This window comes from Sturnira hondurensis, unplaced genomic scaffold, assembly GCF_014824575.4.
Source record: "Sturnira hondurensis isolate 20B ecotype Veracruz unplaced genomic scaffold, ASM1482457v3 Scaffold0022319, whole genome shotgun sequence".
NCBI classification, from domain to species: domain Eukaryota; kingdom Metazoa; phylum Chordata; class Mammalia; order Chiroptera; family Phyllostomidae; genus Sturnira; species Sturnira hondurensis.
This window is the reverse complement of record NW_028094950.1, coordinates 6,928,432-6,995,020: the sequence shown is the minus strand read 5'-3', so window position 1 is coordinate 6,995,020 and position 66,589 is coordinate 6,928,432. Positions and strand designations below refer to the sequence as shown.

The following is a 66,589-nucleotide window of genomic DNA, read 5'->3' as shown; positions in this document are numbered from 1 at the left end:
TTCCTAGGCCCAATGAATGCAGAGGGCCAGCAGCGACATCTAGTGTCTGATGGTGACAGCAGCATCATTGGCAACACATTTATCCCTGTGGATATGTTCCTGCCAAACCTAGCTCTATATAGCCTTCTTGAAATGTCTGTGTTCCTGCCAAACCTAGCTCTATATAGCCTTCTTGAAAATTCTGAGAGGTACTCAGTATATCCTGTAATCAATCTGTTCTCTCTTTAAATAATCACTTGGACAGAGTGCCTATGGCTTACAACTAAGAACTTTGACACAGACAGTGGCCAAAGTCCAGAACCAGAAAATGCAAGATAAGACACATTTGGATATTTAGATACACAGACCAAGCTCAAAGAACTTAAGCTGGGCGCTCCCCTGACTGTCCTGACCCCTTGTCCTGGGGACTGTGTTGTCCAGAGAGATGCAGGAGCCAGAAGCTCCATACATTCAGCACTTACAGGGGCTAGGAAGGTGGGGGTGGGTGACAGGGGGAAGGGATGGAGACTGAATGGGAAGAGGCACCAGAGGCAGACTTGGCAGAGGGAGTAAGAGAGAAATAATATGGGGTAGGACTCCCATCCCACCTCAGGTCTGGGATCCAATCTAGTTCTAGCCTCATCTATGCCAACTTCAACCCGACTGTGGCATCTTCCAGCCCCAAACTCTGCAGCCTCCTCACCCATCTCAGTTCCAACACAAGGTTCAGGAGACCCAGCTCAGCCTTCTGTTCACATGCAGCCATCCAAGCAGACTTGTTCCCTGCACACACTGAGCCCCACTGCCCTGAGTGGGTGCCTGCACCTTCTTGTTTCCTTACTCACCCTCATTTCAGAGCATCTCAACAAATGTACTCCCTGTGTCCCAAAACACAAACCCTGACCTTGTGATCTCATCCCCTTCCTGGGTCAAGTTTTTCTTCCACTTTTCTAGACTGAGTCTGGGCTTCAAGGTCAATGCCGACTCCCCATGGCTGGGTCTCTGGGTGAGCTGGCGAAGGAGAGGAATCTGGTGGGGAGGGGTGAGAGGTAGCTGTTAGACACTTAGAAGCCGAAGATCAGCTGGGCCACTCGCCAGAAGTCTCATGTTTTTGTGCACTTCAAATAGAGCCGTGTTTCCTCTAGGTGATGCCATCCATCCTTGCCTGTCCCCTCCCCCTCCTCTACAGAGGGAGTCCCCAGTGGATGTACCCAAGGAATGGCCAGGCTCAGTTCAGGGTTGCAGATCCCTGAGCCCCCCAGAACCTCCCACAGGGGCTCCCATGAGCAGTCTGAGTTCACAAATACAGGCACACTCTCAGATCCTGTGGTCCCCACAGCAAATTATGTACAGAGATTGCCCTTTCTTTTGACCTCTAAAGACCTGACCTGGCTCAGTATCTGCTTCTGGGGCTTTCTCCAGGGGGGCAAGCATTACCAGTTTGGTCCATCAGCAGCCCCTTCTTGTGACATTGACACAACCCATGGAGCAGCAGTCTCTAAGTCCACTCACTCAACGAGTCCTTTGTTCAGTGTTTCTCTCATTTAGTCATTTGTCACCTTAGAATGTGAAAGATCCAGAATCAATAATACAAGTTTCCATCTCCAGGAAAATGTGAGGTAAGGGAAAGAAGACAAAAATGGCTGATTGTACCCCACTGAGAAGTTCTCTGATGAGGGTTGGTTAGAAAGAGGGGGAGGCATCTAATGTAGATTGGGAGTTGATGGTCAGGCAACTTCATCAGTGAAGAAGACTTGGGGGAAATCTTAATTTTTAAAGATTTTATTTATTTATTTTTAGAGAGAGGGGAAGGGAAGGAGAAAGAGAGGGAGAGAAACATCAATGCGTGGTTGCCTCTCACAGGCCCCCACCTGGGGACCCGGCTTGCAACCCAGGCATGTCCACTGACTGGGATGGAACTGGCAACCCTTTGGTTTGTAGGCCCCCACTCAATCTACTGAGCTACACCAGCCAGGGCTGGGGAAAATCTTATCTAGCCGCATAAAGCATTATTTTACTATGAAAGCAAGTATCACAGCCCTGACCAGTGTGGTCCAGTTGGTTGGGCATCGTCCTGCAAAGCGAAAGGTCGGTGGTTCAATTGCCAGTCAGTACACAAGCCTGAGTTGTGGGTTTGATTCCCAGTCAGACTGTGTAGGAGAGGCAACCAATCAATGTTTTTCTCCCCCCTCCCCCTCCCACTCTCTCTAAAATAAATAAATAAAATCTTTGAAGAAAATATGTATCACAGATTATGAAGTCGTATGGAAAATTCCACATAATTTTTTGACGTAGAACAAAATATTTCCTACACATAAAAGGTCTATAACCTCAGACTGCCCTGCCCCTCTAACTGTGACTTGAGGCCTCTTTCCTCTGTGTTCAGCTTCCAATACTGGTGAATATTAGTGAATGCTATGTGAGTAGACATTTGGGGGAAGCATCATTCTCTGGGGGAACATTTAAATTCCTTAGTCTGGTCTTCAAGACCTCCCACGATGGGACTCTCTGCCCCAGAAGCTTCACTCTTCGTCATTCCACACACTCCCTGTTCTCCATACAACAGCTAGGTGCAGTTCCCCAAGCTGTAAGCAACATGCCAAGCTGGTTCATGCCTTTGTGATTTTTCCACAAGCTGCTCCCTTTGCCCAGAATGCCCCTGCCCACACATCTGTCTCGCAAACACCTACTCATCCCTCAAGACCCAGCCCTGAGGGCTCCTGTTCTGTGAAGCCATCCCAGCAGGCCTCAGCAGAATGAGCCCGTTCCTCCCATGCACCACTTTACGGTGTCTGCGTCCCTCTCCTTGTGCAGAGATTTTTTTCATTTCACTTTTTCTCTAATTCGACTATGAGAACTTGAATGGAAGAGGTTGCATCATTCCCCTCCGTACCCCTAGCTCTAAGCATTGCATCTGGCATGGTAAGTATTTATAAATATCTTCTATGAAGGAGCAAGTGAAGAAAACTTGCTTTGACTCCTATCTTCTCTTTTAGTTTTAGAGTCAAGATAGGGAGACCGGCATTTTCTTAGAAAATGCTAAGGAAACCACTCACCACATAGAAAAGAAATAACCATTTAACACTTTTTTGTAGCATTCACATCTTATAACTGGTGTAGTTCTACTGAGATCTCACCAAAACAATGAAGTTCTTTGACCTTGAGGCATTTAAACACAGCCAGGTGGCAAAAGCAAAGTGGTGCTGAAGGGTCTAGTGGGGTTCCTCCAAGTCACAATAGTAGCAATAGGGATTGACACATGTCATGTTCCAGGTCCCATTCAAGGTCCCTTGTTAATATATGTATGTGCAGTGACTCATTTAATCCTCATATAGACTCTATCCTGCAGCTACTATTGTAATCTCCATTTTAGAGAAGAGGAAACCGAGGCACAGAGTAACTTACAATAATACAGGTAAGTGGCGGAGATGAGATTCAAACTAAGGAAGTCTAGCTTGGGACTCCATTCTCCCACCCTCAGTGCCATGTTAGCTGCATGGACAAACCTTGAAGGTGCTGAGCATAACTTCAGAGAACTCCCAGACCCAGAGGCCCCGTCTCCTCTTTGATTCCCTTGCACGTTTGCTTCACCACGGAGAGGGAGAGTTTTGTTTCGTTGACCACATTCAGTTTGGAACAGAATCTTCACCACTCACCTCAGAAAGCAGGTTCCCTGCCCTCCCGGGTGGCTGAGGATCTGCTGGATCCACCTCCCAGGTGCCTTTCACAACAGAAACCCAGGCTAGGAAAACCAGTGAGACCGCTTTTCTAGGATGTATTTGGCAGGACCTTCAACCTACCCAGGATAAGCAGAGGGCACGACATATGCAAAAATACAGGCGTGAGAAAAAGACAGGCATGTCCATGGAGAGGGTGAGACACTGGCTGATGGAAGGGTGTGTGAGAGAGGAGAGGGAAAAGGAATGGAAATTCTGGGTCCACTTTTGGTTGCAAAAGACCTTATACCCAAAGTAGAGAAATTTGATTCTTTTTCTCCTATAAAGAGGGGAGAGCCATCAAAGGTCATGCTGTATTTGTTGGGTTTATGGGTTCTCACTACTTAAGAAGCTGCTTTTTTTTGTTTTGTTTTAAGTTGCAAATACGTCTCAACAATTAAGAAATACTGCCATCGTGTGGCTTTTGGTGATACATGCTCCAAACTGTAATTTGCCAAATTTTCTGACATTGTTTAATAATGAAGGGAAAGTACACAGTCCTTGATTCAAATAGCTGAAGTAAAGCAGTGGTGACCTTAATTCTAATGTAAAAAGGATACTTTTTAAAAGAAGATGCTACTTATTTTCAGAGAGCGGGGAAAGGAGAGAAAAAGAGAGGGAGAGAAACATTGATGTGTGAGAGATACATCAATTACTTGCCTCTCACACACCCCCACCCCCACCCCCTGAACTGGGGACCTGGCTTGCAACCCAGCCATGTGCCCCAACCAGGAATTCAACTGGCGACCTTTCTGTTCCCAGGCCTGGGCTCAATCCACTAAGCCACACCAGCTAGGGCAAAAGGATACTTTTACTAAAAAGTTTTTGCATAGCAAAAGAAACCATCAACAAAATAAAAAGACAACCCATGGAATGGAGAACCTATCCCCAATGATACATCTGATAAAGGGTTAATGTCCAAAATTTATGAAGAACTCACACAACTTAATACCAAGAAAACAGACAGTCCTATTTAAAAATAGGACTGTCAGAGAACCTGAATAAACATTTCTCCAAAGGGGATATACAGATGGCCAACAGACATATGAAAAGATGCTCAATGTCAACAATCATCAGAGAGATGCAAATTAAAAACACAATGGGGTATCACCTCACACCTGTCAGAATGGCCACCATCAATAAATCACAAATAAATTCCGGCAAGGATGTGGAGAAAAGGGACCCTTGTGCACTCTTGGTGGGAATGCAGACTCATGCAGCCAATGAATAGCAGCATGGAATTTCCTCAAAAAATTAAAACTGTAACTGCCTTTTGACCCAGCAATCACACTTCTGGGAATACATCCAAAGAAACCCAAAAAACTAATCTGAAAGAATATATACATCCCTATGTTCACTGCAGCATTATTTACAATAGAAAAGATCTGGATACTGCCCAAGCACCCATCAGTAGATGAATGGACAAAAAATAATTAATTAATTAATTTAAAAAAACCCGCTGTGGTATATTTACACAATGGGATACTACTCACCATAAAAAAGAAGGAAATCTTATCTTTTTCGAGAACACAGATGGTCCTGGAGATTATTATACTGAGTGAAATAAGTCAGGCAGAGAAAGACAAATACTATGTGATCTCATTCACATGTGAAATCTAATGAACAAAATAAACTGACGAACAAAATACAAACAGAGGCATGGACACATGGAACAGACTGACAGCTGTCCGAGAACAGGGGGGCTGGAGGGCCAGATGAAAGAAGGTGAAGGGATTAAGCACCCCCTCCCCATATATGCATGTCACACAGAGACAGAGACAGCAGTGCAGTGACAGCCAGAGGGAAGGAGGAGGGGCAGTAGGTGGAGATAGGCCATCGGGGGACGAGTGGGGACAAAAAGAGGCTTTGCTGTGGGTGATGGGTGCACGACGTTGAACTGTACAGTTGAAACCTGTATGGTTTTGTGAATCAATGTCACACCAATAAATTTAGTTTTAAAAAAGCTGTGGTACACATATATAATGGCATATTACTTGATCATAGAGAAGAATGAAATTGTACCATGTATGACAGCATAGATGGACCTAAAGGGTATTATGCTAAGTGAAATAAGTCAATCAGAGAAAGACAAATACCATATGATTTCACTTATATGTGAACTATAAAGAACAATATAACCAAAAAACCAAAACAGAAACAGAAACACACTGATGGTTGCCGGAGGGGAGGGGGTTGGGAGACTGCGTGAAAAAGGTGAAGGGATTGAGAAGTACAGATTGGTACTTAGAGAATAGCCACAGGGATGTAAAGTACAGCATAGGGAATGTACTCAATAACATTGTACTTCGCGTGGTATCAGGGGGTACTGGAAGTATCATAAACAACACTTGGTAAAGCACAATATATAATTGTTTAACCACTCAGCTACACACCTGAAAGTAACACAAAATAATATTGAATGTAAAAAATACATTTTTTATTAAATGAAGAAGATCTATACATTGCTTAAAATTGCCCAAAGTACATTAAAGTTGATCTAACTTAAAAAATTTTAAAGGATACTTTTAATAAAGCGTCTCAAGAAATAAATACCTGGGTTCAATTCTCAGATTTCTTACTTTGTTTTTAATATTCTAATCTCTAAATCTTTAGCGATTCTGGTCGCAAAGATCCTTTCTGTCCTTCCAGTGCCTCCTATCTCAGAATCATAAATTCTCTGGCCCTGAAAAGACTGCCATTTCCAGGCCAGTTTGGCATCAAACTCTCTCCAGGCCGAGTACCTCCACTATGGCAGATTCTATTTCAGTCCTAAGTCTATTCTCCTTGTATGGTCCCATAGTTGGACAGACCCAAAATTCAAATACGTATTTCCAACCATGTTTTAGCTGAGTGGTTTTGAGCAGGTCACCTGGTAACCTTCCAGGTATCCTCTGGAAGCTTCAATTCCATCATCTAAAAAAACGAGGGTGACACTGTCTTCACAGGGATATTGTGAGGGTGAAAAGATGACATGTGTGGAAGTGCCAGGCACATCACACCTCCTCAGAATAAGGGAGTCCCTCTTCCTTCCTCTGAGTCCCTGAGGACATATTTCTGTTGAGCACACAACAAGAACTCAGGGGAGGTCTGCGATTTGAGAGTCAAGATTTACCCCTGGTCTTCCAGCAACATTTTCTGAAAATAAAACTACTCATCCCCCTCAGCCCTTGGGGGAACCACCCGTTTCTGCGCATTGCTACCGACCTTGGACTTTGGGAGTGGGGGGGTTCGATCCACCTATGTCCTCCAAGAGCTGCGGGCAGCAGGGGCGTGGCTGTGGGCAGGTGCCTCTGGCATTCATTCCTCGCCGGTGGGGGGGGGGAGGGTTGGTGTGCCCGCGCACGCCTCTGTGTGTGTGTGTGTATGTGTGTGTGTGTGTGTGTGTGTATAATTTAATCCCCGTGGGACTCAGTGCCTGGTCTCACCCTCGGCTCGGCTGATTGGCTGTCTCAGCTAGCCCCCGCCCTCCCCACCACAGCGTCCCAGGTGGCTCAGGCCCCCGCGGTGATCTCTGTTTACGGAGAAAGCCTGCCCAAGTGGGGCTCCATCTCTGCACTCTCTCCCCGCTGAGGTTCTGCCCGCCTAGGAAGCGGGGAGAAACCAGGCCGAGCCATTCCTCACCCTTTTCCCCATCGCCTGGAGAGGTCAGGTAAGGGGTGTGGGGGGGAGAGGGGGAGCCCCAAGCCAGGGTAGTAGCCCCATCACCCCGTCCCGGTATCTCCCAGATAACTCTCAGGCAACCCGCACCCACCCTGTAATTTCATGCCTAGGCCCAGCTCCCGCTCCCTCAGCCCCTGCCCTATCGTGCTCAGGGTGATGTGCCCTCCCTCCCTGGGAAAGCGGCCAGAAGCTGGATCTCAGGCCCCTGGAGGAGGCACAGACATGGAGACCTTACTCACAGGTCTTCCTTTCTCCCTCAGATGGCGATGGCCCCTACGCCTGTCGGAACCCCGGATGGGGGCTGGGGCTGGGTGGTGGCAGCTGCAGCCTTCACGGTGAATGGGCTCTCCTACGGGCTGTTACGTTCCCTGGGCCTTGCCCTCCCTGATCTCGCCGAGCACTTTCACCGAACCTCTCAAGACACAGCGTGGGTCAGCGCCCTGGCTCTAGCCGTGCAGCAGGCAGCCAGTGAGGGGCCCCCACCCCGAGGTGGGGGGCGGGAACCAGGGTGGAGGGGCCCTGAGTTTAGTGGTGAGGGAAACACCTGATTACCAGATAACCTGAGAAAGGATAACAGGCATCACCAAGATCTAGAAGAGGGAGTTGAGGCTAAAAGGAGGAGCTATTAGGCAGAGGAAGACAGTTTGGTCCAGGCAAACAGCCAATGAGAAGTCTTGAGTAAGTTGGAGGAGGGGCGTGTCTTTTATTGACTCCACCTCCTTCTAGGCCCAGTGGGCAGCGCCCTGAGCACCCGCTGGGGAGCGCGCCCAGTGGTGATGATTGGGGGCATCCTCACCTCGCTTGGTTTCGTCTTCTCGGCTTTCGCTGGCAGTCTGTTGCACCTCTACCTTAGCCTGGGAGTCCTCGCTGGTGAGGGGAGAGGATGCTTCGGTCCTAAAGGGGTGATGGTGGACATGGGAGCTTCTTGTGGGTGGGGGGCCTCCTTTGAGGAGCAGGTCTGGGATTTCTGGGCCAGGCCTTCCCAGTCCCTGTCCTCACCCAGTCTTATCCATTCAAAGGCTCAGGCTGGGCCTTGGTGTTCGCCCCTGCCCTCGGAACCGTCTCGCGTTACTTCTCCCGCCGTCGAGTCTTGGCCGTGGGTCTGGCACTCACAGGCAATGGAGCCTCTTCACTGCTCCTGGCACCTGTCTTGCAGCTCCTCCTGGATGCTTTCGGCTGGCGGGGCGCCTTGCTCCTCCTTGGCGCCATTACCCTCCACCTCACCCCCTGTGGTGCCCTGCTGCGACCCCTAGAGTTCCCTGGTGACCCCCCGGCCCCACCCCGCGGACCCCTAGCTGCCCTGGGCCTGGATCTCTTCACACACCGAGCCTTCTTAGTTTTTGCTCTGGGTACTGCCCTAATTGCGGGCGGGTACTTTGTCCCCTACGTGCATTTGGCCCCTCATGCTTTAGACCGGGGCCTGGGAGGGTACAGGGCCGCACTGGTGGTGGCGGTGGCTGCAATGGCGGATGCAGGTGCCCGGCTAGTCTGCGGGTGGTTGGCAGACCAGGGCTGGGTGCCCCTCCCACGGCTGCTGGCGGTGTTTGGGGCTCTGACAGGGTTGGGGCTGCTGGCTGTGGGGCTGGTGCCAGTGGTGGGGAGTGAAGAGGGTTGGGGGAGCTCCCTGCTAGCTGCGGCTGGGGCCTACGGGCTGAGTGCCGGCAGCTATGCCCCTCTGGTTTTCGGAGTGCTCCCTGGGCTAGTGGGCATCGGAGGTGTTGTGCAGGCCACAGGTCTGGTGATGATGCTGATGAGCCTCGGTGGGCTCCTGGGCCCTCCACTATCAGGTAAGGGCCTGAGCCAACAGATCCTCCGGCCTCCATTCCCCCTGCCCCTGGGGTTTGAGGCATCTAAATTCCTCTCCTCTCCTCTCAGGCTTCCTAAGGGATGAGACTGGAGATTTCACCGCCTCCTTCCTCGTGTGCGGCTCTCTGGTCCTCTCTGGCAGCTTCATCTATGTGGGGCTGCCTGGGGCTGTGCCTTCCTGCAGTCCAGCCTCCCCTCCAGCCACCCCTCCCCCTGAAAGGGGGGAGTTGCTCCCCATTCCTCAAGTTGCCCTGCTCTCCCCAGGAGTCCCTCACTCCACTCTGGAAACCACTTGTTGACCATTTTCTTTTGGTTTAAGCCCCTCCCCCAATAAAAATTTTCAGTTTTCCTGCATGTTCCCATTGTTAGCTAATTGAAGACACTGAAAACTTTCTACTTAAAGATATTCAACAGGCTGATTGAAAGAAACAGGATCCCACTAAGCCCTGGAAGATGGGGAGGCTATCTGTCTGTCAAGCCAGTCCATTTCTCTTTGCCCAAGTTGTTGCCATTGTAACAGAAATCCTTTAGAAATTATCTGCCTGTCAGCCTCAATTTGTTTAGGGGAGAGGGAGGCTCAGAAGTGCTGTCTGCCCCATCCTCACTTCTTTTACTCAAACTCTTTCCTATGTCTCAATCTCTTACTGGCCGGAGGTAAACACAAGAATCCCAGACCCATACAAATTCTCTCAGCTTCAGCTTTCCTAGCAAACTACCCCCCACCCCTGCACACACACACACACCATGTCCCCACCATTCTCTTAATTTCTTTTCTAAGTCACAGGGGAGAGTGAGAAAGAAGGAAGTCAGTGGGCAAATGGAAGAAGGAACTATGGTCCAGAGAGCAGAAACCAGGGTTAAAATGCTCTATGTCACAGGAGCTCCTGGACACACCACCACCACCACCATCAGCCAGCCAGCCAGCCACAATCCCATCCAAGCATATGGGCTCCAGCTCTTTCTGAGGTTATGATTACTATTCAGTCTTCAGATTCAATTTTATTTCAAAGGGGCATTCCCCCTTCCCAAACATCTGTCTTCAGAGAAGAAACTTAGCAGGCAACACTAGAGATCACTTGTAAAATATAGTTAAGTCTTTTGGCCTTTGATTTTCACAGTCGATTCACAGCTCAGTGGAGCAGGCTGAATTCCTGGATCCTGCAGAAAAGGTGGGAGCACGGCAGAGATAGGAGTCCTCAACTAAATACAGAGGGTTGGCACACATATCACAGGAGCCCTGGCCCTGCTGCGGTGGGTGGAAAATAGACCAAGATGCTTAAGGTACTGTGGCTCTGTGGGCACCAACATGGGGCAGGAGGAGAAGTCCTGGAGCTGCCAACCTCTAACTGTCTGGGTCTAACAGCCCCTTTTTGGAGTTCAGTCCTCTCCCAGCCCTTCCTTGGGCAGAGGGACTTTGGTCCCCAGTGCCTCTGTGACAAGGTTCTGGGGCTTGGAGGCACGAGCTGAGAAGCAGAAGAAGTGGGGCAGAGTGAGAAGAACTCCACTCCCTGCAAGAAGAAAGGCCCCAGCTACCACAAAAGAAGCTGTGTAGTTGCCTGTCACATCCCGGAGGTAGCCTATGTCCAAGACAGAAAAAGAATACACATGAGTGATTTATTTCCTGGAACTGAGGACTCAGACATATTTTTTGGTAGAGGGAAGATAATCCTTAACACATCATCTTGGAAGAGTTAGAACTCCCTAAGTAGGAACGGGTGAGCTTGAGAACTCTGATTTCCCAAGGGCTAAAATTACTAAAATGGTAATTTTAGTCACCTTCCTGCCTTCAGAAAGGACCTCCAAATCAACCAGTGGGGATTTGGGGATCCAGAGCGAGTTAGGCACATCTGTGCCTTTCCTTCTGATACCTGTGGCCCTCCCATCTATACCTTCAGTTAATAGTTAAGAAAAAAAAAAAAGGGCCTGAAGGTTCTGGCACATGGAGATTGGAGAACTTTGACCGCATGGCTCAGACACCTGAACTCAGGCCAAATGGGCCAAGGGAAGAGGCATGCAATGACATATTATGTCTGGCCAGGTCCAGCCAAGTTCTCTGAAAACCCAAGCTGCAGGTATCCAGCCAAGGACTCCACATAGCTCATTTTAGTCTTTCCACAGCCCCAGTTTCTTTGTCCCATGGACTCACTTCAGGGCTGCTATGACTGGCTATACAGGCCATGCAGTATACCATATCAGAGGACAATATTTACGTCCACTATAACGTGAATAGTCCCCTCCCCAAATGGTATGACATGATATCCCTGGGCCACTTGGAAACTTCATTCCCCCCTTACCTGACAGAGGAGCCCCCAGCAGTCCCCCGATGCTTTCTACCATCTGCACCACTCCTAGGCCACAGTATATCCTTCCAGTCCCCACCAGTTCAGGCAGCATGGAGAAGGCCACCGGGGTCAGGGCCCCTGATGTAAAGCCATAGGCCACGGCCAGAGCCACCAGGGCTGTGGGAGCCCGAGCCACAGGGAACAGGGCCAATGACAACCCAGTTAGGGTGGTCCAGAGCATCAGGAGTCGTGCCACAGGCCCTGGGACAGCATCCCCTAGCCACCCAGAAACCACACGTCCCACAAGGTCGGAAATAGCAACCACTGAGAGGAGGAAGGCAGCAGGCAGTGGATCCCAATCCAGGTCCTGGACATGGGCCACCAGGTGCACATAGGGAATGAAGTAGCCAGTGTTGATCAGGGTGAGGGCAACAGTATAACGGAGGAAGGGACCATGATGGAGGAGGAAGGCAAGTTGGGCCCCAGGGCCACCCATGGCAGGGTCCTCAGTCAGGGAGAGTGGCCGGAGGAGAGCACCACAGGCCACCAGGTGGAGGGAGAGGGCAGACACCAGCAATAGGGCTCCCTGCCATGCATAGTGGCTGATCAGCCATTGGAAGAGTGGGGCAAAAGCAAAGGAGGAGAGGCCCACGCCCGTCAGTGCCAGTCCCATGGCCAGGGATCGCAGGCGAGAGAAGTAACATGACAGGCAGGCCAAGGTTGGAGTGAAGGTCAAGGCCCAGCCAGAGCCTGTCCAAAACAAACAAAAAAAAAAAGGGAGAAGAAGAAATGGTGGTTGAGGACTCTTAGGGACCTCAGGGCACCCAGTAATCCCAACACTGCCCAGCAGCAGAATGTAGCATGGGCCTGGTTACAATCCTAATTTTGATACTTTGTACTTGCTAGTGTTTTGACTTTACTCAATCCCCTAGCCTCAATCTCCTCATCCACAATATGGGAGTAATATATTTTATGGTACTGTAGAGGCTCAGAGATAATGTTTTTTAAAGTAACTAGCACAGAATTTTGGAGTTAGACCTGGGCTCTACCATTTCTGGTTGTGTGATTTTCATTTGCCAAGTTCCATAAGCTTCTAAAGCCTTGCTTCATATGTAAATCGGATACCTGTTTCACTGACACAATACCTGACACAACCTCACTGTATGTAATTCTTCCTTCTATGCTCCAGTCCCACTAGCCCTGGGCTTGCATATTCTGGACACAATATCTCTGAATGTCCTAAATTGCCCAACCAAGTTTATCCATTTAGTCATTCCTCTTCATTTCCTTCAGGGTACAGGTGCTATTCAAAACTTTCTCTCAGCTTCTCCCTAAACCTTTTAGCAGGATCAAGATGATAGTCCAGAGGCCAAAAATGCAGGCATTGGACTTTCCTGCCCTTGCTCAGGGTCTCACCTGAAAGCAGCCCAATACTCAGGTACAGGTGAGTCAAGGAGGTAGCAAAGGAGGCGAGCAACATGCCCAGCGCTGCCAAGATGCCCCCAGCCATCACCACAGGCCTTGCCCCGAACTTCGTGCTCAGAGCACTGCCCACTGGGCCTGGGGAAGAGGAAAGAGTTCTGTGAGAAGACCTCAGGCGTCCTTCTCCAGCAACTCCCCCACCCCCACCCTCCCCCTTTACTTTCCACGTATTCCCCCCCTCCCTTCTGAGCGTCTTAGGACACCGGACCCAGGCGCAGCACTCACTGCCTAACTGCTGAACCGCGATTCCTATGGAGGTGATCCAGGAGACGCGTGCTGCCTGCTCCTCAAAAGCCTCCACAAACTCCACGAAGAAGATACCGAAGGAGCGGAGTACCCCGAACACCAGTGCCGACTGGAAGAATGCTGAGAGCACCACCATCCACCCCCAGCCCCCGTCGGGGGGCTCGACCCTACGTGCCATGGAGCGGGGGCGGGTAACAGAGCTGCGACCACTAAGATCCCCAGGGGAAGGAAGGCTCAGAACGCTCCACCTCTCCCCACCCAGACGGACCGCTCCGGACTGGAACCGGCGGTAAAGAGGGTACTGAGAGGGTTTGAAAGCTGCAGAGAGGCTGCGTGAGGCGCCTGCGCCTTTCTCCTAGGCTTGGAGCCTTGGAGTTGGATATCGGTAGCGCGAATCGCGCAGACCTTTGCCCGGGCTATTAGCGCCCGGGGGCGGGGCTCCGTTGGCAATCCGCGGAGAATCGAAGCCTGGGCAGGGTGGGCTAAACTTCGGTGGAGGAACCAAGAAGCAGCGCTGAGTTTGGATCCTACCCTTGGGGCGCACTATTTTCTGCTTGGATTGATTATTTGATCATTACGAGTGTCAGCACCTGGCGCGCCAGGCCAGGGCTGACAACCCTGCAAATTTTTAGCTCACAGAACTCCTGAGCAGGGGCGGAGCCAGAAGGCCGGGGCGGGGCTTAGAGCGTGGTTCTGGACCCGGGCCGGAGTGGGGAGTATATGTACAGAGGGAACTTTAGGAGGTCGTTTAGAGGCGGCCTCAGGTGACGCAGGGACCTAACACGTGGCTGCTTCGGTTTGCTGTCCACCCAACTGGCCAGTTCGTCCAGATTCCAGCACCAAAACCTGCACGTAAGGAGCACATAGGGGGTTGATGGTGGGTAAACTGGTTCAGGAGAGGAAAATATTTGCTTAATGAGGAGCCCAGGAATTGCAAGGCCAGATGGGGGGCTAGTGAAGGATCTATGACATGAGATTCAAAGAAAATACTCCAAGCCCCTGAGGTCACTAGAATCTAGATGCCTGGATCCCTAAGGGGTTCAAAGGCCAAAGAGACAAGGAGAATGGGTTGCTGGACTCCTGTTCCCAACTAACAGGAAACCTAGAGGTCACAGAGACCAAAAAAAAAAGGGTGGGGGGAGGAAAAATGGGCCCTACCAGCATCACCTACCCCTTCTTCAGTGGGACTGAAACCCTTTCTTCTATTCCTCTAGTAAAAACTACTCTAGGTTTTTTTTTTTAAAGATTTTATTTATTTATCTTTAGAGGGGAAGGGAAGGAGAGAGGGAGAGAAATATCAATATGTGGTTGCCTTCTCATGCGTCCCTTGTTGGGAACTGGCCTGCAACCCAGGAATGTGCCCTGACTGGGAATCAAACCTTGATCCCTTAGTTTGCAGGCCCGAGCTCAATCCACTGAGCTACACCAGCCAGGGCCAACCACAGTTTTGATATCACGATTAGATAGCCTAGAGACAAAAGAGACAAACCTGACCACAGGGACAGGGAGCAATCTGTCCCTCCTATCCAGTCCTCCACCTCCTATAGCACTAATGGCTTGTCTTCCTCCTTCTTCTTTATAATTCAAGCTCCCTGGGACCCTGATCTTGAAACTTGGACTCAAGGACTTATACCCAGACACGTGAGGGATGTGGAGGAAGAAAGAATATGTAATTTTTAAAAGCATACTAACTCTTGTAATTTTATATGTGGGAAATAAATACAGTCATACTCCAAAAAAACTTTTTTTTGTAAGTGTAATCAAAATTTTGGGTGGTGGAGGAATAGGTCAATGATGTGGAAAGTGGTGTGGCAGTGTAACAGTAGTTAGGAGCGCAGTCTTTAGAATCATAGCTCCAGCCTTGGCTTCATCACTTTTTAACTTGGCCAGGATATTGAATCTTTTAGTTCATTTCCCTATCTGCAAATTGAGGATAATAATAGCAACCTTTTTAAGGTTGTCAGGGGAGTTGAATTAGAAAACCTAGAAACTAAAATGTTTAGTTTAGGGCCTGACATGTAGCAGGAGTAATATTAGCTGGTCTCATTTTCAACAGAGGATTAAGCTGTGGGAGGAGAAGGAAGGTTTTAGTTTCCAAGTTTATTTCCTTCTTTTTAAAAATCTAATCCAGGTCATGGGTTTTAAAACACAGAAACACAACCATAAACTGTAAATGTTGGAAGGAACTGTGGAGACCATGTTAATGGACCTGTTTCACAGATGAGTAATTCAAGTCCAAAGGGAGGTAACTTATCAGAATTAGTGAACTTCCACCCTCTGCCCACAGGGTAGAACAGAGCTGTGCACCCAGACACACACAGGACAGGGGGCAGCATGAGAGAGAAGCATACATTGGGCAAAGGATAGATTCCAGGACACCATTGCTGGGGGAGGGTAGAGCTGGATGTTGACTCTAATCACACAGCCTTCTCACTGCCACCTCCAGCCCCTATTGTCCTCATGGGACCCAAGTTCTATGCATATTTTTTGGTGGCGATGGTGGTGGTAGGCAGTATCCCAGCACAGATGCATCCCCCAGTCTCTTGGTATTATTAGTGGCTTCCTGGCTTCTCCCTGCCACCTCCACACTTCACACAGGAAATGATTTCAGAGCAGCCGGATGCAGGTGGCTCCGGAGAAACTTCATGAAGTCACTGGTTCCTATACAGTGAGTCAGAAGGCAAGCGCAGGGAAGGGGAGAATGTAGGCCATTTAAAATGTCTGGTGGAATGGGCATGAAATCCAAGATAGTATCCAGGAGGGTAGAACCCTCTTTCCCCAGCTTTCCCCAGCCCCCAGCCCCTACCCCACCCCAGGCAAGAATCCAGGACACAGCAGACAGCACACAGAGGCTTCTTTATTCCATGATTCTAATCTTGCAGGATTTAACATCTCTACCCCTAGGCACTCTCCACATGCCCATCCAGTCTGCTTAAAAAAAAAATCATGGTTCCTTTTCACATCTCTCTTCCCTTTCCCCTCCTCCTGCAGGTCCGAAGTGGGAGAAGTAGCTTTCTCACCAGTTCCCAACTGACAGCCACTAGTACTGACCTATCTTGAGGAAGCTTCCTACAAATTCAAAGTGCTTCTTACCCTCTTCCCCATGCCCCAAATCAAACAGGTTGCTGGGCAAAAAGGGAAGGACTGTAAATCAAGGCTTCAGAGTGTCATCTAACATTCCAGACCTTCCTCCAGTTAAGAGGTAATTCCATTCCTAACATTCTGCCTCCTTGGCCTACACCAGAGACTGCACCCCTCGACCAGCCTCTTAATTCTACCTGGACATTTTGGTTCACTAGAAGGTCCATCAGTTAATCAGTCTTTTCAATCTCCTAAACCTCTAATCCCAACAGTAATCCCAATCATAATCCTAAACTATAGCACACCCAAAATGGAACTCAGCCCCTTTAGTTTCCCTGTGGAAGGTTCTACTGCATTCACTGGTTCTAGCTAGGAATGCAGTGATGGGAAGACCAGGTCACAGACCCAGCTTTTCTAAAGTAAGAAAGTTAACAAGCACCTGTGACTTCTAGAGGCAAAGAAGTGGAATCTGGACATTTGCCAGAACATGTCCAAAAACCCACTGAAGGAAGGAGTTTGTCTCAGGTAGAGAAAACCCCACGGAATGTTCAAGGCCAAATGCCTCTGCCACAAAGAACTAACTGGTCATGACATGTTGAGTCGAGATAAAGAGTTTTATAATTCTCCCCTAGGTCATAATATTCTTAGAGACTGGGCAGAATCAGAAAAGGTGGCATCATCTCTAATAAGGAATTTCAGATCTCGTCCCCCATGGAGGGATCACCTCAGTGCAAAGAACAGGCCCTAGTGGGAGGGTTGTGAGCTTTATCATGACAGACACAGCGGAGCCCAACCTAGCTGAACAGGTGAATGGGACAGTTAGCGGTATAAGACAAAACCTCTCCAATCATCTCTCCAGTTCCAAGACTGATAAAGTCTTCACACCCACAGCCCTGAGGAGGCACATATTATCTCTAATTCAAGTGCACCATAAAGGTTACCCTAACCCATGGGGAACAGAGAAAAGTCTATCCAGTTCTAGCCTGCTAGATATAATATCCAGAATACCAGAGAGGGTTCCTGACCCAATTCTACAAACCCACACGTTCCCAGTGCTGCCCTAGAAGAAATAAAGGTTCCAGACCTAGAATTGGAGGGGCAGGACACAGAGAACCCCTTTCTCCATTTAAACAAACCAACAAGCAAACAAATAGAACAATTCTAAAGAAGTTATGGCAATAATAACAACAAACACTCAAGCCGAAGGAGACAGCGAAGTGCTAATCTCTGCCTGCAGAGCTGTGACCTCACACTGTTTCAGGTCACTTTGGTCACACTGTGGAAGAGGCAAGTGGGAAATGCAAAGAATGGAGGCCCTGGTGCCACTCGGAGACCTCAATAAATTATATTTACAGATAAACCAAATGAGATGAGGGCTCCAGCCTCTCCTCTCCCCCAGCTCCTAGCTTGCTCTCTCCTCAGAAATAATTTTGATTGTGGGGAAGAGGTTTTGACCAGCAAAACAGAGGCAGATCAAGTTGGGATCTGCCACCCCTGCTCTCCCCAGTAAGAAATTAAGGTGGTGGCAGTTTCTGAGAACGGTGGGTCCCTGCACACCTCTATGCCCAAATCTGACGGAGAAGCCAGGCATGGGCAAGCAGCTTTCCTGGCTTCCAGGAGTGACTTGGGTCTGGGCCATTTCTCAGCTAGGGCCCCCCCCGAATGTGGTAGTGCACTTTGGTGTTGGTAGCAGCTCCGTGTTTCTGGCGCAGATGCAGCCGTAGTTGACTCTTGTGTCGAAAATGCAGGCCGCAAGGGTCACACTGCGGGGGAGAGGGGATTGTTCAGATAGCCTAACAACCTAAAAGGTGGTCAGGTCCCTTCCCATCCACGACCACCTTTTAGGTGTTGAGTGAGGGAGAATTGCTAGTTCTCTCCAAGAGAAGCTCTTAAGTCCTCCCAAATCCTTAGGGAGAGGCCACAGACATAGGAGCTTCCCTCTTCAGCAAAGGTATTTCCATCCCTTAGCTCCTCTTCAGGAGCTAGCCTCCAGTCAAGGAACCTAACGTCTATACCTGCCCATTGCTACCCGCACCTCTGCCCATCACAACCCTTTCCTAGTCCCGGCCCCTTGCGCACTGGGACTCTTTCAGCACACCACTCATTTGGAAGACCTCTAGAACCGCCAGGCGGGCTCCTCTCCGAGCCCCACCCCTAGGTAAATGGGAAGTAAGTCTAAGGCTTGGGTCAGGCCAGGTCCGGTACTCACGTGGTAAGGCTTCTCCCCCGTGTGGATACGAACATGGCTTTTGAGTGTCTGTAGGTGGCGGAAGCGAGTCCCGCAGGTGGGGCAAGGATAGGGTTTCTCTCCAGTGTGGATCAGCACGTGCGCGCGCAGATGCGCTACCTGGGAGGGGAGGGAACTTAAGACAAGTCCTCTGAGAAAAACAGAACCTTCCCTAACCGGTCCACTCTGCCCTCTTGCAGATTTGTCTTAGAGCACTTCTGAGACAGGCTCCATACCTGTACGAAACGGGAACCACACGTCTCACACTTATACGGTTTCTCTCCCGAATGGATGCGGCTATGCGTTTTCAGGTTAGCCGGCCGGTTAAAGCGGGCTCCGCAGATGGAGCAGTGGTAGGGTTTTTCCCCTGGAGGTAGGGAGGAGCAGAAGTCAGAGACTCTGCCCAAGACCCCGGTGAGCAGAAAGGCCAGGATTCTCTCCTCCTTGCTCTTCCCCTACCTGTGTGCACAGTGCGGTGACTGGCCAGGTTGCCCTTGTAGCGGAAGGCAGACCGGCAGAGCTGACACTTGTAGGGCTTGTCCTCATCTCCAGGAGCTAAGGGGTCCAGCCCCGATGAGCACCCAGCCACAGCCTCACAGTTCTGGCAGCTGAAAAATTCACTTCCTAGGAAGGGGGTGGGTGATGACAACAATATCAGGGAATCCTCAAACCACGGTGGTAGTAAGGTTTTCTTTTTCCCAATTTACTATTAAGACTTCTGGGGCTCATTTCACTTGCTCATGGTCACGTAAGAGGAGAAGCCAGCCTGACTCCATCCTTGTCTGTCTGTCTCCAGAATACTCTGCTAATCTCTTCAATAGTAGTGGTGATAGGGGAAAGTCCCTAGTAGTAGGTGGAGGTTTCTGTTTCTCCTCTCTTGCGGCACTCTGAGTGACAGCTAACCAGAGAGTCCCTGCCGAGCTCTAGGCTGTCCACTCAGCCCTGAACTGGGGTGGGCCAGAAGTTTCCAAACACTGCTGTTCACTGGAAGCTTTAAAAAATACGAATGTCTTCCCAATATGCCAAGATTGCGGGTTTGATTCCTAGTTGGGGCACATACAAGAACCAACCAATAAATACATAAACAAGTGCAACAACAAACTGACCAATCTCTCTCAAATAAACTTTTTTAAAACTAAAAAAAAAAAATACTGATGCCTGTCTTCCACTTCTAGACATTTTAATGGAGGGGTATGACCTAGGCGATAGGAGTTTTAAAAGCTCCATTGGTGATTCTAATTTGCAATATGTAATTGGAACTGGCCTTGAGCAGCCACAAAGGAAAAGCCCAGAAGGGGATAAAAGGAGGTGCTCTTACCTGGTGGTGGGTGAACCCGCCCAGAGGGTGATGATACAGTGGCTTCCTGACCCTGGGGTGTGAGATGGGGGGTATTGACTGGAGCCCCACATGTAAACTGTATAGTGGCAGCAGTTGGAGAGAGCCTAGGCAGAGCAAAAGGTTAGGAGAGATCATGTGGAGGGGGCCTTTTCTGCTAGAGAACTTGGAGCCAAATGCCTACCCTCCAGAAGTGAGCCAGTACTCACCAATTTGTGCTGCCAAAGACCCAAAGCACTGAATAAGCCTGGCCTCTGGCCAGCGTCCTAAGGTGGGCTAGTGTCTCTGGAACCCACCCACTCACTCCCTGCTCCTGACCAACCCCGCCCAACAGCTCTCTCTGCCTCCTGGCTGAGACTAGCCACTACAAATTCTTGGGGTTCCAGTTCCTGTACCTGCTCTGGGGACCAGGAATGGGTCCTTCTTCGCTGCCACTGCTGCTGCTGCTGCTGCTGCTGGAAGCCTCATCTCCACTGGGGAACCCAGCTTGGGAGCAAAGTTGACCAGAACTCCTCTCCCCCGCCAGGCTCCCTGCTTGGGAGGCCTGAGAGTTTAGCACGATGAACTTGTATTTTTTCCAGTTGCAGGCCTTGGGGTCTGGGCTGCCTGGACTGGGGGGGCCTTGACTGCAGCTGCGAGACTCAGTAGGTGGGTCTGGGTGCCCTTCGGAGCGCCTGGGACTGCCTGGTGGAGGGGCCGTTGGGGGCGTGGGGGGTTCTGCCTCCAGGGGCCGCGGGGAGATGCCCAGAGGTTCATAGCTGGGAAAAGTGGGATGGACATTAGTGCTATTTCCTAATCTTGGCCTCTGCCCTTGACACCTGGAATACCAGTCACCTCACCCATGGAGAATACCAAGCTGGGGCTCCTCACCTGGCCTGAATGAAGCGGTGGCATGCCTGGACCACATGATCCATCTGCAAGTAGGTGGCGGCCGCAAGAACTGCTGGTGCAGTGGCCGGAGAGAGGCGTAGGCGAGAAGTGTACATGAAGTCCAGAAGAGGAGCAAAGCCTCCGGCTTCGGGGCCCCCAGGCAGAGAGAGCACATCCACCCCAACGCCTGCACGGCCTCGGAAAATTGAATAGAAGAAGCCACTGGAGAAAGGGCAGATAGGTCATGTTAGGGGCTGGGGAACCAAGGCAGGTAAAGTGCCACTATAGAAAGCCACGCCCCCACGGATAGCCCCCGCCTCCTCTCCACTGTCACCCCGCCCCCAATTCCAGGTTGCTCCGCCTCCTGCTTCGGAAAGCCTGGGCTTCGGATTCCCTCCCAATGAATTTGTGGCCCCGCCCCTTTCCTATTTGGTCCCACTCCATCCGATGAGGCTCCCTTCGAACCTGCAGGCGATAAGAACCGCCTTGTGAGCTCGAAGAGGCTGCCCGCCAACCAGAAGCGTGACGTCAGTGAGGATCCCGCGCAGGCGCAACTCGTTGAGGTTGCCGAGCACGTCGGAGGAGTGGCGAGTGAACTCTCGGACATATCCCAGCGCTCGCTCCGGAGTAGCGGTGGAACCCATCGCGACGCAGGCCTGCGGGAGCCAAGGGATCCAGGCAGTCCTAAGACGCCTTCCGTTCCGCAATTTGTCTCTTCCTCCTGAGATGCAAGTGGAGCCAACCTTCCGCCCCCCGGCTCACGGAGCCTCACTTAATACATCTATTCTTTCTGACCTCGACCGCACCGTTACTCGCTTTCCTCCCCTAGATTCGAAGGCTCCCACACTGCGGTGTTGATGGCGAGGTGGAAACTCCGACCCACAGCGCCCTGAGTTCGACTCTTAGTGCCTTTCCAGCACCACCCGCCCCCCCCCGCCCCCGCCACACACACACCCAACTTCCCTCCGCTTCACCGCGCTCCTGAGTCTCAGGTGCCCGACCCTGCCTGGAGACCCTATTGAAGTTCCCTCCCCTGAACCAAGAATTCTACTGCCTACTCTAAAGTCCCGAAACCCTAGCTTAGCCCAATTGTGGGGCCTCGGTCTTCCTACCACGAACAAACCCCAACCCTCTTCGGGGACCCAGAGTCTGGTTCCTTCAGCCTCCGGTTCTTACCCCCGTCCTGCAGGGGCTGCGGCTCCTCTTCTCAAGGGGGTGGAGCCTCTCTCCCCTTTTGGCCTCGGCTCCTTTATCTGGCCGGGATGTCGGGGGCGGGGGTGGAGGTGGGGTGAACGCCTGGGTCTGTATCCTTCCTTCCTCCCTTGCTCTCCAGATGGCGAGCCCGGGGCGGGGTCTCGGCTCTAGGGCGGGACCTCAGAAACGCAGGGTGGTCGTAACCTAAGGAGGCTTGGGTCACCGAAAGTGAAATCATCGGGGAAGGGACATTCGAATTGGGGATACCCAGAGTAGAAATATGGATGACTGGGTCGTGTGGGGGGGTGTGGCTGGGACAGCGGACATGGGTGTGTTAGCCGCAGAAAAGGGGCGCAAGGAGCCTGTTGCGGGACAAAAAAATACAGCAAAAACTTTCTTTCCTGTGCACGGTATTACGGGACAAAAAGGAGAGCCCAAAGAGGCACCAGGTTTGGGGAGGCAATAGTGGGCTCCTGTGGAGTCCCAGATAGCAGGAGGGGTGCTGTGAATGACAGGTTCCTCTAGCGGGGCCTACGCAAAGGGGACTCTGATCGGGCGGGGTAGGGAAAGGGCGGATATGATTTCTAGTTTGTTTCCTTCCATTGTCCTGCGACCGGACGGCTCCTACAGCTGCTTCCCCTCGAGGAGGTGGGGAAAGTCCCGGGTGGGAACCGAGAGACGCTCCGGAGACCTAGGCGTCCGACTCTCGCTCTTAACTCCCTTCAGAATCCTTTTAGGGACCCAGAGAGAGAGACTCCCGTCCGAAGCCCGCTAGCTCCCCCAATCCCAGTCCACTAGGGCCTCGGGCACCCGCCGGTCGGCTAAGCTAGGAGGCTGGCGGGACGCCGGGGTCCAGCGCGGCAAGCCGGCGAAGCTCGACAATGTTTGGCTCCTTCCACGAGGGGGCGCAAGAGCACTAGTTTCTCCCCGCCGGGTCGCTTCCACCCCGCTGAGGGGGGTCCGCTCTGACAGGGGCTCAGGATCAATTCGGTCTGGACGGCGGAAACCTTCCTCCTCGTCCTCTTGGCGCTGGTTTATTTTGTCCTTCTGTCTCCTAAGAGGGAACTAGGGTTGGACAGAGGGAGGGAGAGTTAGGCGACAGAAGTGACTTTCCTCCGAGGCGGGGGTTCCTACCTGGGGTGAGAAATCCGACGGCTTTGGGGCAAGGGAAATGGGTGGGACAAGGAGTGGGGTCTGAACCCTGGGAGCACAGGGTTTTCCTTTCTAATTAGTCTAGGCATTATTATCTGTCTTTAGAGGTGAATTTTAAGAGAACATTAATATGAAAGTTGGGTGGGGTGAACAAAGAAAAGGGAAAACAGGGAGGTTCTCAGAATTAAAGAAGGGTGAGAAGGCAGGAGGGGCGTGATGACCTTAATTTTAAGTTTCTGATCTGGGAGACAGGCTCGGGTCAAAACTGGGGGCGGGGAACAAGGTACATCTGGAGAAGGGAGGCCAGAGCTGAATCCAGCTGCAAAGCAGGACTTGGATCTGGGTTTAGGAGTCTTCCATTCCCAGGAATAACTGACCATTTCCTGTGGAGTTGCATATCCAGGCCCGGGGGCCCACACCTTCGATTTGAGGGTGTCCTAATTTGGATGCACATAAGAACTGCTGAGAAACTGGGGGTTTGGGACCGCCAAGGATTCGGACCGTTGGTGGCTTTTGATGTGAAGGTTACTTCGATTTCTGCCCAGTGTGGAGCGCCCTTTGGTGTCAGGATGGAGTTGATTTTGTGTTTTCTGGTCAATTGTGGGGTTCATGTTTAGTATGGAATATTGAGTTAGTTTGATTATTCTGGGCACTGGGCAGGCCGGGGGAAGGATGCATCCAGGCTGGAGGGCAAATGGTAAGTTTGAGGAATGGAGGTGATTTTGAAGCTACATTAGTTTTGGGGATTCTGACACAATTTGGAGATTGTCACGTTGAAGTATTAGAAGAACCTGCTAGGTATTCTTGGGGAAGTGGATGAGGGTTTTGTTTTTGAGGGCTTCGTAGTCATTGGTGTATACGGACAATCTAATTTCAAGTACAGGAGTCATGCAGATTCGGGGGATGCATTAAGTTTTGGGGTGCCATATAAGTTTCAAGGCTCAAATCAGATTAGAGGGGAAATGAAATTCAATTTGGAGTCTTTTATTAGCTTGTAGTGGAACATAATAGGAACCTGGGAGTGTGTGTGAATGCCTTCAATGATTGTGGGTCCATGAGGGTGAGCAAAGCTTTACATTTGAATGTTACAGAAACTTATTTTGAGGAGGGGAGACTCCTCTGTATGCACAGATAGCCAAGAAGCATTTTCCAGGGGTAGACACAAGATCAGGGCCCAGGGTAGGAAATTGAAGTTTTGGGGTGTCCTTATTTGGGGGTGTTTTGCAATGATTTTGGTGAGGCTGAGGGATGGATCATAGGTAAGATTGATTTGGGGGTTCACTTAATTTCGAGCATGATGCTGGTTTGGAACGTCCTTTGCTTATAGCTCCCTATCACCCCAGATTCTAGAAATCTCTTTGTTTAGTGAACCTCAAATATGCCCAGGATTGGACAGGAGAAATTTGGAAAGGGAGTGTATTTCTTTTTATTTCTATGTGGCCTAAAGAAATCTGAGGGAGAAAAGATGGTTTCAGACTCCAAACCCCAATTTCTTAAGGGAGGACACCTCAGTTTGTGAGAAAGTGGAGGAAAATGGGGTGTCTGGTGGTAAAGTGGACATCCCTGACTAGGTCAGTGCTGTTGGAACTGTGGCAAGGCGAGGTGGTAGTGGGGGTACAAGGAGGTAATTGTTGTACCCTGGTTTTCTAGGATAAGAGCCCCAAACAGAAAGCAGACAGAGGACTGGCAGTGTGGGTGAGATGGGGGGAGGGGTTCCTCACGGCAGCAGGGGCTAGGGGGTCAGCTAGGCCAGCTCTGCACGCCTGGGTCCCTGTTCTGTTCGGCTCTCCTCCCCTCTTTCCCTCCCACCGCCCACCCCCACAACCCAAGGGAAAAAAACTGCCTGTGCAACAGCAATGGCAGATTCCAATCCTCCAGGCTTTCCTGAACCACCACGGAGACCAGCCAGGGGGGAGGGGAAGGGAGGATCGGGCTTTTCTGCTTCCCTAAGACAGGGGCTATGAGCTTGACCTCCTGGCCCCTAGCCCTTCGAGGAGTGACCCCCGGTCTGGAAGCCAGGTGTCCTGGACCCTAGCCCCCGAGCGGGGGGGCCTGGAGAGACGAGGAGGAGGAGGGAGGAGGGAGTGACTTCCAAAATTGGCATCGGGACAGAGCAGGGCTGGCGGGAGGCAGGCGAAAGACGGAATTTTCCTGAAAAAACGGGGATATCTGAGGACCCCAAATTTGGAGATCTAGTCCAGGACCGTCCTGCCAACATCCTAGATTTTTTGGGGATTTTTTGGGGCCCCCAGGACCCCTCTAGATGGGGTGAGGAATGTAGTGTTGGGGGAATCTGACTGGGGCATTGCAGCTGCCTCTCCCGCCGAGTTGGACACGGATGGGCTGGGACGGGTTTTGGGGGGGGTGTCCCCAATTCTGACTGGGAGTGAAGGAACCCCCTTCTGAGCTCTCTTGTGGGGGTCCCCCCTCCCTAGGGCACTCCCCACTCCCTGAGCCAGCGAGAGGAAGGAGGCCGGCGATGCAACTGGGGCAGCTCCTTTCTCCTGCACCCCAAATGTGAGGGATGCACCCCAAATTTTGCTCCCTTCAAAATAGGGGACCAGGATCTCAGGGGAGAGTAGCTGAGGTAAGTGGGGAGGAAAGTGTCCCCTGTTTTCAGGAGAGACGTGGCGGTTGGGGGGGAGGTTTGGAGGTGCGTGCTGGGGTGGGGTTGGCTTTGTCAATCTTGAAACTGGGGGGATCACTGGAGAGGCTTTCTCTTATGGCCCTAAACAGCAGTCCCCCAGATGAGAACCAAAGGCTGAGACCAGAGAGCCCCCCAACATCCCCAGCCGTTAGTAAAGTGCTTGATTTCTGTTTCACCCCCACAAAGGCTCTGCCGAGGATGGGAGCTGGGGGCAGTTGTTCAGTTTGGGGGCTGTGGAGGGTGGAATGAAGGGCAGGAGGCCTTGGCAGGACTTGATGTAGGGGAGACAGGGCTGTTAAGGGAGGGGGTCTGGCATTCCCAGGGCCTAAAAAGACTGCTTACACCTACCATCTTACATCTTTTTGATTGCTGAGAGTTTTGGGGGGTGTGTCTGAAGGGAGGGTGGTAAAGAGGGGGATGGGAGGTGGGAAGATAACTTTTGGATTTTGGAGAATATTATTTTGATTTGTGGAAGGGACTTTGGCCCTTGGATTTTGATTTCTGGCGGGTGTTTTGTAAAAACCAAGTCCTGGGCAGGAGAAAGAGGCTGAGGGAAGGCCTAGGGTGGGGGAGGGGAGAGGCATGTTTGTCTCAGCTTAAACGTGGCTTTTTGGGGTGGGCCCACCTTCCTGGGCCTGGTAGATGGGCTGATGGGGGTTGTTGCGCTGGGTGGGACTTGGCTCCTGGGGGGCCATGGAGAGTGGAACAGAGCTGGGGTTGCATACCTGGCCCCCAGGTCCAGATGGCCCTCTTCCTGGGCCCTGCTGCTCCCCTTTCCCCTGGGCCTCCATTTCCTGCCCTTGGCCTCCATCTTGTGGCAGGCCCAGGGCAACTTCCGGCCCCCCTCTCCCAACCATGTTCCGGCCCCACCACCTCTGGATTGCCAACTTCCAACCCTGCCGTCCTTGGCCTCCTGTCTCTCCTTGCTTTCTCTTGGGTTCTGACCCAGAGAGGGGAGGAACGGACACAGGAAGCCTTGGGTCCCTGCCCTTGCTGACTCGGGGAGGCAGTCTCTTGGTCCCCCATAGTCATTCCCTATTTCCTCCTCTTCTGACCCCACCCTAGGGATCCCTGAGCAGTTTCTACAGAGCGAAGATGGTTCCACTCTTATACTGCAGACTCACCCCTCAGGCCTCTCTCCCTCCATTTGCCTGCTCAGCTCCTAGCCCTGGCTCGTTTCCCCCAACCATTCTTGGGGCCATGTTGCCTTCTCTGCCTTCTCTAACTCCTGGCTCTTGGTGGTGGGGGTCTTCCCAGCACTGTCTCATGCTCCCTTCCTCTCAACCCACCCCAGTCCTGCTCCCGCCCCAGCAGCACACTGTGGTTTGTACGGCATTGTGGCCACGTCCAAACCACACTGTGGTGTTAGAGCGAGGGTGGGGGAGGCACCGCTGAGGCTTGGCCCCAGAGGCCACCCTGGAGAAGCGACACAAGACACCTGGGGCCTTCTTTCGAGGTTGGGGATAGGGGCTGGGGGAAGAGACGTATGAAAACACTGGAAACAACCCCTCTAAAACCCCCAGGTCAGTCACCTGAACACTGACTGCTAGAGACCCTGGAAATAAGTTCTTTTTCCAGAGAGCAAAGTGGAGTCTGTTCCCCACACCCAGCTCCCCTGGCTCTAGCAGCACAGAAATATTGGCACTGGGAAGAGTGTCTGCCAATATTGGCTGAGCTGCTCCAGGCAGGGTGGTGAAAGCTGCCGAGGAGGGTGAGCCCCTGGAGGCAAAAGAGAGTGAACAGTCCCTTGTACTCCAATAATGTTAAGTGACATCACCAAGCTGAGAGGGAAATCTTTATTATTTTCTGTATAAAAATGTCCATCAGGTGCAAATCAAAGGGTTGGGGGCAGATGCTTATACAGGGACAGCACGGGGACAGCCCCAGCAGTCTTTTGACCCTCTCTCACGTAGGCCTTGCTCAGAGTCCTTGGTGATCCACAGCCCCAGGGTGAACACTTGAGAGGGGTCAGAGGCGGAAGGCTCAGTGAGACAGCAGAGGAGGATCAGCAGAGGTCATGAGAAGGCCAGAATCCAGGGTCAGGCTGTCTGGAACAGGAAGTAAAATGGGCCGAGATGGAGCGAGCCCCAAATATGCTTCCAAGACAATTCCTGCCTCCCCAAAGCCCCCAGCTCTTTACTGCTCCAACCACCTGCACTGTGTATGAGAACCTTCTCTTCCAAAGCCCCTGTAGAAGGGAGGGGACTCCTACTAAGACCCTCCCCTACCATCCAGGTGACACTTCCTCCCCAACCCCTTCAGCTGGTGTGGGAGGAGAAGGACTCCTACCCTGGTCGAAGTTGAGTTTCTTGGAAGGAGGAGTTTCTCCTAGCCCTTCAATATCCACCAGGTCACTGTTGGCGTCGGAGTCATTCAGAGCACTGAGGGTCACATCTGGGAGGGGGGCATAAGCTAGGTTCTAGGTTCCCTGACTGTGGCCTTGGCTCCCCAAAGCTTCAAGCTCTCCCTCCCTTCCCCACGCCAGCCACTCTCTGAGAACCTTCACTAGGAGAGGAAGAGAGATTTGTCCTTCTTTGACCCAAGCCCACTTATCTCGCTGAACCTCAGGTGGGACTTTAACACCTAGGCAGCAACTCCCAGCCCTCACCAGCTTTCTGCTTCTTTATGGGGGGACCCCCGGCCTCAGGGACACAGGAGCTGCTTAATGGAGGGGCAGCTGGAGGAGGCGATAAGACACCAGATGCCACCTTCTTGGGCCCTTTCTTTGGTGACTCAGTTGGAAGGGGGACACCAGAGTCTTCATATACTTTGCGCTTCACAGTGGCCTTTATCTGAGCCCTGCAGAGAAGAGAGAACAGGTTAGGGAGTCATCATCAAAGAGACTGAGGGTAGAGGGAGGGGAGGGGCAGGGCAGGGATAATGGGCCACTCTGAAGGGATACTGGGGAGACCCTTCAGAACCTGGATACGAATCCAAGTCAGGGTCCCTTTGGCAGACCCTACCCTTTGGTAGGGTCTCATTTTCCTGAAGCTTTTCACTCACTTGGGGCAGGTGGAATGTAAAGAGTGAATTCACTGAATTGAGTAGTGGGAAGGGCCCATCTCCAAATCCTCTTCTGGGAGAGAAGTATGGATTTAAAAGGCTAACAGGTAATCCTTGGTGATTTAAAAGTAGATTCTGATCAACTAGTTCAGAATCACAGTAGCCCTGGAAACACAGCAGCAGTCTCAAAAGAATTGTGCAAATAACCAGGCAACCCCCATTACCAAATTAAATTACTGGTTATCTCAGGCAATCTAAAATGAAAATCTTGGAAGGGCCTGACTACCATAGTATTTTAGACTTCTGACCAATTGTGACAATTTTTTAATCTTTCAGTCCCCAAGGGGATACTAACAAAAGTAGCAACAAAGTAGCAAGGATGCTGAGTTGGGAGTTCTGAAGAAGATGGACCAATGGGTATAGGGGAAGAAAGCTGCCCACCCCCCTCTTTCTCTACCAGCCACCCCTCCCTCACACTGTCCGTTCCTTGATGACACAGCTGATGTGATTAAGATCGTCCCCAAATCGCTTCACTGCAGCCCTCAGCATCTCTATCTCCGTCTCCGTCCACTTGGCACTGTCAGAGGGGGAGAGGGGAATATCCAAAGTGGGAGGAGAAGGGGTGTGGAGCCAGCCCCCAGGCAATGCATTCCACAGCAACCAGCCTCCTCCCCCTAATCCCTGGGGCCCCTCCCCTGGATCCAAAAAGAGGTCCTCCTTAAAAACAAACAAAAACACGACCCCGTGGGACCCCAGACCCCCAACCACATGATACTGCAAAAGCCACCACCTTGTAAGAAAACCTCCTCCCCATCGTGAAAATAGCTGCTGTAAATTGTCCACTGAAACCACTTCAACAAGGGGTGAGGCCGGGGCGTCTAACAAACAGAACATCTACGCACAGTCTGCCGCAATGTGAGGGAATGCCACAGGATTTGGGGTGGGTGGGTAGTGGTGGTAGTTTATGGTCTGCAGGTTCAGGTTGTGAGTCTCAGTCTGTGGTTTTACCTGTCATTCATTCAACAATCATTTATTAGCATCCACTCTACGCAGTGCCAGGCACAAAGGCAAACTAAAACTAACATCTGTCCTTGTCCTAGAGAATGTCCGTGTCAGAGATCGAGTCCAAGCGTCCGCACTCTGCGTCCACGTCCCAGCCCGAACTCACGTACCCCGCGGGGGAAGAGTCGGCCACGGGATGCAGCTGCATCGTCAGCTCCCCAAGCTTCGTGAATGCGGCTCCCGCCGCGGAGAAGATCTCTCCGACCTGGGGGCGGGGCAGCATTACGGGGGTGCCGAAGCACAACCCCCGCGCCGTCCCGCCTGGAGCCCCTAGCCCCACCCCAGGTTCGATTCCCGCCCGCCTCCCGCCCCCCACTCTCCACCCCAGGCGGAAGAGCCGGGAGCCAGTGGGGTGGGAGTGGGAACGCCCCCCCCGCGGCCACTAGGGAGCGCTGTCCGCAAAGCAGGTCGAACCTTTGTGGACGCTGACGTCATGGTCCCGTGCGACTCCGGCACGGAGACGCTGCCGCTGCCGCTGCCGCCGCCGCCGCCACCACCGAGCCGGAGCCCGAGAGCCAGCGGATCAAACCGCTCCTATACGCGCAGGAAGTCCCGCCCCTCCCCTCAGCTGATTGGCTCAGACTGAGCAGCTCAGCGCTTCATCAGCTGTAGTTACGCAGCCTCAGCGTAGCAGGGAAGTAAGGAGACCCCGCCCCACTTCCGGTGCGGCTTTTCTCTACTTCCGTGGAGGAGTTAGAACTCCCTACTTAGAGGCGGATATCTAGCCCCAGTGCCCGCCTCTCCCAACCCAAGCACAGATACAAGGCTTAGGAGAGCAATTTCTCTTTATTGTGGTACGGGAAGAGGCGAGGGAGCCGAAAGGAGTGATAACAGTCAGCTCCAGCCTCCCTCCACTGGAGCCGATGGGATCAGGAGAGGGTAGGGAGACTCTCAAATAGAAGAGGGGGCTGAAGAGTGTAAATGCGACCGAGCTCTATCGCACCATATATTCCTTGCGCTTATTGAGCCGAACTTGGCAGAAAGAGAAGCCCCCGAGGAGGAGGTAAAGGCCAGCAGCGATGAAACAGTTGTAGCTGACTTGCTCGTAGAGGTTGTATATGTCCTGGGGGCCATTCCTGGGGGGTGGGGATTAAGCAGAGAAGTGTCAGAAACATTAATGGCTGCCAACATTTACTGAGTACTTACTATTTGCTGGTATGGGTTCTAAGTGCTTTTACGTGTATTATCTTGTTCAATCTTCACCCTATGAGGCGAGTTCCATTACAGCCTCCACTTTTCAGAGAAGGATGGAGGCACAGAAGAGTCAAGCGAAATACTTAAGCCACAACTAAAGTGGTGAATTTAGGATGGCTGCTGAGGTTTGACTCCCAAGACCAATGTGAACTGTATGCTCAAGAGAGCAGTTCTCCACACCCAGTTCCTTAGCCACTGGGCCCGAAGCATGCGGCGTCCTGCAATTCTGACCCACAGCTCAGCCACCTCCCACCTACTCCCAGCCTCACCTCGCCCACCTAACTTACTCAAAATCTTTCTCCGTGAAGGGAACGTCCTCAATTAGCACAGCGGAATGGACGTTGAAAAAGATTCCGAGCATTATCTGAAAACGGAATGGGTAGGTTTGACCTCAGGTACCTGCCCTGGTCACTCCCTAAATTCCTTCCACTTCTAATGTTGCCACAACATCTAGGTTTGAGAATTAACAAAATGCGCTGGGATTAGAGGTGGCTGTTGCTGAATTTCCGGGTGAATTTTGGCCACCCGGAACAGAGGTGGTGACAGACGACCTGGCTGGGGCAAGGGCAGGAATAGTGTGTAACCCAGGAACCCAGAAAATTCTTCTCTCCAGAGGCATCATTATCACGGGACAGGGCAGAAAGAATCAGGGGGAATCGGCACTTAGTTTCTTCCTGGAGTGGGGCGGGTAGAGTCCTGGGGAAACAAGGCCCCAGCTACCCATTTCGGGAATAAACGCTCCCTTTGCTCCACGCCCCTCCATTCAGTTTAAGCATCTCAAGAATCCAGCTCTTCTTCCTCTTACCTTGAAGGGGTCTCTAAATTTACCAGCCCCGGATCTCATTCCAAGCTCCAGCTCCCTCCCCAACTTCCCGCCCTACTCCAGTTCCCCATTTCTCAATTTCAGTTCTGTTTCATTCTCCAGCGGCTAACCAACCATCCCCTCCAGACTGCCTGCGGCTTTCTAAGGCCTGGAGTCTCCTAGCCTTCCAGCCTTCCAACACCAGGGCCCCTCAGACCCTCTGCAGTTTTTGTCGGCCAGTCCCCTCACCAACATGATCACTCCCCAGACGCTGAGGACGATGCCGCAGGCGGCCAGCTTGGGCCCACAGCACAGAAGCGACGCCATGAATAAAGGATTCCGGGAAGGCCCAGATATGGGCCAAGGAGAATGGCGGTGAAAGTAATTCCCGATATGCCCGAGGAGTAAAACCCAGTCTGATTCCGGGCCTGGCGCTGCTGTGGACAGAAAGCCCTGACGTCGGCCGAGGGGCGTGGCCTCGGACCGAACCTTGGTGAGGGTTGGTGGGGGGGCGCCAGGCAGAGAACGCTGGGCGAGTTTGGCTCCTTCCCAGATTTTGGCGGTAAAAGATGGTGTCTGAAATAAAAGCATTCTATCCAGAGTCTCTTATTGACCCAAGCAGCTGGGGCGCGAATATTGCGGTAGCAAGGGCCTGAGGTGCTCGGTTCCTCTCTCTCCGGGTTGGAATGGAAAGCGCCAAAATGTCACATGACACATTTTGGCAAGTCACGTGACGGCGGAACCCAGTTGCTGGTGTTTAGGGAAATAGTGTGGGTTGCAGGGCTCCTGGTAACCTTGGCGTTGGGCTTTTCGTAGCAGAGAATTGCAACCTATTTTTCCTCTCACATACTATAGTTTCGGGTAGTATTCTGTGATGAGGAAACGGTAAGTGAGATATAGAATTAATGCCCAGAGAGAACGCCTCTATCTCCTCTCATCCCTACCTTTAAAAATAGATGTTCCGACACTGAAAGAAAATAGGAGTCCTTCCTGAGGTCAGGCGTGCTCCTGTGGCTAGAGTGCTTTAAAACTGCGAAGAGTTCTTGGCATTGAAAGTACTTAAGTAACATTTCGTTACCAGCCATAGAATACTAATGCCTTTAGTGCCAAATCCAGGAAAAATATGGGCATTGGGAAAAGCCTAAAGAAAGTAGAGTCTAAGTTGTGAAGGTGAGTGGTCTGCTAAATGTACTGGAGGAAGAAATAATACGCAAAAGGTCACTTTGCTTCCCTAATTGTAAACTGAGGAAACGGGTTATAGGTCCTTTGAATAAGATAAGGTAAAAGATTTTTAAAATATGAATAGGTCATCGACTCCAAGGGATAAGTTTTTATACTTCACTGGTAAGAAACAGGTTTGTAATAATTTAGGGAAACGGGGGTTTGAAGAACGCAGCTTTGCTGTCATTTTGTTGTGCCCAGTCTAGTGAAGACAGTGATCATGGTGTACTTGAGAGGGATCGTTTTGATCCCAAGATCCTGGAACTAGACAGGGAAATGGTGGTTAGCATAGCTTTATGGTATTTTCCCACTTATTTCGTGCCTATTGTTCTATAAAGGGTAATGAAAGAGAATGTGGAACTGGGGGCACCTGTAGACTACCGTGTACAAAAGCGGCTGGGAAAGTGTACCTGAGACATGAATTTCTGTTTGAGAAATTCTGTTTGAGACTTTGGGGAGGGAAGCCGAAAGTTTGTATTCTGCTCTGGGAGCACCATTCTTATTCCAGGACTTTTTAGGGCATAGGTGTGTGAATAGGAGGAAGAGGGGTGAAGGGAAAGTTGTCGAAGAACAGAATCAGGAATTTTTAAGGTGGCCACCAAGCACAAAGTCTAGCTCCTGGGAAAGGAGAATTAGTTGAGGTAGTTCATTCCTCCAAGAAATTTTCTCCACCCGCCCATCTTTGGATGTTTGCAAGTAGAGTCAGGCTGGAGCAGGGTACTGCCACCGAGGACCAAACCCAGCCTGCGGCCTGTGCATGTTTCTTTAGCAAAGCACAGTGGTTTTTATTTGTTTGTTGTATTTTTGAATGGTTGACTAAACCAAAGAATTATTTGGTGACACGTGAAGTTCATATTTCACTGTCCACAAATAGTTTTACTGGAACACAGTCACACTCATTCGTTTTCACATTGTCTGTGGCTGCTTTTTGCTGCAGTGGGAGAGGTCAGTAATTGTGACAGAGACTGTGTGGCCTACAAATCCTAACATTTTTATTTGGGTTTTTACAGAAAAGGTGTGCTGCCCCCCTGGGATATAAGGATACTGATGTAGAGGATTTAGTTGGGAGAGAAAATAGAGCCTTAGCAGCAGACATTTAGCAAACCATGAAATTCAAAATAGAAGTGGCAGTCCTAGAGCTGATCTGAAGTTTTCAGGGTGGGGGGCACCTTAGAGCTCAGATAGTGACACTGTTCTCTATGTGGCTGGGCTTTAAGTATTCGTAGGTTAGGTCAAGTTGCTCATTCCGTGCTGTAATTTCCCTTTCCAGGTTTTCCAGATCTGTTTGGAATTGCTTTAGTACAGCCTCGGCCTTGGGGTCTGAGAAATACTTTTCTTTGTGATGCCCCAGAGGCACCTAAGATAGAACAGAGGATCAGTCAGTCAGTTTCTCATTTGAACAGAGGCACCTAGAGCCTAGCCCCTAACTTTGATGTTTCCCTTCCATTGGTATTCCTCTTTGCCTAGAGTCCTCTCTTACCATGTCTGGCTGGCTTCGACTCAGATGCCATGTGATGGCCATTTGAAGACAGGCCTTTCGGACATCAGGTAGTGAGCCCATCACTGTGGCCATTGTCACATCTTCCTTGGTGGTAGGTGGGGGCATTCGCATTGTGCACGGGGCATTAGGAACCCAGGCATACCAATCCAGCTGGGGGAAGAAATTACAATCCTAGGGTCCTGGTGCTTAGGGTTTGAACCCCCACCTCTCTGTTGGGCATTCCAAGGTCCTGACACTTGCCTTCAGGGACCTGGGCTTTCAGCTGCTCATACCTGGCCCTGGTTGATGGCCCCATGCTGGGCAGTGCACGTGAAAACACACATGGTGAGGAAATGGCAGAGCTGATTTTGGGACTGGAGGGAGACAGGGAAACCTGGGCAGGAAAGGAACTGGACTTAGAGGCTACAGCATGAGAAGAGAAAAATAAAGGTTGATGTCTTAGGGCTTCTGTATTTTGGAACCAATGGGTTGATTTATTCAAATGTATTTACATCAGACATGAATTTCATATCAGAGTAAATAGTCATTATGGAAGGGTATGGAAAAGATTGTGTGCTCCTCTGCCTTAAAAAGTGGTTAAGAATTTGGGGCTGCTTCCTCCTATTCTCAGAAGTGGAATTACAAGTACCTGAGTTATAAGATAGGAATGAGAGAAGTCACACACTTATTGCCCTGGCTGGATAGCTGGGTTGGTTAGAGCATCATCCCAATATGCCAACATTGCATGTTCCATCCCCAGTCAGGGCACAGACAAGAATCAACCAATGAATGCATGAAGGAGTGGAACATAATATTGATGTTTATCTCTGTCTTTTTCTCTTTCTTTCTGTCTCTCCCTTCCTCTCTAAAATCAATAAATCAAAATGAAAAGAGAGAGAGAAGCCATGGATTTTTAGTGTCACAGCCAAGAGAGGCTTCCTACAAAGATGATCTCAGGCCACTAATTTTAGAGTGGAGGTGGAGACTCAGAAACCCAATAATTCTGTCAGTTAAGTGGAACAAATATAATCACTCCCCTTTAATAGACTTTTTAAAAAATCAAAGACCAGAGAATAAACTGCTTGTCAGGACACAGCTGGAAAAAGGCGGAGGCTGATCTTGAACTCAGTTCCTGGCTGCTAATCTCAGATAGTTTTTAATTTGATCACATTTCCTCTATAAGGCTATTGGGAAAATTAGGCAAAGGTCAGCTGTGAGAACCAGGGGAAAGAGAATGAGAGGCATTTAATAGAGTTTAAAGTTAACATGTGAAAGTTTTATTTTTCCAAATGTAGTTGATACTAGTTGGAAAGATGGCCAGAGAGAAGAAGAGACTTTCGAGGGCGTGTGGAGACTAAGGGACAGTACTGAGATGTCCTAGAGAAAGTTTGGTCCTGGGAGGGTGCAGGTGTTGGTCTGGTGTTCACTGGCTCCCCAGGGCATTGCCATAATGGCTCCCCCGTAAATGTCTGTAGTTGTCTCACAGAGGCAGAGGTATTGGGGTGAAGTGTGAGGAGCAGGGACTGAAGGACAATTTGAAGCTGTCCAGGTTGGCCCATGTATGTGAGGGAGAGGAGGATGAACCTAGGAGAGCTCAAGAAAGGCTGTTTCCTCCCCAGCGGTTAAATGTGGGCAGAGGGCACTAAAGCTAGTGATGAGGTCCTAAGCTAGTGCTAGACCCTAGCAAGGGTAGGGAAAGGACAGATTGGCCGAAGGAATGTGAGCCCAAGGGACAGGGAACCAAGTGTGAGTTTGAGGCAAAGCATGTACAATCTTGAGTTTGCACCTAGAAATGACCTTGCACTGTGGCGAAGTGTTCCTGGATCCTCAGTGTGTACTGGACAGTAGCAGGGAGGAGAAAGGAGGAAAAATGGAGTGGATCATTGTGGGACTTGGTGGAAAAACCTTCCCATTCATATCCTCAGAAGGAAAACAAACCATGAAGAGAGGTATGAGCCCCAGTAGGGCCTGGCCAGAACCCCAACTGGCTGTGGTTCTTGGCCCACTGGGCCCCATGCTGTGGCAGGTTGGGGGCATCTGTGACTAGGCAAGGGGGGTGGACATAAAGGTTGATGGCTGGGGTCTCTGAGGAGGATAAATCCTTGTGCTTTTAGAATTGTCCTGAGTCCTAGGAGGTGGGAATGGGATCAAGATGCTTCATGTGTGGAGGGAGAGGGTGTTGGGGTCACACCCCCAGAGGTCCAGGGCTGACAAGGAGCTCTTGGCAGAGTGTCCGAGAAGCTCCTTTCTGTGGGGAGGGATCTTACCTCGGTCCTGGGCCCGGCACAGCCCCACCTCAGTGATCTCCCGACACCAGGCCTGCAGCTCAGGGTCCCCTCTCACAACATCATCCCCATGGTAGAAGAGGTGGACAATCCCTTCCACATACCTGCCCATAGGAGAAGGGGGTTGAGCTCCTCGAGAGCAGAAGGCTCTGGCTTCTTACTGCCACCCCTTTTCTGTGGCCTCTAACAGACTCTTACTGTGTCTGAGTATAGATCCTTCTACACTTGCCTTTTGGGACATTCCCCAGCTCTTTCTACACGTTACTGGAGAAGGGAATGAAATATGGGCTATTACTTCTAGAAATTCTCTGTACATGGTTGACAGCTGTTCTTCCTGACAAAAACCCTCATTTGTCCAGATCCCTCAGCATCCTCATCCACTGCACTCCCGGCCCAGGCTGTCTACCCCCATCTTCATCTCTTCCTTCTCAGACCCCATCCACTGACTCCTCACTGTTCCTCACCTCTCCCAGAATTGAGTGCTCTGCTCCTCCTGTCTGGACCTTGTTTCATGTTCCTTTTGCTGACCTCAAGCCAGAGCCCTACTCTCCCTCTCCCCAATACCCCTCCATTTCTCAGTTCCCACCCTCACCCACCGGGCAGTGATCTCCCAGACCCGTAAAGCATCGTGGGCATAGAGGGCACTTGGGAGTCCCAGCAGGCCCCGGTCAGCCAGATCGTCAGGAGGACAGAGGGAGCGGTAGGTCAGCTGAGCTGTAGCCCGACGGAGCAGCTGCACGTGGCCCCCGCCACCTGTGCTCGCTGCCTGGAAAAAAGATGAGAGGCCTTGAGGAAGAAGACAGAGCATGGCATTGAAGAGGTTCAGATGTGGAGGGTTCTCACATTTAAAGACATGAGTATAAAGGGACAAGGCTCCTAGGTTTAAGGGTCAGGGCATTTACACAGGTTGGTCTGGGATCTTGAAATCGACAGGAGGCCATGCAGAGTTAGATGATTAAGTGCCCCCACACTCGATTACCTCCTTACCTTATCAAATATACCTCCAGCTGAGATGAGTTGGCCCCGTGCCCGGGTGTTGATCTCCATGGTGTAGCGGGTGTGTGGGATCAGGAGCTGGGTGGAAAGGATTAGAGGGATGGTTTATGGAGGACATGCTTGGGTCCTTTATTAGTGAGTGGCACTCAGCACGGTGGCCTTCTGTCCTCTTGATGCTTTCCTCTCTGCTAGTGCCTTTGCAGGCTGGTCTCCTGCTTCTCTGATCACTCATTCTTGTGCTCTTAACTCCCCTGTGAGTTAACTGCCCTGTGAGGCTCGTGAGCTAGAAGGACCTGGGTTTAAATCTATACTTCACCATTCAGTTTGATCCTTGCCCAAGGTAAGTCCCCCCTGAGTGTTAATCTGTCTCATCCCCTATCATCCATCTGCCAACAGGGAGTGATAATTGAGTTTCTTATCTCAGAAGGCAGTGGCGACCCCTTGCACCTGCCCACATAAGCTTTATGACCTTTGCGGGTTAGGCAAGCGATACATGAGGAAGTCCAAGTCTCAGCTGTTACCATTGATCTTATTTCTACCTTGGGTGTTGGTGATTTCTAAGAATCAGCCCCTTTTGATTTTCTTTTATAATTCTATCATTTGCATTCTCATAGCTTATAATTACCTCTCTACTCATCATCAAAGCCACACTCCATCCTCTGGTTGCCTCACTCTTGGTTTTGGGGGGCCTTATACCTTTAGTCAGAATAAGAGGAACCATTCTGAGCTACCTATTTCAGCAACAGAGGGGCTGTTGTCAGATCTGCCCCACTTCCAATTAAGACAGGCCCCCTCTGTATTTTTTAAAGATTTTATTTTTATTTATTTTTAGAGAGGGAAGGGAGGGATAAAGAGAAGGAGAGAAACATGGGTTGCCTCTTGTATGTGCCCCAACTGGTGATCAAAACCACAGCCTAGGTATGTGCTCTGGCCCCCTGACCAGGAATCAGACTGGTGACCTGTCACTTTGTGGGTTGATGCCCAACCAACTGAGCCACATTGGTCAGGGTTACCCCCTCTATTTTTAACAGCTTAAAAAAATACCTTTTCTTAGGTATTAAAAAGGTGACTTAATCCTGACATTTCTTTTTATCTCAGACTATTTTATCTTTGTTTCCACCCAGTTTATAGACAGGTTCCATGTAGCAATGGCATTTACCCGAGTTGTTGGAACTGGACACAAGGAATAACCCAAGTGGTACCTCTAGTGTCAAGATGTCAAAGCAGCTCACATCAGTCTAAAACTTTTCAGAAAGTTCATGGAAGATGCTGAATGTCATAAAAAGCCCAAAGTCCACATGAGGAGAGAAGATATCTGAAGACAAACAACTCCTCATGAGAGTAATAATAATTGCAAGAACTACCGGCATTTGTAGCTTTCAGCCTGTCTTACATTGTTATGTCATCCTGTCCTTAAACAGCGTGCGGTGGAGCTCCTGTTGTCCTCGTTCAGAGATGAGCCCACTGGAGCAGACTAAGTACTGAGGTCGGGCCTCAGGATTTAGCCCCCCGGAGTCCGAACCACAGCCTGCCCACATAAGCTTTATGACCTTTGCGGGTTAGTCCTCTGGGGGTAGTGAGCAGATATAGGTGTGGAGAGGGATTACCTACCAAGAGGGAATTTCACCTGTGAACAGAGGCTTCACCTACTCAGAATGGGCAGAAGATAGTGACGCAGGAGCACCATGAGATCAGTAAAATCCAGGATTCTATTATCACACTGGTCTCTATCCTCCCTATGTTACCCCAGACTCAGTGAGGCTATAGCTACTATTGGCCAGGGTCAGGGTATAGGCCCCCAGGTTGCAACATTTCAGTTCTCCTTACCCAGGTACTCATTTGCATATCTTGCCAACATTTCAAACTCCACGGACCTAACACTGAACACCTCATGTTTGCTTCCAAACTGGCTTCTTCTAATGACTTTGCTGGTTCTGATGATTGCTCTGGTTCATAAGCCTCTACCAGTGTTGTCCCTTCTCTGCCATATTCCCTATTCTAAAATGTCACCAGGGTTTTGAGAATACCTTTAAGCAAGCACAAGTTTTATTTTGCTGCCTTCGGCCTAGCAATAGATACTGAACGCACTCTTTTATAAAATTACAACACACCCACCCTGTGGGCTTCTAGGTGTTGCAGCTTAGACCTCTCACCTTTCTCTCTTCAGCCTTATCCCCAGGCATGTGCTCCTGCTGTTTCCTCCCTTCATCAAGTCTTTGGGGTTTTATTCCTTTTCATTCCTGTTACCTGTTGCATGTCTTTCTCCACCTCTCTCCCGGGCAGGTATAAGTAACCTACAGGGGTGTTCTCTTTGTCTTTTCATATATTCCTGCAGCAGACTTCTCACTTGGGGTGGGACATTCTGTGTTCATACTATAGTGTTTATACGCTGTCTCTTGTGATTTTAAATTCTAGCTCCAGATATTGTTCTCTGGTTGGTTCTTATGGTCATCACTTGTTTTCCTGGTTACACAGTAAATCTCTTAAGACAGAAGTGAGGATTTCGTTTTACTAACAATATTCCAGCAACACTCCAGGCTCCTTGCTAGAATTGTCAGGTCTCTGGAGTTTCAGAGGGTTCACTTATAACATGTCCTGAAGAAACATTCAATGACTTGATGCGATTAAAATACAAGTCTTAAATACTGATACAGTCTTCCTCCTCCTTCTCCCTCTTTCCTTCCTCAAATTGATGTAAGTATTGTTTGTTGCAGGAGTATTATTTGGTATTGGCTGTTTTCTCGCTTGGATCTGAGCAAGACGGGACTTGAAGGGTAGAGGATTTACCTTGAAGACAGGGTGCAGTCCTGGGAGACACCTCATGGTGGCAACAGCAATAACCTCAGCCACCAGATGAGTGTTCAGCAGATGGTACTGGAGCTGGTGCAGTTGGAAATCTGAACTTCGGACCCAGGACTTTGCCAGGAGCCAGGCAAGTGGAGGATCTGAGGGCAGGAACAGCAGTGGGGTCGGGGAGCTGGGGTTGGGAGGCTGGATCTGGGAAAAAGAAACATTTATTGAATTTCCACTTGGTATGTGACATTCTGGTCATCATTCTTGGGGAAACAGAAGAGTCAGTGAGGTTATTATTTTCCAGGAGGTTATAATTTGGTAGGAGGAACGAGGGCCCTTCCATCCTGCTTCTCACTAGCCGTGGGGCCATATTAGTGCCCTGATGGGCAGGTTGAATGTAGGAGAGTCAGAACAGATGCCCAGTAAGTAAATTCTAACAGTGGTTTGGGAGAAACACGATGGGGTTCTGAGTTAGAGTGGGGGAATGAAAAGGAGAAGCTGGGCCCTGGCCAGATAGCTCAGTTGGTTAGAGCATTGCCCCAATATGTCAAGGTTGTAGGTTTGATCCCTGGTCAGGGCACATGCAAGAATCAATTAATGAATACATAAATAAGTGGAATGACTATTCAGTGTTTTCCTCTCTCTCTTCTAAAATCAATAAATAAAAAAATTAACAGGAGAAGCTGATATATGAGATAATTGACAATAATTTTTTACTGACTGTTGGGAACTTTGGGAGAAGAGATATTCAGGAAACAATGGACATTTAGAGTCAAGGATACTGAGAGTGGTTCTCAGTGTGTGCGCCCACACTAGCAGCAGCCTTATCATTTTGGAACCTGTTAGAAAAGCAAATTCTCAGTTCCTACCCCAGGTCTACTGAATCAGAAAGTGTGGTGGCAGACCCAGCAACCTGTGTGTTAATGAGCCTTCAGGTGCTTCTGATGCACACCAGCGTTTGAGAACCACTGAGTGCAGCATGAGAACTCCACAAGGCCATTATGACTCTTGAACAAGTACTTCCAGTTGGGTGAGTCAGGGAAAACCAGGCTGCAAAGAGTGACATGAGGACGTGTTTCACTATGTGAGGATAGGGTTTGGGAGCTGGGGGCTGGGTGTCTGAGAGCAGAGGTTGGGATGAACTGAGAGCAGTGCTGGTGGGGGTGCCTGGGACACCTCACCTGGATGACCATGGGCAGCAGCTTCCCACTGGGTTCCATCTTCAGCATGACGAGGGGGGCAGCCACATACTGCTTCTCTCCTCGGATCACGTTGGCTGGAATTCCATCCAGCAGGATGAAGTCAGCCTCAAATAGGGAACCCTTCTAGGGGAAGGACAGATATATCCATGGTTAGAGTTCAAAGTCTACTCCTAGAGGGACAGGGCAAAGGGGGAAAGACAGTTATCTTTTGTTAGCCAACATTGCCACAGTAAATTAAAAATAAAGCCATTTAGCCGTGGCTGGTGCGGCTCAGTGGATTGAGCACGGGCCTGTGAACCACACGATCACACTTCGATTCCCAGTCAGGGCATATGCCTGGGTTGCAGGCCAGTTCCCAGCAGGGGACTCACGAGAGGCAACCATACATTGATATTTCTCTCCTTCTCTCCTTCCCTTCCCCTCTAAAGATAAATAAATTAAATTTTTTTAAAGATTTTATTTTATTATTTATTTATCTTTAGAGGGGAAGGAGAGAGGGAGAGAAACATCAATGTATGGTTGCCTTTTGTGCATCCCCTGCTGGCAGTTAGCCTGCAAGGAACCGGCCTGCAACCCAGGCATGTGCCCTGACTGGGAATCGAACCGCGATTGTCTGGTTCGCAGGCCCGTGCTCAATCCACTGAGCTACGCCAGCCAGGGCAATAAATTAAATATTTTTAAAAATAAAATAAAATAAAATAAAGCCATTTATCTAGCTTCTTACCATTGTCCTCTATCAGTACCAGAGAGTCCTATTGGCGGAACCAGAGCATCTGGTCCAATTCCTCTCATTTTAAATAAATGAAGGAACAACGTGGTATGGGTTGATGCCTTGTGCAGGTTTTGTGCAGGCAGCAGTTCTGAGTTGAGAACCAGGCCTCTCAGTCCAGTTTGCATTATGGCATTGCAAACTATCCCATTGCCCAGGGGCTGTGCCCCTTCCCCATCACCCCCCAGCGTCTTCTCCCTGGGTTTGGCTCCCGTCAGCTCAGCAAATGCTCTTTCACTACTTGGCCAGATCTCACCTCCTCTGTCAAGTAATCCGCTTGGTTCCCCTGGCTACCACTGTCACCAAACGCAGACACATGCATGTGGACATGTGCACTTCCTGCCTTACATCCATCTCATCTTTTCTAAACCCAGCTTCCCTCCTCCAGGAAAGCACCTCAACCCCCCTGCCCCCAACAGTGCATTCTTCAGCTTTCTGGCTGTCCGTGAACACGAGTTGGGAGCGCTGACATCAGCCAGGGCATGTCACTGTCCCAGCTAACATCCCTGGCCCCATCTGCATTCGCCTTGTAAATCCTTGCTGGGAGTGCCTCATAGTTTCCCTTACATATTTTACCATCTCTTTTTTTTTTTTCCAGCATAGGACTCTGGGGGAGTGGGTTACCACAGCCTCACTTCCCAGACTCACCTTTGGGCCCTCCCCTTCACCACTTCTTCCATAGAGCCAAGAAGAGAACAATGTAGGGTAGGAGGAGGTACCTGGAGTTCTTTCTCCAGTTGGGCCTGAAGCTCCTCCATCCCTGAAGGCAGCACCAGCCGGGAGGGCAAAGAGGTAGAGCGTCTCAACAGCATGGGGTTGGTGCCATTGAGGAACTGGTAGCCAAAAAGCTCATCTTCCTGCCAGCACTGGTGAACCTTCTCTGTGGAGACAGGGTGGAGGGTAGGAGGAGGATATTCACCATAACCCAATATCCCCGCTCCGGGCTCTACCCCAGGGATGCAGACACATGACTGTCTTGTATCCAGCCCCTCTCTGAGATGATCAGGCATAAGGCCTCACCTGGCAAGGTGTTAGGGAAGACTATGGAGTATGAAGGTCAGGTCATCAAAAGGGGGCCATGAAGGGGTCCTAGAGACCTGGGGGAACCACTAACCAGCCAGGGTACTCTTCTGGCCCCAGAAGATCTGATCAAAATCCTCCAGCTGGTTCCAGGCGCTCAGGAAGGTATAAACATGTTTGAGGACCATCTCCAGTGACCTAGGACAGATACTGCAGCATGAACCAACTGGCTGATCCCTCGGCCCCTCACCATTCACCACCACTCTTGGGTCTCCCAGCCTTTATTCCCCTCTGGGCTCCAGGCTTTTCCTCACACTGCCTTCAGTGCCCATTCAAAGTCCAGTCTCTTCTCCTCATGGAATCTTGTATTTGGAGGTAGATCATTCTCACGGCCTGCAGCTATTGTCAGGGGTAACCCTTCCTTCCAGGTGGCCCAGCTAGGAGAGGATCACAAGGCTTCAGGGAGGGTGTTCAAGTCAGTGACTGGGTAGGGTCAGGGAGGGGGGGTGAACTTGGGGCTCTAATATGGGTGGGTGGTCACCAGTATGTTTGTTGTCTTTCCTTCAGTTCCTTCTCTCGGTGTTTCTGGAATGCATCCAACGCATTGTCTCCTGCCAGGCGGGCTGGGGAGACATTGAGACAATTGGCCACCATTTTGCATGGTCCTGTTCTCCCCCTGCTTGTCCTCACCTTCCTTTCTGGGTCACATCCACGTGTTCAGCCGCGCTCTGTTGCTGGTTGTCTCTGGCTGTGCCTCATTTCATTGATTCCCCAGACACCTTTACCCCAACTTTGCACTCTTCGAGTCATATATCTCGGCTCCCATTCCCTTTTCTTGCCCCTTAATTCATCTTTCCCTACCTGATCCTGTTTCATCAATATCTATGGCTGGATGAATCACCTTAATTAAGGTGATAAAATCTTAATCACCCCTATGCCCACACCTATTTTCTACTTTATAGAAATTACTTTGGTGAATTTTCGCTTCTTGAACCTCACCTGCCTTTCACTGCTTGAACCTTCAGCTGTCCTCAAAAGTCCTGTTTGTTCACCTTTCTTAGATTTAACGTCAAAGTCTTTATTTACTGACTTTTTCCAGCCCTTATTAGTACTTATACACACTTGTGTCCAAGTTGTATATTTCATGTTTCCATCCGTACTTGTTCTTGCCCTCATTTGTCCCTGTATTCACCCATCTTATTTCCCACAGTAACGAATTCAGCATTTGTAGTCCTCACTCACCCCCCACTCCAGTTAGTGTGCTCCCTGCGCTCCCGGTTGTCGCCCATGTTTTTATAGCTAAACCAGCTCTCTCTTCAGGTCAGATCATTTATGGTTTCCCTTACCTGTCGCCTCTCAGAAGTCACACCCACTATCTCCTATCTCATGTGCTAGCCTTACCTGTCCCTGCCCTAACTTGTTCCCAGTCACACGGAGATCTCTTTCCCACTTTTACTTCAGTTCTTCCATTTCCCAGCGTCGCCGCAACTCACAGTCCCTGTCCTCACCTTCATGGGGCATGGGGTCTGCCCATCACTTATCTCCCTGTTCAGTCCCACTTCCAGCCTTTTTACTTCTATGTATAACTTTGGGGCTTTAAAACTTTCCCCTCATTTCCTCCCTTTTCCACCCTTAACCTGTTGAGCACCCACTTTTTCAAGACCCTCGGACCTTCCTCAGTGCTATTGTCTGCCTCTCCTGCGTCGCAGTAAGTCCCGAGGCCCTGCACCCACTCCCCTCGGGCCGCCGCTCACCGGTGCCCTCGGGCAGGCTCAGAACGCCCTCGCCCTGCACCCAGCAGTAGCACGGGAAGGTGGTCTCCGTGCTGGCTCCAGGGCCCTGCACCGTGATGAGGTCGCAGAACCACGCGTCGTCCACCAGGGAGTGATGTTTGCGCAACTTCACGAACTGCAGTGGCCCCAAGTCTTCGGCAACATGGTGCTCAAACTCTTCCACCTGTGGGGACCGGAACACGGTGAGATTTAGTAGCGGGGGCCCGGGAGAGGCCGTTTTACTGAGGGGTGAGAGTCCTTTGTGAAGTCCGGGGACAAGACCTCCAAAGACAGCATTTCTTCCTCCCAGCACCTGCGCGGTGGGTCTCAGACGCCCCACTGCACCGGGAGGACAAGGACCAGGGACTCGGAGCGAGACCCTCAGAGTCCTGAATTAAGGACTGAGCATCATCACCTACACCCGTCCATTAACAGAGCTCTCACTGCGCCCGCACTCTCCGAGATCTTCTGTCTTTGACCCTTGATCCCAGAACACTGGACTGGGGTCAACTGGGGGAGTGGTGAGGGCTGCGAGGACCACAGGCTTCGAGGACCACGGGCAGGGGAGGGAGAATGGGGTTGAGCCCCTTCTGGGCGTTGCCTCTGACCCTCTGCCTGCTTAGGCTCCTGCACCCCTTCTCCCTGAAAGTCCCAGAGGGCGCGTTGGCGCTGTTATTTGCCCCTGTCCCAGGGCAAAGTCCCGGCCGGGATCCGGGTCCCAGCTACCCTGGCTGACCTGGCCCCGTGCTGGCCGCAGCTGCAGCTCCACCTCCGCCTCCCCGCGCTCCCCGACCAGCCACAACTGCACGCGGTTGTGCGACCCGGAGAAGAGCCAGGGCCCGGTGGCCACACGGATGCGGTAGCTGCCCATGGTGGTCCTCTAGTAACCAGGCGTGGAGGAGTCGAGTCCTGCAATTCTCTGGACCGCCCAGGGCCGCAGGCGTGAGTCCAGGCGCCTCAGGGCCAGTTCGGGCCTTTAAAGATGAGTCTGGGTCCCCGCCCTCCTCACAACTTCCCGGCGCTCCCACTTCTCCGCCCCAAACTAGCCCCAACTTGCTAGCGGCTGAGCAGACTACGGGGATGGGCTGCGCCTCCCGGTCAGAGCGTAGCTGTGGGAAGATAAAGGGGCCCTTGGTCTGGGTGAGGCCGAGACTGTGGCTGCCCCTGGGCTTCTCTAAACTTCCCGGCAACGCCTGGCTGAGGCCAAGAGCCTCAGGGTTGGAGTGAGCAAGGATGAGGACCCATCCCCAGGTCTCCAGGCCTTTTGGAGAGCTAGGTGGGAGACGGGGTGAGTCCGCCTTCCAGAGGGAAAGATTCTCTTTTTCTGGGCTAGAACCCTGGGGAGGCAATGGGCTGAGTTGGAGGGCCAACCCGGGAAGCTTTGCTGGGCTGCCAGACCCGCTATGGTCCAGTAAGTCTTTAGTTCCTAATTTCTACCAAATCTGAGCCCAGTCCTTCAGTAAGTGAATAGACGTCCCCAGGCTGCCTAGAACCTGGAAAAATAACTGCTGCTCCCTGCCTGTTCCAAAACCTGGTTTCAACATCCTGGCATTAGGACCCTAGTTACACCAGACATTGAGAGAGGCCTAACCGAGGCAGGCCAGTAAAGGCCTCCTTTTGTCCAACCTTGATAATGGGTGCAGAGAATGTTAGGACCTGGGTGTTAGGGTGCAGTGTGGAGTCACTTAGGGACCCAGCATTCATGGGCAATTCCCATGAACTTTGCCCTTTCCATATAAATGTAGCCTTTCCCCCTCCATTATATTTCAGTTAAACATCTAGAATAGCCTCATTTTACTGACCATGGTGCCTGCTTCCTCTACCAAAATCCGGTTTTCTTCTAAAAAATCATATGTAAGCAGTTTTTATTAGGCATGATGTTCCACTTCTTGTTCTCTCTCATCTTTATTCTGCTCAACCCCAGCTACTTCCTGGTCCTTTGGTGGCACTCAGGGGAGGAAACCAGGGAACAGCCATGGGGCCAGTGCTGGTTAGGGACTTTGTAAACATTAGAAGGATGATTCAGGGCTCAGGCTTCGTCACTCACCCAGAAATCAGATGAAGCCTCCTGTACGTCCCTCTCTAGATCTTCTTGGTCCAACTCATCAGGAGCTTTTGGCTGACACTGAATGTGTTTGGTGGCCTGGGCTAAGCCAGGGCAAGGTAAATCTGCTTTCCTTGGCCAAACCCTTAAAAATGACTTGGGCCCTAGCTGGTGTGGCTCAGTGGATAAGCACTGGCTTGCACACGGAGAGGTCGCTGGTTCTGTTCCCCATCGGGGCACTTGCCTGGGTTGTGGGCCAGGTCCCTGCCTCGGGGCATGGAGAGGCAACTGATCAATGCTTCTCTTGCACAAGGAGGTTTCTCTCCCTCATTGTCTCCCTCCCGTCCCTACTCTTAAAAAAAAAAAAAAGAAGAAGGAGACTTGACATGTTGGTTATTGGTGAGATTAAAAGGGATTCTAATCCTGCCTTCCAGCCTCCAGACCTCACCAAGTGACAGATCCTTACTGGGTGCTCTTCCCCTTTTTATCTTTTAGGTCCACTCCTGCCTACATCCTCTGTGCTCAGAACTGGTGTCTGCCATATACTGGCCCCCAATTTCCTCCAGTTTTGGGGGGTGGGGAATCATCCTGTCCTATAATACCCAAATAAAATGGCTCACATTCCCATCCTATAAAGTAACTGAATTGGCCTTTCCACATATACCCTTTAGGGGTCACTTTTGCCTGGAAAAGAGAATTTTGTTTCATCCCTACTTCCCACATCAGTCCATAATCATCCTGCTGCTTTGCTGGCGATACTTCGGGCCCCACTCTGCTGTACTGTGAGGCAGTGGGGGTGGGGATGAATATTTAAGAACAATAATCCAAGCTACCATGTGAGCCAAATGAGTTCATGTTTAAAACACTTAGGACAGTGCCTGGCACATAGTCCCTGTATGTAGCAGCTGCTATTATTCTATTATTTACAGAGTGGAAACAACTTCCATTTGAATGTCAGCATCAGTCCTAGAAATTCCCCTGCCTTTCCCCACCGCACACTGTTTTTCCATGTCCTTCCACAGGCCTCAGCCTCCCACTAGGGGTCTTACTCCTCCAGACCCTTCCTACCACTTTTTCTCTTTTCAAAAAGGTTTTATTTATTTATTTACTTATTTTTAGAGGGAGGGGAAGGGAGGGAGAACGAGGGAGAGAAACATCGATGTGCGGTTGCCTCTTGCACATCCCCTACTGTGGACCTGGCCAGCAACCCAGGCATGTACCCTAACTGGGAATCCAACCAGTGACCCTTTGGCCAGCACTCAATCTACTGAGCCACACCAGCCAGGGCTCTTTTTCCTTTTTAAGCATATGTATTATGTTGGGGAAAAATAATTAAAAACAAATTTTCCTGACCTTGAAAAAGCTCCACAAAGGTAGTAAAGAAAGAAAATTGATGTATTATTAAATAAGCACTAAACCAGTGTGATGTGCATTGTAGGCAATCCATTAAGAAATTGCAGAGACAGAGAAATCTCCGCCTTTTATGTAGCCAAGCAGATAAAAACCCATCACACACATATTCTCAAGATAAACAATAATTGGTCCTCAGGTAAGAGGCTTGGCACACCATTTATCATGCATAGTTTATTCTAACTTTACCTGGTAACTGGTGACTATCTATTTGTGTTACCAGTAGGGTTACTCTTAGGAAAAACAAAGTTCTTGTGTCTTTATGATGGACATAGTTTTGTACTTTGGAGCAAGGAGCCCATCTCAGGTAGACTCTCATCCTCTCTCAGAAACTGGGAGACAGGGCTACTGTCTCCCTTGATTCCAAAGAGATGGCTCCCAGGTCCTTGGGAAAGACATTCCTGGGTCACCAAGCTGCCAAGAAGCTTATTTACCTTATAAAAAGATCTATACACATTTCAAAGAGACAGAAAGAACTTACAAGTTTTCTAAAGTAAATGCCCTAAGTAGAGGGAGAGTGAGGAGAAATCTATTTTCTTTCTTTTCTTTTTAAAAATTATATTTTATTTATTATACTATTAGAGTTGTCTGACACGTGCACTGACCAGCAGTGCCCGTGGCATCATGGATGAGACATTACACAAATTCACATGGACTACCGAGTCCCGTGGAGGAAAAGGGCTGGCACAGCTACTCCCTCAAGGGGGGAGAGACTCAGAATAGCCTGGCCACCTTCTCAAGGGGAGAGTGGCTTGGAGCAGCCTGGCAACTCTCTCTCAAGGAGAGAGAGAGAGCACGCTGACCCTTGTCTAGACAGCCTTTTATTGGCTTTTTTTTGCACAGGAGTTCAGGTACAATTTATTAATCATTGTTAGGCAGTAAATAGTAGATAGTATACAAAGAACCATTAGGGCTTCTCCTAAGTCAGGGCCTGTCAGCTAAAAGGCTACAGAACTTTGGGAACATAAACTCACTTTCTGCTCAGACCTTTATCATTTAACTAAAAGCATTCTCAGCAAAGCAGGTCTCACAGGATTGTTAAGAATTCTTTATCTTGCCAGTTTACCTGGGCCCTACACTAGCTGGTAAAAGGTTGCACCGTCTTCCCTGTCACAGGTCTTCAGACCTATGGATTAAGTGGATTAGAGCCAGGAAGTGCATCTCCCAGAGGACATGGGGACTTGGGCTTCATCAAAGCCAGGGGGCGAGGGTCCATCACTCCCTCTTTGTTGCAGCCCCCCCCAACCCCAGTCCTTTCATGATGGCCTCCCAAGTCATCATGTCTGGCCTAGGTTTTGTCATGTCTGTCCTCTGAGGGGTCTTGCCTGTCTCTGACTATCAGACCATACTTTGGGAGCAGGGAGTTGAAGCAGAGGCAGCGTTTGCTACCAGAGACAAGCTTTGTCTCTTTGTGGCTTGCATTCCAGAGGTCACTCACTCAGCCTTAGACATGGGAGATGGTTTACAATTCTTGAAACCAGGCAGAGCAGTTTCCAACATCTCCCCCTTTTTTGTTTTTTAAATCAATTGTAGCTGTTAGGCCTGTGGCTGTTAGGCTGTTAGCAAATAGCAAACCTACTATTTGCTATTTCTGAATGCAATCACAAGAAAACAACTTCTATATACATCATAAAGCACAAATAAAGATTGAGATAAGGAGGAGCCCAAGGGCTGCCATAACCCAAACTTGTAAATTCAGTCTGTTAAAAAATGTTACAAATGCAAGGGAATAACAAGAGTAACAGGTCTGGTTACAATTCAGTCTTTGGGAGAATTAGCACAGACTTCAGGAAGTTACTTTAAAGATATGCAGCAAGGGCTGGTGCCTGAACTCAGGGTGAGACAGTTTTAGTAAGAGTAAGTTACAAACATTATTAGAATCAGTAAACAACCAGTGGCTCCAGTGACTCACATTCTCAGCTTAAGTCCATCAAACCAATGTTTTGGGGTTCAGTTAGCCAAAATTGTCACAGGGTCTGAAAAGCCTCCTGCTTGGTCAAGCATTGAATGTCCTGCAGCTGCTGATGTAGCTCTAGCTGCAATTTATCAACTTGTCCCTTTAAGTTGGTAGAATAAATCCCTCTTAGGTGACGTTGAATACTGCTCCAGGAGAGCTGGTTGGAATTCCACCTCAGGGGGATGACATAAAGATTGGAGAGAGTCTGGATTGAGAGAGTCTAGTGGGTGGAGGTGGGTCGCAGCAAGGGAAGCCTTTTCTGTGATATGTCTTCACCCTCATCGCTGGCAGTTCCAAAGGTCATCCTGGAAAGCAAACACAAGCATACCCTCTTCCCCAAGTTAAAAGTTCCACAGAGCCCTGTCAAGTTTCATCTCTTAGCAGATCTCTATGTAAAATCTGAGGGTAAGATTGGCTTTGGTAAGATGGCTTTGACTCTTTTGTCTGAAAATGTGTTACAATTGGAGTACAGAGCAACACATCATAATTTAGAAAATTATAGGTAAACATGGCCAACAAAATTAAATTTTGGGGGGAAGGACTCATGACTCCCCTTTTTTGTTTTTAAGAAGATTTTTAAAAGTATAATGAGCCTGTTCTACAATTGCCTGACCAGTTGGATTGTAAAGTATTCCTATTTTATGCTGAATATTCCAATGCTGAAGAAAAACCTGAGTAGAATGAGCAAGGTATCCAGGGCCATTATCAGTTTTAATTTACTGTTGCTATCCTCAAGCCAGTGGGCTTGTATATGTTTTTGCAGATTCTCTTTTTAAAGCAGATGCATGTAAAGTACCAGAAGAAGTATCAATAGAAATATGAACGTCTATGAATTTTCCAAGGAGAACATAATGAGTGACATCTGTTTGCTAAATTATTTGAGAACTTAGTCCTTGAGGATTAACTCCTGTAAAATGACATTCTTTAATAATTTGAAAAATGGTTACATGCTAAGGGCCTCATGTGACTTGCTTGAAAACTAATCGTTTTCCTCTGGGAGAATAGCCAGTTCTTCCGCAAGAAAATGATCAGTGTTTACATGTACTGAGTTTAAAAATGGTACTTTGTTTTCCGGGGAGAAGGGCTAGTTCCCCCAGGAAGACAGTACACCTATATTTCAGTTCTACAATAAAGGGTCACAGCTCTGACATAAACGAGGAAGATTCTTAACATTTCTTTAACATGTCACACTTCTTATGTCACTTCCATCATGCTTTAGATTGACAAATTTTTTAACACATTCATAACCTTTAGAAACAGTTTTTTCTCCATTGGCAAATACCTTTACTTTTTTGTTGTTGTTAATTCTTATTGATTACTGTGAGGAGGGAGATGCTAAGCTCCACACGCTTTGTTCTTAGGACTGAAGCAGTCCCTGGGCCTCCAGGAGGAGGATCAGGGTGGTTGAAAGACACATTTTCTCATTATCTTTCTTCCTGTGCTTTTTACTGTCTGAGGGAAGTGAATTTTTTTTCCTTCTTTAAACAATCAATTTAAATTCTTTCCGAGTAGAATCCTTATGATGTAACAACATTAGAGGTCTTATTCTATTTATCAGGAGTTTAGCAAAATATTTTGAAACTGAGCTGTTCCTTTTAAAACAAAAACAAAATTCAAGCAAACCATTATTTTCAAATTAAATCCTCTAAAAGAGGGAGACATTAACCTTAGAATCTTATCTCACACCACCTGGTGTTATGTCAACTTCTGCCCAACCATACTTAAATCACTAAGTCTAAAGATCCCTTATCAGGAAGACATTTAGCAGCCCAATAACTGCTAAACCTAAAACATTGCTCTGGTTCTTTAGAGAGCCTGTTCCTCAACTGAGGAGAAATTCTTTAATAAAATAAATGAGCCTTTTCTAAAATCCCTCCTGCCATAAACACGGCAATTACCAAACCAGTTTCAGTTTTGTTTTCACTCCGCCTGCACCCTTAAATCCTACTTCTTGCTAGTGAAAAGAATGTAATGGGTTAGAAATGTGCTGTCAAAACCGAAACACTCATTCACTATCTGCTTTTCCTTATGCAAGCGGCCGGAGAGAAGCGGCCAAATGGAACAGACCGCAGAAGCGGCTTGAAAGAAACATTTGCTGATATGCTTGTAGATAGCCCTGTAACTATTCCTGTTCTTAAAGCTGATAAAGGGAAAGTCTTTGCTCTTTCTCCCAAGCTTAGACCTAGTGGGCGAATGCTTGGGAGAGACAGCAAGGCTCCTGCTTACTAAAGAAGGTACAGTTGCAAAGCGGTCGCAAGAGAGGGAAACCTAGGAAGAAAGCCCTTTTCCTCTGAAATCCAACACGCCCTACAACATTCCCCAAAAGCACTTGGAGTCGTTGCCCTTACCTGGGCTAATTAGCGTGTGAACTCCCACCAAGTCGGTGTGTCATCCAGGACGGTGGCTCGTAGCCTCTGGGTTGAAGCAGGTCTTGAAACCTTAGGTCCCTGTTCCAGGCGCCAGTTGATGTGTGCATTGACCAGCAGTGCCTGTGGCATCATGGATGAGACATGAGACAAATTCACTTGGACTACCGAGTCTTGTGGAGGAAAAGGGCTGGCACAGCTACTCCCTCAAGAGGGGAGCACCTCTGAACAACCTGGCCACCCTCTCAAGGGGATAGTGGCTTGGAGCAGCCTGGCAACTCTCTGTCAAGGAGCGAGAGAGTGCTCTGACCCTTGCCTAGACAGCCTTTTATTGGTTTTTTTGCACAGTATTAAACTTATAGGTACAACTTATTAATCATTGTTAGGCAGTAAACAGTACATAGTATACATAGTATACAAAGAACCATTAGGGCTTCTCCTAAGTCAGGGCCTGCCAGCTAAAAGGCTACAGAACTTTGAGAACATAAATTCACTTTCTGCTCAGACCTTTATCATTTAACTAAAAGCATTCTCAGCAAAGCAGGTCTCACAGGATTGTTAAGAATTCTTTATCTTGCCAGTTTACCTGGGCCCTACACTAGCTGGTAAAAGGTTGCACCGTCTTTCCTGTCACAGGTTTACAGGCTTAAGTGGATTAGAGCCAGGAAGTGCATCTCCCAGAGGACATGGGGACTTGGGCTTCATCAAAGCCAGGGGGCGAGGGTCCATCACTCCCTCTTTGTTGCAGCCCCCCCCCCAACCCCAGTCCTTTCATGATGGCCTCCCAAGTCATCATGTCTGGCCTAGGTTTTGTCATGTCTGTCCTCTGAGGGGTCTTGCCTGTCTCTGACTATCAGACCATACTTTGGGAGCAGGGAGTTGAAGCAGAGGCAGCGTTTGCTACCAGAGACAAGCTTTGTCTCTTTGTGGCTTGCATTCCAGAGGTCACTCACTCAGCCTTAGACATGGGAGATGGTTTACAATTCTTGAGACCAGGCAGAGCAGTTCCCAGCAATTGTCCTGATTTTCCTCACCTTTGGTCCCTTCCACCCAGCAACCCCGACTCCCTCTGGCAATCCCTTTACCATTGTTCGTGTCCATGGGTTATGTGTATAAGTTGTTTGGCTACTCCATTTCCTATACCGTACTTACATCCCCATGGCTATTCTGCAACTACCTATTTGTACTTCTTTTTTTCTTTTCAAAAGATTTTATTTATGTATTTTCCAAGAAAGAGAGGGAGAAAAACATCAACATGTTCTTGCCTTTCATGCACCCAAATCCCGGGGCCTAGCCAGCAACCCAGGCATGTGTCCTGACTGGGAATCAAACCAGTGACCCTTTGATTCGCAAGCTGGTGCTCTATCTACTGTGCCACACAAGCCAGGGACTTATTGGTACTTTTTATTTTATTTTAAGTATATTTTATTGACTGTACTATTACACTTGTTCTAATTTTTTCTCTCCCCTTTATTCCATTCTGCCCTGCACCTCCCCTCCCACCAGCATTCCATCCTTTTAGTTCATGTCCATGGGTCGTACATATAAGTTGTTTGGTTTCTCCATTTACTATACTATTCTTAGCCCCCCCCCTGTCTATTTTGTACCTACAATTTATGCTGCTTATTCCCTGTACCTAATCCCCCCTTCCCCTCCCCCCAATAACTCCTCTCCAAGTGATCTCCATTTCTGTAATTCTGTTCCCATTCTACTTGTTTGTTTAGTTTGTTTTAATTTTTTTTTAGGTTCAGTTGTTGATAGTTGTGAGTTTGTTGTCATTTTACTGCTATAGTTTTGATCCTAGATAAGTCCCTTTAACTTTTCATATAATAAGAATTTGGTGCTGATGAACACCTTTAACTTGACCTCATCTTTGAAGCACTTCAGTTGCCCTTCCATTCTAAATGATAGCTTTGCTGGATAGAGTAAACTTGGATGTATGTCCTTGCCTTTCATGACTTTGAATACTTCTTTCCAGCTCCTTCTTGCCTACCTTATTTCTTTTGAGAAATCAGCTGATAGTTGTATGGGAAATCCTTTGTAGGTAACTGTCTCCTTTTCTCTTTCTGCTTTTAAGGTTCTCTCCTTATCTTTAATCTTGGGTAATGTAATTACGATGTATCTTGATGTGTGCTTCCTTGGGTACAACTTCTTTGGGACTCTCCGAGCTTCCTGGACTTCCTGGAAGTCTAATTCCTTTGCTAGTTTGGGGAAGTTCTCCTTCTTTATTAGTTCAAATAAGTTTTCAGTTTCTTGCTCTTCTTCTTCTGGCATCCCTATGATTCAGATGCTGGAACATTTAAAGATGTCCTGGAGGCTCCTAAGGTGCTCCTCATTTTTTTTTTTTAAATTCTTGCTTCTTCATTCTGTTCTGGCTGAATGTTTATTTCTTCCTCCTGCTCCAAATCATTGATTTGAGTCCTGGTTTCCTTCCCTTCACTGTTGGCTCCCTGTATATTTTTCTTTATTTCACTTTGTATAGCCTTCACTTTCAACTCTATTTTGCAACCATACTCAGCCATTTCTGTGAGCATCCTGATTACCAGTATTTTTAACTGTACATCTGATAGGTTGCTATCTCTTCATCACTTAGTTTACTTTTGGAGTTTTGATTCGTTTTTTCATTTGTGCCATATTTCTTTGTCAAGGCACACCTGTTATGTTGCAAGGAATGGAGCCTTAGGTATTCACCAAGGCAGAACAACACAGATCATTGTGTTGTGGTGCTATATGTTGGGGAGGGGTCAGAGAGGGAAGAATGCCACTACTTCAGCTCTAGACTGGCTTTTAGTTACTTCCCCTGCTACCCACAAGCAAATTGGGCCTTTCTGGTGCTGATTCCTGGGTGGGTGGGTTTCTATACATTCTAGGACCCTGTGGGTCTCTCCAACAAATTCCTGTGAGGCTGGGAGTTTCTCCTATCACCACAACCCCCAGAGGTTTTTTATAGCCAGAGGTTTTGAGTCTTTCTTTTCCTGCCCTGGAACCCCGGGTTACATGGTCTCTCTCACTCCCCAGATGTTCCTCCCAGTTTACCTGCATGCAAATGTAGGGCCACCAGCTGCTGCCTCACCTACATGGTCCTCCAGCTGCCACCTTTCCATGCATCCTGTTCATCCCCACTGCCTTTCTCTGCCCCTCCTACCAGTCTGAACGCGTATTTCTTCTTTAACTCCTTGGTTGTCAGACTTCCATACAGTTCAGTTTTCCGGCAGTTCGGGTTATTTTTGTTTTTAAATGTGTTGTCCTATTTTTGGTTGTGCGAGGAGGCAAAGTGTTTCTACCCACCCTTCCATCTTGACTAGAAGTCCTATTTGCACTTCTTAATCCCCTCACCTCTTCATCCATTCTCCCTCTCCCCTCTCTTATCTGGCAACCTTCCAGTAACTAACTTCTTTTCTCTTGCTGCTAAGAGTCTCTATCTTTAACTTTTGTCATTTTAATTATGATGTGTCTTGGTGTGGGCCTCTTTTCATCCTCAAGCCAATGGGCTTGTATAATTGGGACTCTGTGCTTCCTAGACTTGCATGTCCATTTCCTTCTCAAGTTAGGAAAATTTTCTTTCACTATTTCTTCAGATAGATTTCCAATTTCTTGTTCTTTCTCTTCTTATTCGGGCACCACTATGAGGCAAATGTTGGACCTTTTAAAGTTGTCCCAGAGGCTACTTATACTATCCCCATGTTTTTGGATTATTTTTTCTTATTGTTCTATATTGTTGTTTTTTGGTTCCTTGTGTTCCAAATCATTGATTTGATTCTTGGCTTCCTCCGCTCTACTGCTGTTTCCCTGTAAATTGTTCTTTATTTCAATTAGTGTATGTTTCATTTCTGACTGGGTCTTTTTTATGCTGCTGAGGTCCTCACTAAGTTCTATGACCATCCTTATAAACAGTGTTTTGAACTCTGCCTCGGATAAATTGCTCATCTCCATTGTGTTTAGCTCTTTTCTGGAGTTTTGATCTGTTTTTTCATTTGGGCCATATTTCTTTGTCTTCTCATTTTGGCAGCCTCCCTGTGTTGTTTGTATGTATTGGGGAGAGCTGCTTTGACTCCAAGTCCTGGTGGTGTGGCCTAACGTAGTAGGTGTCCTGTAGGGTACAGTGGCACAGCCTCCCCTATCACCAAAGCTGGGTACTTGAGGTACATTGTTTGTGTAGGCTGAGTACACCCTCCTCTTGTAGTTGAGCCTTAGTTGGTGTTGGCAGATCAATGGGAGGGATTTACCCAGGCCAGTCAGCTGTAAGGATTGGCTGTGACCACTGTCCACCAACCTCTACCCTCTGGGGAGGATCAGCTGTGCAAGGACAGGGTGGTGGTGCTCTGATGTGGTCTGTAGCTATACACTGGGTGTCCAGGCCCTGTTGTTCCCTGGGTGGTGCAGGCCGGGATCGGCCCCGACCTGTGTTTTACTCAGGGCCACCCTTCCTGAGCTATAAAGCAATCTTAGATGCCTGCTATTTGTGCTGGGCTTGTAGACTTCCAGGGGAAGCCTAGCTGTGACTCTAATCAGGTTGCTTTTAGGGCTCAATGAAGCCAGCTGTTGCTTATTTGATAGGATTTAGGAGCCATGAACAGCTGTTCTTATGGAAAAGAAGCTTGGATGGGTCTGGAAGTTGGATGGGGTATCAAGGGTGTCAAACTCATTTTCACTGGGGGACACATCAGCCTTGCAGTTGCCTTCGAAGGGCTGAATGTAATTTTAGGACTATATAGATGTTACAGTTACTCCCTAACTAGGAGCAAGGTGCTCAGCACTGCTGCCGGGTAGAAACAAGGTGCCAGGCCATATATAAGAAGGTGGAGAGCCGGATTCGGCCCTCAGGCCTTGTGTTTGCCACCTGTGGGATAGGAGCCTCTGTGGGTATTCAAGGTGGGTCACACAGTGTTAGCCAGGTTGATGGAGTCTTAGATATGGTATCAGCCTACTTGCTCTTTGGGGCAAGGGCTCAGCAAAGGGATAATGGCCTCTGCTCACGCCAATGCCAGACACTTCAGTCTCTCCCTGTATATCCCTGGTACTCTTCAAGCTGCCACCCGGTGCTGGAGCTCAGAGGGAGCAAGTCTGAGTAGGTGAGTTCATGTGTGGGTTCTCCAATAGGAACTACTTAGGGCTCCAGCAGCCTCCTCTACTGACTCAATTCCTGCTGGTTTTCTCAGCCAGGAGACTTATCTACCTGGCACTGGAATCCTGGGCTGGGGGGCCTAGTGAGTCTAGGACTACTCACTCCAAGACATTCGTCCAAATTTTTTATCCACATGGGTGTGGGCCAGCCCATTTCACCTCTGTGGCCCTCCTATTAGTCTTGATAGATATGGTTTCTTCAATTCTGTAGTTGTCAGACTCCCATTCAACTTGATTTCTGACATTCCTGAGTGATGGTTGTTCTATATTTTAGTTGTCTGCCTACATCACCATGCTGACTGGAAGCCAAGAAATGTATTTCCAACAGGAGGAATGAAGACTCTCATTTAAAATTTTTTATTTGGTCTGCCCTGGTTGGTGCGGCTCTGGACTGAGTGCCAGCCTGTGAACCGAAGGGTCGATAGTTTGATTCCCAGTCAGGGTACATGTCTGGGCTACAGGCCATGTCTCCAGTAGGGGGCACATGAGAAGCAACCACACATTGATGTTTATCTCTCTCTCTTTCTCCCTCCCTTCCCCTCTTTCTAAAAATAAATACAAAGGACTCTGGCCAAGATGGAGGCATTGGTAGACACACTGTGTCTCCTCGCACAACCAAAATAAGGACAACAATAATTTAAAAACAAAAAACAACCAGTACTGACAGAAATTGAACTGCATGGAAGTCCAACAACCGAAGAGTTAAAGTAGACATATTCATCCAGACAGGTAGGAGGGGCAGAGTTGGGGATCAGGGACAAACAGGGCTCATGGCAGGGTGACTGGTGGACCCTGGGTGTGCAAAGCAGCAGCTGGAGGACCCAGCGAGGTGGCGGATTGTGGAGGGGCATGGTTTGCAAGGCGTCTGGTGAGCCAGGCAGCTCCACATTCACATGCAGATAAACCAGGTGAAATTGGGGAGCGAGACAGACCTCACAACCCAGGGTTCCAGAGCTGGGAAATAAAGCCTCAAAGCACCAATTGAAAACACCTGTCGGGGTTGAGGTGCTAGGAGAAATTCCCAGCCTCACAGGAGAGTTTCTTGGAGAGACCCACAAAGTCCCATGATGTATACAAACCTACCCGCACAGGAATCAGCATGAGAAGGGCCCAATTTGCTTGTGGGAATTGGGGGAAGTGACTGAACCCTGGGAGAGAGCTGAGCAAGTGCCATTGTTCCCTCTCAGACTCCTCCCCTACATACAGCATCACAACCCAGAGACTGGGTTGACCCACCCTGGTGAACACCTAAGGATCCGCCCTTATTAAGTAACAGGTGCGTCAAGACAAAAAAAAAAGGGGCCCAAATGAAAGAACAGATCAAAGCTCCAGAACAAATACAACTAAGGGATGAAGAGATAGCCAACCTATCAGATGCACAGTTCAAAGCACTGGTAATCAGGATGCTCACAGAATTGATTGAATTGGGTCACAAATTAGATGAACAAATGAAGGCTATGCTAAGTGAAATAAAGGAAAATGCACAGGGAACCAATACTGATGGGAAGGAAACTGGGACTCAAATCAATGGAATGGACCAGAAGGAAGAAAGAAACAACCAAACAGAAAAGAACAAAGAAACAAGAATTCAGAAAGATGAGGAGAGGCTTATGAACCTCCAGGACATCTTTAAATGTTCCAACATCCGAATTATAGGGGTACCAGAAGGAGAAGAGGAAGAGCAATAAATGGAAAAGTTATTTGAACAAATAATAGAGGAGAACTTTCCCAATCTGGCAAAGGAAATAGACTTCCAGGAAGTCCAAGAAGCTCAGAGAGTCCCAAAGAAGTTGGATCCAAGGAGGAGCACACCAAGGTACATCCTAATTTTATTACCCAAGATTAAAGTTAAGGAGAGAATCTTAAAAGCAGCAAGACAAAATGAGAATTACCTAAAAGGAGTGCCCATAATGCCATTTTCTCAAGCTGATTTCTCAAAAGAGAAATTACAGGAAAGAATGGGGTGGAAAGAAATATTCCAAATCATGAAAGGCAAGGACCTACATCCAAGATTGCTCTATCCAGCAAAGCTTTTATTTAGAATAGAAGGGCAGCTGAAGTGCTTCCCAGATGATGTCAAGTTAAAGGAGGTCATCACCACCCAGCCCTTATTATATGAAATGTTAAAGGGACTTATTTAAGAAAAAGAAGATAAAAATATGAACAGTAAAATGACAGCAAACTCACAATTATTAACAACCACACCAAAAACAAACTAAGCAAACTAGAACAGGAACAGAACCACAGAAATGGAGATCACATGGAGGGTTATCAACAGGGAAGCGGGAGGAGGAGAGTGGGGGGAAAGGTACAGAGAATAAGTAGCATAGATGATAGGTAGAAAATAGACATGGGGAGTGTAAGAATAGTATGGGAAATGTGGAAACCAAGAACTAAATAAGTATGAGACATTGACATGAACTAAAGAAGGAGAATGTCGGTGAGAGAGGATGTTCAGGGTGGAGGGGAGTGAAGGGGGGGAAATGGGACAACTGTAATAGCATAATCAATAAAATATATTAAATAAATACATAAATCTTTTTAAAAAATAAAATAGAATTTTTTGTTTGTCCTCACAGTTAACATCTAGTTCTTCTGTATGCCACAGGAAAGATCAGGGACTTGATTTAGCCTGGGCCTTTTGCAGAAGGAAGTCCACATTTGCCACATGTACATGCCAAAGCTATACTCTTTCCAGACTCACAGGGCCCAGGGTGAGTAATCGACTACCACATTCTTATTATCTCTCTTTGCACAACAACTTAGCTTCTTCATCAAAGTTTCTTTCACTATTATTCCCCCAGAAATTGAGGGTGAGAGGGCTAGACCTTATATTTTGTAGATAAAAAAAGATTGTTCTCCCTGGCTGGTGTAGCTCAGTGGATTGAGCACGGGCCTGCGAACCACACGATCGCGGTTTGATTCCCAGTCAGGGCACATACTTGGGTTGCAGGCCAGTTCTCAGCAGGAGACTCACAAAAGGCAACCATACATTGATATTTCTCTCTTTCTCTCCTTCCCTTCCCCTCTAAAAATAAATAAATAAAATATTTTTTAAAAAGGTTTTTCAAATGTTTTTCTAAACACAAGAATAATTTTGCGCTTTCCTTCTGTGCCAGTGTGGCTCCAACTGCAGTCAGTTTAGACAGTTGTCCAATCTTTTGGCATCTTTGGGCCATACTGGAAGAAGAAGTGTCCTGGACCACACATTAAATACACAAACACTAACAAAAACTGTTGAGCAAAAAAAGGTTTTGAGTAAATTTATGATTTTGTGTTGGGCCACATTTATAGCCATCCTGAGCCACATGTGGCCTGTGGGCCGTGGGTTGGACACCCCTGAAATTTAGAGGATAACTCCATTGTCCCTGCTGTATGAGTGTTTGGAGCCCATATTTGGCATGGGGCTACCTTATTTTGTATTTGTTCCTTGAGGACAAATTGGACATACGCATGTGGTATAATAAACTATGTAACTTTATTTTTTATTTTTAAAGATTTTATTTATTTCTAGAGAGAGGGGAAGGGAGGGAGAAAGAGAGGGAGAGAAAGGTCAATGTGTGATTGCCTCTTGCACGCCCCCTACTGGGGACCTGGCCTGAAACCCAGGCATGTGCCCTGACTGGGAATCCAACCATCAGCCCTTTGGTTAAACTATGTAACTTTAAACTATGGAAATATACGCTCTGTCCCCGAGTGGTGTGGCTCGGTGGGATGGGTGTCATCCTGCAGATGGAAAGGTCTCTGGTTTGATTCCCAGTCAGGGCACAAGCCTGGGTTGCAGGCCAGGTTCCCAGTTGGGGGCATGTTAAAGGCAACTGATTGATGTTTCTCCCTCACATTGATGTTTATCTTTCTTTTTCTCTCACTTCCCTTCTTTCTAAAAATAAGTAAAATCTTTTAAAAAAGGAAATATAGGATCTGATTTCATGGTAGCAATTGTATCATCTGTTTCTCTAATTAATAATTTGACTATCCACCCATCTCTGTTTATAGGAAAGCCCAGTACTAGTTGCTTCTGTCCTTGTAACTGAGGGAACTTTATCCTGCACAGTCTAATGGGTCATTTTCTAGTGTTGCAGGAACCCCATATAGGCTACATGAGTGACATGTACTTGAGCTTCCAAACTCTTTGTTCATGCAGGCTTGGGCAATGTTGCCAAGCTTGACTATAGTGCTAAGGGGCTGTGCCAGGACCCTGTCCAGCCTCAGCCACTTAAACCTTTAGGCCTTGGTGTTGAGCTTAATCACTTAACTAGATCACTTTTCTGACAGAGCTTTCCCTCTTGGTATTTTCAGTGTTCTTTCCTGCCAGTAGATCTTTACTAGAACCTTTCAAATCTTTCAGAAGAACTTAATTAATATTGAAGAATACAAAAAGTGATTCACGTTTCAATTTCTTTTCTTCCAGACTCTTTATGCAGATTTACCCCCCTCCTCTCATTCATCAGCTCTGCATACCAAGGGTATATTTATTTGGTAGGGGTAGGACACAGGAAGGGTGTGGTGGGGAAGGGACAGCCTTTGAAGGACATCAAAAGGGTGCTAGAGAAGGGACACTCAGGCTCAGAGAAGAGTCAAAGAAGGTTTTCTTCCAGAGAGCTATGTTCATTCAGAGAAATAAAAGATGGCAGAGTCTTGCACATTTGCTGCCTGTTTCCTTTCCACTAGCACTGCTACCCCACTCCTAGTGGGTATGCCGGGGTAAGCCCAAAGAATCTGCTCAAAGTTTTATGGGTTAATAGAATCATCTTCAATCATGAATACTCTTCTAGGAGTGCTTGGTTTTGGTTATTGAAAAAATCTGTGCTGCACTGTATACATTTTCCTGAAGTTTGCTTTTCTCATGTAGGAGGTACACCTCTTGGAAACCTCTGTAGCTGACTAGTTATACATCTGGATCATTCTTTTAAACAGGTGCATGGTGCTCCACGGGGCACTCAACCATCCCTCCGTTGGTGAGTATTCAGTTGTTTCCACTTTTCTGACACATGATGAATGCTACAAAGGACATATTTGTACTTATGTCCTTATATATTTAATAGTTTTATTTCTACAGGTTAGAGACTAAGAAAATGATGCAAAAGATAAAAGACTACTAGAATAAAAAAGCCAGTAAAAAATAAAACAAATAAAAAATAATCAACACAGCTGACTGTCTTTACTAGTTAGATAGAGGAATATACCACACAAAACATTGCTGAGTTGTCATGGAGAGAGGTAATTCAAAGATTTTTAAAGTGGGTGCCAGGCAGGGCTGGATTGACTACACAGGTTTGTGCATGGTTGGTTGAAATAAGCCCTGTTATTCTTTAGTTGATGGAGTCTTAGGCCCAGTAAAGATTAGGCATACCAGTGTTACTCAACATTCATGGTTCTTTAACATTTCTAACTTGCTAGAAACAGTTGTGGTGAACACCCAGCATTCAGTTTTGCTATCTCTCAGGCAAGTGGGGGGAGGGGATACAGTTCATTTGTAGTATTATAAAGGACAAGTTCAGTGGAGAGGTGGAGGCAGCGTGCAGATCAAGAGTGCAGTATGCCTTTCAAGAAATAAGGCCAGGAAGGGAACAGAGAGAGGGCCATAGCTAGAAGTGGGTGACTAGTAGAGCCAGTGAGAGGAAGAGGCTGAGATGTGGGAGAATAAGGGTAAGTGAGGAAGAGAAGACCCTAAGGGAGAAGACAGATTCTGGAAAATGTGTAAAGGAACTGACCTTAGATTGTACACTCTCAAAGTGGGGCAACACCATCTTAATTATTACAGTGGTTTTTGGCCTTTCAAAGGGCCATGTACATAAACACACATGCTAATATACTGACATTTCATAGAGCCAGAGCAGAGAGTGATTAAGAAAAACATGTCTTACTTCCAGCCAAGATGGAGGGATGGAGGCATAGCTGGAAACACTGTGCCTCCTCACACAACCAAAATTAAGGACAACAAAGATTTAGAAACAAAAACACAACCATAACAGACAGTAAATTGAACTGCACAGAAGTCTGACAACCATTCAACCAGACCGGTAAGAGGGGTGGAGTCAGCAGCTGATGGAGAGGGATCACGGCAGGAAAAGGTGGTGGCTGCCAGACCCAGGAGCGCAGGCGGCACAGGGCAGACCACAGTCAACATTTGCGCACAGATAAACTAGGCAAAAATGGGCAGCAAGACAGACCGCACAACCCAGGGCCCCGGCGATGGGAAACAAAACCTAAAAGCACCAATTGAAAAGGTGCTGGCTTGTGGGAAGTGGCAGAGGGGACTGAAATCTGAGAGAGAGCAGAACAAGTGCCATTGTTCCCTCTCTGACCCCGCCCCCACATACAGCATCACAATCCAGCAGCTGGGTTGCCCTGCCCTGGTGAACACTTAGGGCTCTGCCCCTCATATCTACCAGGTGCAACCTGACCAAAAATGGCTCAATCAGAAGAACAGGACTTCCGCCAAGATGGAGGCATAGGTGGAACACTGTGCCTCCTCTCACAACCAAGTTTAAAGTCAACAAAGTTTCAGTAACAAAAATGCAGCCAAAACACAGAAAATTGAACTATACAGAAGTCCGACAACAACAAACTGTTCAACCTGACCGGTAAGAGGGGCGGAGCCAGCAGTGGAGTGGGGTCAGGCAGGAAAGATCTCCCAACCCAGGTGCGCAGGCAGCTGTGGGTGGATCCCAGGTGTGGGGTAGCAACAGGCGGACCCAGCGAGGGTGTAAGGCAGCAGGCTGACCATGCTCACACATTCGCATGTGCAGATAAACCAGCGAAGGAGCGAGTAGTGAGACAGACCATGCAGGCCCCAGCTGCAGGAAGCAGCAGAGAGAACCGCCATTGCTCCTCTCTGACCCCATGCCCACATACAGCATCACAACCCAGCAACTGAGTTCCCCTGCCCTGGTGATCACCTAGGGCTCCGCCCCTCATACGTACCAGGAACGAACAGAACAAAATATGGCTCAAGAAGAATTCAACACCCCAGAGCCGATAACCCTAAGTGACCAAGAAATAGCCAACCTATCAGATGCACAGTTCAAAATACTGGTGATCAGGATGCTCACAGAACTGGTCGATTTTAGTCACAAATTAGGGGAACAAATGAAGGCTAAACTAAATGTAATGAAGGGAAATGCACAGGAAACCAATAGTGATGGAAAGAAAACTGGGACTCAAATCAAGGGAGTGGATGAGAAGGAAGAAAAAAATGACCAAATAGAAAAATATGAAGAAACAAGAATTCAAAAAAATGAGGAGAGGCTTAGGAACCTCCAGGACATCTTTAAATGCTCCAACATCCGAATTATAGGGGTACCAGAAGGGGAAGCAAAAGAGCAAGTGGAAAACTTATTTGAACAAATAATAAAGGAAAACTTCCCCAACCTGGTGAAGGAAATAGACTTCCAGAAAGTCCAGGAAGCTCAGAGAGTCCCAAAGAAGTTGGACCCAAGAAGAAACACACCAAGGCACATCATAATTACATTAGCCAAGATGAAAATGAAGGAGAGAATCCTAGAAGCAGCAAGAGATAAGGAGACAGTCACCTACAAAGAAGTTCCCATCAGACTGTCAGCTGATTTCTCAAAAGAGACCTTACAGGCAAGAAGGGGCTGGAAAGAAGTATTCCAAGTCAAGGACCTACATCCAAGATTGCTCTATCCAGTAAAGCTTTCATTTAGAATGGAAGGACAGATAAAGTGCTTTTCAGATAAGGTCAAGTTCAAGGAGTTCATCATCACCAAGCCCTTACTATGTGAAATGTTAAAGGGACTTATCTAAGAAAAAGAAGATAAAAAATATGAACAGTGAAAGGAGAGCAAACTCAGTTATCAACAACCACACCTAAAACAAAAGCAAACTAAGTGGACAGCTGAAACAAGAGCACAGCTGCAGAAATGGACATCACGTGGAAGGTTAGCAATAGGGGCGGGGAAGGAGGAGAAGGGGGGAGAAGGTACAGAGAATAAGTAGCATAGACAGTAGGGAGAAAATAGGGGGAGGGCAAGAGTAGTGTGGGAAATGTAGAAGCTAAAGAACTTATGACACATACACATAAACTAAAGGAGACGAATGTGGGTGGGAGGGAGTGTGCAGGGTGGAGGGGAATGAAGGGGGGGAAGGACAACTGTAATGGCATAATCAATAAAATATATTTAAAAAGAAAAAGAAAAACATGTCTTTTCTCCACAACCTCTCCAACACTCGCTGTTTGTTGCTTTGTTTATGATGGCCATTCTGACCAGTGTAAAGTGGTATCTCATTTTGGTTTTAATTTGCATTTCTCTGATAGCTAGTGACACTGAGTATCTTTTCATGTGTCTCTGGATCCTCTGTATGTCATCCTTGGAGAAGTGCCTGTTCAAGTCCTTTGCCCATTCTTCAATTGCTAGGATTATATCCTAAGAGCCCTGAAACACCAA

At 48.8% G+C, this 66,589-nt stretch overlaps 6 protein-coding genes and 1 long non-coding RNA gene across 17 annotated transcripts; 2 read left to right on the top strand and 5 right to left on the bottom strand.

The window, feature by feature from the left end:
* Window positions 1-7,147: 7,147 nt before the first annotated feature.
* On the top strand, window positions 7,148-10,604 carry SLC16A11 (solute carrier family 16 member 11). Of its 4 annotated transcripts, none has more exons than XM_037035412.1 (5): window positions 7,148-7,339; window positions 7,616-7,823; window positions 8,082-8,225; window positions 8,375-9,142; window positions 9,231-10,604. In XM_037035412.1, exons 2-5 carry the CDS (start codon window positions 7,616-7,618, stop codon window positions 9,458-9,460), a joined length of 1,350 nt encoding a protein of 449 aa, XP_036891307.1. In that variant the 5' UTR covers window positions 7,148-7,339; the 3' UTR covers window positions 9,461-10,604. The 4 variants fall into 4 exon arrangements, with proteins under 4 accessions (XP_036891307.1, XP_036891306.1, XP_036891309.1 ...); XM_037035411.1 differs by having other exon boundaries at window positions 7,149-7,344; XM_037035414.1 differs by lacking the exon at window positions 7,616-7,823 and having other exon boundaries at window positions 7,149-7,344.
* On the bottom strand, window positions 10,139-13,524 carry SLC16A13 (solute carrier family 16 member 13). Of its 3 annotated transcripts, none has more exons than XM_037035410.1 (4): window positions 13,151-13,520; window positions 12,860-13,003; window positions 11,456-12,193; window positions 10,139-10,624 (listed from the first exon to the last, which is right to left on the bottom strand). In XM_037035410.1, the coding sequence occupies exons 1-4, from the start codon at window positions 13,347-13,349 to the stop codon at window positions 10,539-10,541; spliced, it is 1,167 nt and encodes a 388-aa protein (XP_036891305.1). In that variant the 5' UTR covers window positions 13,350-13,520; the 3' UTR covers window positions 10,139-10,538. The 3 variants fall into 3 exon arrangements, with proteins under 3 accessions (XP_036891305.1, XP_036891303.1, XP_036891304.1); XM_037035409.1 differs by having other exon boundaries at window positions 10,141-10,738; window positions 13,151-13,517; XM_037035408.1 differs by having other exon boundaries at window positions 10,139-10,738; window positions 12,860-13,524.
* A 1,019-nt stretch (window positions 13,525-14,543) lies between these two features.
* Window positions 14,544-21,948, bottom strand: BCL6B (BCL6B transcription repressor). Of its 2 annotated transcripts, none has more exons than XM_037035415.1 (9): window positions 21,862-21,927; window positions 21,151-21,341; window positions 20,686-20,907; window positions 20,211-20,573; window positions 19,798-19,922; window positions 18,939-19,103; window positions 18,716-18,846; window positions 18,462-18,599; window positions 14,544-15,832 (listed from the first exon to the last, which is right to left on the bottom strand). In XM_037035415.1, exons 2-9 carry the CDS (start codon window positions 21,327-21,329, stop codon window positions 15,815-15,817), a joined length of 1,341 nt encoding a protein of 446 aa, XP_036891310.1. In that variant the 5' UTR covers window positions 21,330-21,341; window positions 21,862-21,927; the 3' UTR covers window positions 14,544-15,814. The 2 variants fall into 2 exon arrangements, with proteins under 2 accessions (XP_036891310.1, XP_036891311.1); XM_037035416.1 differs by lacking the exon at window positions 14,544-15,832 and adding an exon at window positions 16,012-18,015 and having other exon boundaries at window positions 21,862-21,948.
* A 3,374-nt stretch (window positions 21,949-25,322) lies between these two features.
* On the top strand, window positions 25,323-29,214 carry LOC118979406 (uncharacterized). The gene is made up of 2 exons (XR_005064904.1): window positions 25,323-25,618; window positions 29,018-29,214. It is a non-coding gene; the product is annotated as an uncharacterized LOC118979406 (long non-coding RNA).
* BACC1 (BPTF associated chromatin complex component 1) lies at window positions 27,461-30,291 on the bottom strand. Of its 4 annotated transcripts, none has more exons than XM_037035436.1 (6): window positions 30,158-30,290; window positions 29,854-29,948; window positions 29,157-29,258; window positions 28,287-28,477; window positions 27,968-28,072; window positions 27,461-27,726 (listed from the first exon to the last, which is right to left on the bottom strand). In XM_037035436.1, the coding sequence occupies exons 1-6, from the start codon at window positions 30,176-30,178 to the stop codon at window positions 27,662-27,664; spliced, it is 579 nt and encodes a 192-aa protein (XP_036891331.1). In that variant the 5' UTR covers window positions 30,179-30,290; the 3' UTR covers window positions 27,461-27,661. The 4 variants fall into 4 exon arrangements, with proteins under 4 accessions (XP_036891331.1, XP_036891332.1, XP_036891333.1 ...); XM_037035437.1 differs by having other exon boundaries at window positions 27,461-27,722; XM_037035438.1 differs by lacking the exon at window positions 29,157-29,258 and having other exon boundaries at window positions 30,158-30,291.
* A 219-nt stretch (window positions 30,292-30,510) lies between these two features.
* RNASEK (ribonuclease K) lies at window positions 30,511-32,191 on the bottom strand. The gene is made up of 3 exons (XM_037035440.1): window positions 31,989-32,191; window positions 31,225-31,301; window positions 30,511-30,819 (listed from the first exon to the last, which is right to left on the bottom strand). Exons 1-3 carry the CDS (start codon window positions 32,064-32,066, stop codon window positions 30,678-30,680), a joined length of 297 nt encoding a protein of 98 aa, XP_036891335.1. The 5' UTR covers window positions 32,067-32,191; the 3' UTR covers window positions 30,511-30,677.
* A 1,618-nt stretch (window positions 32,192-33,809) lies between these two features.
* Window positions 33,810-46,235, bottom strand: ALOX12 (arachidonate 12-lipoxygenase, 12S type). 2 transcript variants are annotated; one of them, XM_037035475.1, is made up of 14 exons: window positions 46,014-46,235; window positions 45,260-45,461; window positions 44,047-44,128; window positions 43,820-43,942; window positions 43,600-43,703; window positions 43,205-43,365; window positions 41,696-41,839; window positions 40,509-40,718; window positions 37,713-37,799; window positions 37,322-37,491; window positions 36,708-36,829; window positions 34,734-34,834; window positions 34,441-34,611; window positions 33,810-34,317 (listed from the first exon to the last, which is right to left on the bottom strand). In XM_037035475.1, exons 1-14 carry the CDS (start codon window positions 46,146-46,148, stop codon window positions 34,138-34,140), a joined length of 1,992 nt encoding a protein of 663 aa, XP_036891370.1. In that variant the 5' UTR covers window positions 46,149-46,235; the 3' UTR covers window positions 33,810-34,137. The 2 variants fall into 2 exon arrangements, with proteins under 2 accessions (XP_036891370.1, XP_036891371.1); XM_037035476.1 differs by lacking the exon at window positions 43,820-43,942.
* Between the last annotated feature and the right edge of the window lie 20,354 nt (window positions 46,236-66,589).

Excerpts from the sequence above, each read along its gene's own strand:
- SLC16A11 (XM_037035412.1), top strand. The coding sequence starts at position 7,616 with ATGGCGATGGCCCCTACGCCTGTCGGAACCCCGGATGGGGGCTGGGGC. Across the intron at positions 7,824-8,081 it reads AGCCGTGCAGCAGGCAGCCA|GCCCAGTGGGCAGCGCCCTG; the intron begins GTGAGGGGCCCC and ends ACCTCCTTCTAG. Across the intron at positions 8,226-8,374 it reads TAGCCTGGGAGTCCTCGCTG|GCTCAGGCTGGGCCTTGGTG; the intron begins GTGAGGGGAGAG and ends ATCCATTCAAAG.
- SLC16A13 (XM_037035408.1), bottom strand. The coding sequence starts at position 13,349 with ATGGCACGTAGGGTCGAGCCCCCCGACGGGGGCTGGGGGTGGATGGTG. Across the intron at positions 12,194-12,859 it reads GAGTATTGGGCTGCTTTCAG|GCTCTGGCTGGGCCTTGACC; the intron begins GTGAGACCCTGA and ends TGTTTTGGACAG. Across the intron at positions 10,739-11,455 it reads GCTGGGGGCTCCTCTGTCAG|GCTACCTCCGGGATGTGACA; the intron begins GTAAGGGGGGAA and ends TCTTGGACATAG.
- BCL6B (XM_037035416.1), bottom strand. The coding sequence starts at position 21,329 with ATGGGTTCCACCGCTACTCCGGAGCGAGCGCTGGGATATGTCCGAGAG. Across the intron at positions 19,923-20,210 it reads ATTCCTGGTCCCCAGAGCAG|GCTCTCTCCAACTGCTGCCA; the intron begins GTACAGGAACTG and ends TGCTCTGCCTAG. Across the intron at positions 18,847-18,938 it reads TCACCGCACTGTGCACACAG|GGGAAAAACCCTACCACTGC; the intron begins GTAGGGGAAGAG and ends CCCTACCTCCAG.
- BACC1 (XM_037035436.1), bottom strand. The coding sequence starts at position 30,178 with ATGACGTCAGCGTCCACAAAG. Across the intron at positions 28,478-29,156 it reads GTCATCAAGGAACGGACAGT|GGCTCAGATAAAGGCCACTG; the intron begins GTGAGGGAGGGG and ends TCTTCTCTGCAG. Across the intron at positions 28,073-28,286 it reads CATAAAGAAGCAGAAAGCTG|ATGTGACCCTCAGTGCTCTG; the intron begins GTGAGGGCTGGG and ends CCCCCCTCCCAG.
- RNASEK (XM_037035440.1), bottom strand. The coding sequence starts at position 32,066 with ATGGCGTCGCTTCTGTGCTGTGGGCCCAAGCTGGCCGCCTGCGGCATC. Across the intron at positions 31,302-31,988 it reads TCTGGGGAGTGATCATGTTG|ATAATGCTCGGAATCTTTTT; the intron begins GTGAGGGGACTG and ends TTCCGTTTTCAG. Across the intron at positions 30,820-31,224 it reads TTCACGGAGAAAGATTTTGA|GAATGGCCCCCAGGACATAT; the intron begins GTAAGTTAGGTG and ends CCCACCCCCCAG.
- ALOX12 (XM_037035475.1), bottom strand. The coding sequence starts at position 46,148 with ATGGGCAGCTACCGCATCCGTGTGGCCACCGGGCCCTGGCTCTTCTCC. Across the intron at positions 45,462-46,013 it reads TGCGGCCAGCACGGGGCCAG|GTGGAAGAGTTTGAGCACCA; the intron begins GTCAGCCAGGGT and ends CGGTCCCCACAG. Across the intron at positions 44,129-45,259 it reads GAGCCTGCCCGAGGGCACCG|CCCGCCTGGCAGGAGACAAT; the intron begins GTGAGCGGCGGC and ends ATGTCTCCCCAG.